The sequence below is a fragment of the Salmo trutta genome, chromosome 38 (genome assembly GCF_901001165.1).
Source record: "Salmo trutta chromosome 38, fSalTru1.1, whole genome shotgun sequence".
NCBI lineage: Eukaryota > Metazoa > Chordata > Actinopteri > Salmoniformes > Salmonidae > Salmo > Salmo trutta.
The window spans coordinates 23,736,969-23,809,057 of record NC_042994.1 but is presented as its reverse complement, the minus strand read 5'-3'; the positions used below and the strand labels follow the sequence as shown (position 1 = coordinate 23,809,057).

At 43.2% G+C, this 72,089-nt stretch overlaps 1 protein-coding gene and 2 long non-coding RNA genes across 5 annotated transcripts; 2 read left to right on the top strand and 1 right to left on the bottom strand.

Moving 5' to 3' along the window:
- Nucleotides 1-7,851: 7,851 nt before the first annotated feature.
- LOC115178348 (uncharacterized) lies at nt 7,852-12,733 on the bottom strand. Of its 3 annotated transcripts, none has more exons than XR_003872604.1 (3): nt 12,464-12,733; nt 8,468-9,104; nt 7,852-8,360 (listed from the first exon to the last, which is right to left on the bottom strand). It is a non-coding gene; the product is annotated as an uncharacterized LOC115178348 (long non-coding RNA). The 3 variants fall into 3 exon arrangements; XR_003872606.1 differs by having other exon boundaries at nt 8,620-9,104; XR_003872605.1 differs by having other exon boundaries at nt 7,852-8,837; nt 9,002-9,104; nt 12,464-12,732.
- On the top strand, nt 8,713-9,333 carry LOC115178349 (uncharacterized). The gene is made up of 2 exons (XR_003872607.1): nt 8,713-8,852; nt 9,081-9,333. It is a non-coding gene; the product is annotated as an uncharacterized LOC115178349 (long non-coding RNA).
- A 29,081-nt stretch (nt 12,734-41,814) lies between the features above and the next one.
- Nucleotides 41,815-68,209, top strand: LOC115178372 (nacht, lrr and pyd domains-containing protein 1b-like). The gene is made up of 16 exons (XM_029739532.1): nt 41,815-41,904; nt 45,370-45,449; nt 50,026-50,098; nt 50,968-51,026; nt 51,130-51,344; nt 52,013-52,269; nt 52,551-52,685; nt 52,822-52,969; nt 56,116-56,142; nt 57,789-57,877; nt 58,515-58,594; nt 59,566-59,638; nt 59,898-59,958; nt 60,835-60,852; nt 66,891-66,917; nt 67,327-68,209. Exons 2-16 carry the CDS (start codon nt 45,400-45,402, stop codon nt 67,605-67,607), a joined length of 1,593 nt encoding a protein of 530 aa, XP_029595392.1. The 5' UTR covers nt 41,815-41,904; nt 45,370-45,399; the 3' UTR covers nt 67,608-68,209.
- Nucleotides 68,210-72,089: the final 3,880 nt, after the last annotated feature.

Sequence of the window (72,089 nt, the reverse complement as noted above, 5' to 3'; positions counted from 1 at the left end):
GAACATTTAAAGAAAATATGAATTGGTCTTGTTGTTTTACCACTGTGATCTCTCTGTAACTTAGTGAGATCATGCTGATTCATCCACCTCAGGATAACCAGTGTCATCTCCACAGCTTCCTCAGGGTCATGTCTCTTCACCATCTGATCCACTGTGTCCTGTCTGTCAGTGTTCTCCAGCTGGCTCTCTGGGATGGGAGGAAAGCCAGACAGCTGGAACGTAGTCAGGTAAGACTGAAATGTCTTCAGCTGTTCTTCAGTGAGCTCCTCCAGACTGGTCAGCAGCAGAGCTGGAACATCCAACATGGAGGATCTCTAAAATAACAAAGATGATAAGATATAAGAGAATAGAAATACTGACTACTGATATAAAACAAAGAACATTAATATATTCATATTGGTAGGAAATACTAGAATATTTCTACTGGTCTCTCAATATCACATCATCATGAAGTAACATTAGGAACTGTAGCGCACACAGACACACACACACACACACACACACACACACACACACACACACACACACACACACACACACACACACACACACACACACACACACACACACACACACACACACACACACACACACAGTATACTGCCAATTGCACACTCCCTCAAGACTTAAAACATCTGTGGCATTGTGTTGTGTGTCAAAACTGCACATTTTAGTGGCCTTTTATTGTCCACAAGGTGCACCTGTGTAATGATCAAGCTGTTTAATTAACTTCTTGATATGCCACACAACAACATAACTCAGGCAGTAGGTAGCTCTCTCATCCATTTATATGAAGATGATACAGTCCTGTACTCAGTTGGCCCCTCCGTGGATTTTGTGTTAAATGCTCTACAACAAAGCTTTCTTAGTGTCCAACAAGCTTTCTCTAACCTTGTTCTGAACACCTCCAAAACAAAGGTCATGTGGTTTGGTAAGAAGAATGCCCATCCCACTGGTTGATGCTTATTTATAAAACCTCTTAAGCCTCAATCCCCCCTGTCTGAGATATCTACTGCAGCCCTCATCCTCCACATACAACACCCGTTCTGCCAGTCACATTCTATTAAAGGTCCCGAAAGCACACACATCCCTGGGTCGCCAGTCTTTTCAGTTCGCTGCAGCTAGCGACTGGAACGATCTGCAACAAACACTCAAACTGGACAGTTTTATCTCAATCTCTTCATTCAGAGACTCAATCATGGAGACTCTTACTGACAGTTGTGGCTGCTTTGCGTGATGTATTGTTGTCTCTACCTTCTTTCCCTTTGTGCTGTTGTCTGTGCCCAATAATGTTTGTACCATGTTTTGTGCTCCTACAGTACCATGTTGTTGTCATGTTGTGTTGTTACCATGCTGTGTTGTCATGTGTTGCTGCCTTGCTACGTTGTTGTCTTAGGTCTTTCTTTATTTAGTGTTGTGTTGTCTCTATTGTCGTGATGTGTGTTTTGTCCTATATTTATATTTAAATTATTTATATATTTTTAATCCCAGCCCCCGTCCCCACGGGAGGCCTTTTGCCTTTTGGTAGGCCGTTATTGTAAATAAGAATTTGTTCTTAACTGACTTGCCTAATTAAATAAAATAAAAATATTTAAACCTGTCAGGTGGATGGATTATCATGGCAAAGGAGAAATGCTCACTAGCCGGGATTTAAAGAAATTTGTGCACAAAAGTTGAGAGAAATAATATTTTTGTGCATATGGAAAATTGCTGGGATCTTTTATTTCAGCTCATGACACTGTGACGTCCCTCCCACTCTGTCTGCCAAATTCTTTCTCTTTGCTCTTGTGACGCACACAAAATGTATGGTCACGTTTGTGTTTATGTATTGTTTCTTTGTATTGGGGAAGAATCCTTTTACTGAAATGTAGTCCTCCAAGGTCTCGCCATTGCGATGCATTTATACTACTGTTGGCCAGTAGGGGGCAGTGAGACTTGTTCGCGTCGTACTGGGACTATATGCGATTATGCACCTGTGTGTTCTCATAATTGAGAGAACCTTTGAAAGAGAAGCCATGTTCTCCTGTTTCATCGTTTATCCTGTGTTACAGGTCAGTAAAGTGTAAAAATACACTGAATACCACAATATAGTTTTGTAACTTGCCTGTTGAAGTGAATGTAATGGTTTTGAACAACGGAGTAATTGTATAACTTCGTACTAGACAGAACGCATGTCGAGTGTAAAATGAAATGATGGCGGTGATCCTTTGGCTTTGATCTAGAAAAAACCGAATTGTTAACTCCAGAACATTTTTATTTTTGAAAAAGACACCTGACAATATCCTAAGGGTTTTTATAATTTCATGTGGTAATTGTTGTACTGTAATTGTTAGTTTGACTAGCTCCGGTTAGTTTTTGACTAGCTCCGGTTAGCGTTTGACTAGCTCCGGTTAGCTTTTGACTAACTCCGGTTAGCTTTTGACTAGTTCCGGTTAGTTTGACTAGTTCCGGTTAGCTTTTGACTAGCTCCGGTTAGCTGTTTACCAACTCCAGTCAGTTGGTTCTTGGCTTCGGTACGCTGGACACATGACATTTTTAACAATACTTTTTTTCTAATAAAAACTAGTATATTACATCCGTGGTGGAGCCCAAAAAACAGGCCTTATTTTAGGGCATTTTTCACCCTGCCAGCTCCTATTAGTTCTATTGAACACTGTGGCACCAACTCGCCTTCTAAATGTTCTAATCCCAGTGTATTGTACTATGTCACAATGGCAGCTTCGCTACTGTTGGCAATGGAGACCTGCTCACTTGTTTATAGTTAACATGTAAACAACAAAAAATACTAATGGGACTCTGTTTACTACAGGGAAATATAGGTGTGTCTGTCTATTTTGCCAAATATCTCGCAATGTGTATATTTAGATATTTTTTTAAAAATTGGACACCATTTTAATCATGAGAATCTCCTCTTTCGAATTATGTAAGGTAGCTTGTTCAGTCATTTTCCAATAATTAGTATTAATGTCATTTGCAATATTCTTGTTTTTCTATTAGCCCTTCTTACACTGGGGTGAATGTATTTTGAGCATGGGTATAAAGTAACTTCTAATGAGTTATACCAGTCTAAAGGCTTTCATGTTTTAGTCTCCTATGGGGCTTTAGTGGGCAACAGTCAACTACATAATTATAACCTAAACAGGTGAATTAATTAAAGTTAAGAGTAAATGTGTTTGGGGTATAAATGTAAAGAATTTGAGGATGTGAATTGGGTTGGAATTTAATATTTTTGATGGGTAAATGAATGTTTGATATGTGTATGAAGTAATATGTCAGGTATTTGAGACAGATTATTAAATAGACTTTAAAGAGAAGTACAATGAAAAAATACTATTTGCTCTTGAGAGAATGTTCAATAAAGATAAATGAGAGGACCTTTGAAAGAGAAGCCACCTTCTCCTGTTTCATCATTTATCTTGTGTTACAGGAACTATTATCTGCTGCACCAGTCCCAAAACTGGGACGTGTAAAACTCTTGTTTTCCTTAATAGGATGTCGGCGGGCGGAGCCGGGAGAGTCGTCAGCGAAATGGGATACACCTGGGCTCTAGTGTGTCCTGGGATAAATACACCTTACCTCCATTCATTGACACTCTCTCCATGCCTAGACATTTTGGAGTATAGTATTTTGTTGCATTATGATGGGTTAATGCTAATTGGGATGCGCTTTGGTTGGTATTCACTACATAGTCTAATAAGTGTTCTGTATAGTGCCTTAGACAGAGTTGTGGTTGTCTGGTGATGTCATCAAATTGTGTGTTGCATGGAGAAGTAGGCCACTAGGCCTAATACTAGTGTTAGGCTAACTGGTATTGTGTTTGATAAACTCTGTAGGTGCTTTGTTTATCTTTTGTTACAGATTTGAGTTGTGCTGTTTGGTGACCAGGGTTGGTTGCCTTCATTTGTTTGGTAAACTTGCCACTGTGGTGGATAGTTGGTTGTGTGCTGTGTTGCAGAGTAATATTGGTTAGTTTCCAGGCCCCTGCCCATACTGGACACTCTCTTGTTTTACTCGCTGTTGGGACATCTGTCTGAGGAGGTGAGCACATTCAGCTGTGTACCTCAGTGGGAGATTTGGGTAGGGTAGTGCTATTTGCTACCTGGAGCTATAGCCTTTCTTTTCCCCTGTTAGGTTTAGCAATGTGTTCCACTTTGGAATATGTTGAGCATGGTTATTTTGTTTGTTATTTTTGTGTGGTGTCCGTGGACGGAGCAGTTGTCTCGGGGGCACATCCGTGGCTTAGGGGGAATCTGCCAGCATGCTGGGGGGTTTCCATGCCAGCGGGCTACAGTGCGTAATTACCCACCGCGAATCCACATGAAGACTAGGGTTGAGCTATGGTAGAATTTGGGGAAGCTCCTTATATCTCATCTCTCTCCTGTGGTGCCCAGTGTGATTGGTGCTTCTCTTGTGGTCTGGTGTGCTCAGCAGAGGGGAAGATGCTTTTTAGCAGTTACTTGTGACTATGGTGTCTAATGTAGATGAGTTAATTCACGTTCCATCAGAGGAATGTTAGAATGATGTACTAAAGAACAGCTGTTGAAGATCGCTGAACACTACCAGGTTGAAATTAGTGACAAACATAAAAAATTATGTTAGGTTGATATTGAAGGTCTATCTGATGGAGAGTGGTTTACTTGAAGTTACCACTGGGGCAGCCTCTGCCGAGGACTCACCACCACCCCAGCCATCTCCCCGTTTCGTTACAATGGCCGCTCCATCTGTTAGCCCTAGTAGTTTTCCTTTAGAACAGCAGAAATAACTGCTTCTGTTACAGCTAGAGCAGGAACAAGCTAAACTGGAGCATGAATGTTAAGTATGAAAATGAATTTAAACAGGATTTGGAGCATGCTAAAATCAAGCTGCAACAAGAGCGGTTAGAGTTGGTTAGGGAAGGAAAGCTGTCGGGGGAGAGTTTTTGCTTTGGGAAGGTGACCCTGATTTACCTAGGGGTTGCTCCTCTCTTGGTCGTGCCCTGGACACATTTGATATTGTTGTAAACCAACGGCTGTTGCCAAAATGTTATGAGACGGACCCTGAGATGTTTGAGTGTGTTGCTGACGCTAGGAGTTGGCCTGATTCACTTTAATGTTGCAGTGTGTGCTGACTGGTAAAGCACAGGAGGCATATTCAGCAATGATGTGGTTCAAATGGCTGTTACACATTTATGAATTGGTTCCTGAGGCTTACCGCCAACGATTTAGAACTTTAAAAAAAGGCTAAACAGACTCGGGATGAGTTTTCGCGAGAGTTTACTTCAGTTTAAACGCTGGTGTTCCCCCTCTGCGTTTACAACTTTCCAGGGGCTGTGTGATCTGATTATGCTAGAGCAATTTAAGGACACAATCCCTGATCGAATAGCCATGTACATTAACAAACGAAAAGTGAAGACTGTCTCGGAAGCTGTGGTTTTGGTGGACGAGTTGGTTTTGACTCACAGAAATGGCTTTGCAGATCCCCAGAGTGAGTGGGGGAGTTCGGCGAGATTTGGGCCTCGCCCACCGAGATGCTCTGGTTCACATGCAGAGCTTCATTCATCTAGGGTAGAGCCTGGCTCCTGTGGTAAACCTGACTTCAGTCAAGACTCACTACTGTCATGGTTCAGGCCATTGGAAAAACAAATGTCCTGTTCTTAGGGCCACGGGTAAATTCAGTACTCGCGCTATGTTAAACCTAAGCCTACGGTGTTAGCAGCGCCTGTCCCACATCCATTCACTCCATCTCATGCCCAGGTACATGTGAAAGTCTTAATTGACCCAGATTGTTAACATTTCGTTAGAGGGTTGTGTCTCTGTTAAGAAGTAATGACCCAGTGCCAGTGAAGATCCTGAGTGTGACAGGTGCCTCTGAGTCGTTTGTGTTAGTCAATGTTACCCTTCTCTACTAAGACAGAATCAGGGAATTACTTGGCTGGTGAGCGTGTATAGCCTGTCGTGTCTCTACCTCTAATGGTTTCCACTAAGCCGTCGTTTGAAGCGATCCCCGATGAGAGAACAGTTTCCCAGAGATGTTCTCTGCGTGCGTGGTGCCATGTTCCATGAGCCGTGGTGATCTGGTCACTGCACCGGCTAACAATGTTCCAAATAAATCTGTCAATACTTTCCCTGTTATCTGTGTCCCGCTCTGATCTAATCAAGAACCAGAGGGCTGACACCACCTTAGAAGAGTCACGTGACTGGCCACTGGTTATTTTGTGTTTTCCTGTCATTTCTGTCATCTGTTCTCGTTTTCTTCCCTCTTAAAGATTGCTTCCTGTGCGCAAAGGTTGCTGAGGTCTGGGGAGGATGAGGTTGGCTGGAAGATGGTGTTAATTCGGGCAGTAGTTTGTTTGGTTGGGGTGGTGTTCCGGGGTACTTGGTGGTCCCTGGTTTTATAGGGGGAGTGGGTTTGACAACCCTGCCACTACACACACCATTGTTAATTGTATATAGTTTACGTTATATATTTATGTTATTCCTTGATCTCTGCATTGTCACGGGCTACAAGCCGGTTGGTGACAAAATGGGACCAACACTTTACATATTGCGTTAATTTTTGTGTAGTATAGTCAGGAGAATTGCAATACATATGGTTTGGGCACCTAAGTATCGTGATGATATGGTATTGTGAGGTCCCTGGTAATTCCCAGCCCTACTAATGCATTGTAGCCTACTATAAATACAATTTAAATTAAACTTTTCTTTGTCACATGCACAGGATACATCGGGTGTAAAGGATACAGAGAAACGCTTACTTGCAAGCTCTTTCCTATACACAAATATTTCCCTTATCTGACCATTAATGAATTTGGCATGTCAAGGGTCAATCTGTGGTTCAGAAAATAACAAACCACTTTAACAACTAATTCATAGAGGACTGACTATCCATGATATCAACATGATAGTTGTTTTGAGGCTTAGATTAGTGTTTATTTAAACAATTCCATTGTTTACAAAGAATTGAGTAAAACAAGTTTATTTTGGCCTCTAATGGGGAATGGCAGTTGAACTAAGCTCATGAGGCATTTATTTTCCACATTATCATTCACTTAAATCACAGATTGCTCCTTTAAGATAAACACTTCATTACATTTATATTCGGAAGCCACTGATTTGATCATCTCAAGTCTGGTTGATCTTCATGGACAGATGGACCAACAGCAGCAGCAGTAGGAGCTGCAGGCTCATGACGCTGGGCCTGGTACCACAGGCCCATGGGGTTGGACCTGGACAGGAGCTGCTGGTACTGGTGCCACAGGCCCGTGGGGTTGGACCTGGACAGGAGCTGCTGGTACTGGTGCCACAGGCCCGTGGGGTTGGACCTGGACAGGAGCTGCTCGTACTGGTGCCACAGGCCCGTGGGGTTGGACCTGGACAGGAGCTGCTGGTACTGGTGCCACAGGCCCGTGGGGTTGGACCTGGACAGGAGCTGCAGGTACTGGTACCACAGGCCCATGGGGTTGGACCTGGACAGGAGCTGCTGGTACTGGTGCCACAGGCCCGTGGGGTTGGACCTGGACAGGAGCTGCTGGTACTGGTGCCACAGGCCCGTGGGGTTGGACCTGGACAGGAACACAGTGTCATGATTTAGTAGCAGTACCTGAAACATGGAAGCCCAAATGTCGCCCTCGGACCTTGAGAGTATCATCTTGATGTAATGGTTAAGATGTTGGGTTGGTGAGTGAGATGCCCCCAGGTCTGGATTCACCATTTAGAATTACATTACACCCCAAAATATTGTTCTGTGGAAAAAGGTGAGTTCAAGAGCACGAATTTGATAGAATTCCAACCAAAAGAGGAGTTTGACAACTCTGATCTACTAACCTCACCAATGTAAACATTTCTGGGCAGCAACAACACATTTAGGGTGGACTTATTGTTATCATCTGGGAGTTGGTAAAATAGTAGCACCAGAGCACGGATAGGAGAGACAGGAGCTTCCTGTTCCTTGGTGATGCCATATTTGCAGAATCCAGTGATGTTTAAAATGACTTGAGTGTCTGTTGCCTCATGGGGATGGAGAAACACCATACTGTCATCATCAGTCACATGGGCTACAGACAGGAAGTCACATCCACCCTCTAGGAAAGAAAGAGAACATTAGTCTTCTGTTCAGATGACAATGACAACCCATTAGCGGAGTAGTGATGGTGATTAAGAATACATAGTCTATAACCTCCCTGGAAATGTATTTCTTACCAGAATGAATCTCAGTGTGGGAGGCGTAGTTGACAGACTTAACACTTAAGGCATGTAAACTTGAACAGGGGTCCTGCAGGCCTCTTGCCACTCTTGGCTAGAAGCCTCCTGTCCCAGTGGACTGTCCTATAGAGCACCTCTCTGTCCATCCTAAACACCAGGCCTGTTATACTGCACTGGAACCTGTAGCACAAACAATTATTAAAATTACATTTGAATAACATTTCCCAAATTTGATTTAAAAATGTTGATATTGTCCTTAAACTATTAATGAGGGGGAAAAAAGTTACCGGTATGCTCCCTTGCCCTCATGACTATAGATTTCAGGTTCAAAGTGATTGGGAACAATGCATAGACAATAACATGTGTTATAGTTTGAACAGTAGTTGACTATAAACATATAAACTGGTCTTTCTTGCTTTCTTTACAGCAAAGGTCTTACCATGGGAGGGTCAGTAGTACACAGGCCTTGGTTGACTATTCTAATCTCTGTAAAGTTTAAATTCTCCATGGCATCAGGTAAGCTGTCAGAAAGAAGTCCTCGCTCTCCTCTTCCTTTGTCCCCTCACTAGAAAAAGGCCAACTGTGAGAGCGTGGCAAGGGAATGGATGATCCTTTCTGTTTTGGCAAGGTTGGATCATTGGGTTCCAGGAGGAGAATCTGCACAGAGAAAGTGTAAGTATCTATTTGTTGACCCTCATGTCATTTTGTGGACTGTGTTCTTCAGGCCCTCCTAGGCAGTGGAGGAGCATATCGCATTAAAATGAATAAAGCTGGTGATACTTCAGTAGACAATATCACAACCCTTTGGACTGATTACATACACACTTCTCTGTTGTATTTTACTTCATCATCTTCCTCTTTTTCTTATTCTTCCCTTTTGCATATTTCTGCCATTTTCAGGATTTCATCTGGACAGCGGGTGGCCTGAACATAGAGACAGAATTGGTACAAAAGGCTCAGCAGTAAATGTCCGCTCCCCAAGTTGATTTATAGTGGAATGTCTGACTAGTCTTCTCTCTTTCACTCCCCTGCAGGGTTCTTTCTCACAGACACCCTGTTTTGACTGCCATAACTCACACATCTCTCAGCCGTTTCTTTATAAGAGGCAGAAAGTAGAAAATAACTGTGGAACAATATTAAACCTTAAAATGCATATATATTGTTAATCTGTAGTCTAGGACCCTATAAATGTAAGGGGGAGGGGTCTTATAACCCTTCCCCTTCTATTAATACAACATAAGCATAATCAATTATTATAATACATCAAACATTTGGTACAGCCCCTATCATGACCCCAAGGTGAACCCAACAGTAGCTAACGTTAGTTAACCCATACTACAGTTAGTTAGCAAACCACCCAGCTTCACGCCTGATTAGCTAGCTAGCATTTGCAGGTACCCAGAGTCACGTTGATGTTAGACTCTAGCTATTTTTTTTATGTTCCTGTCAAAAACAATCCCTCCACACCCTTTACCAGAAAACATATCTAACCGTTCTTAGATAACTAGACCAATACAGTAAGCTAGCTAATAGTTAGTACAACCATCACATCTGTTTGCCCTGCTTTCCCGCCTTGTACTATCTAGCGAACAACTAAGTTAGTGTTAACGTTAGCTAGCATGAAAGTATCCAGGCAGAGTTACTAACGTTAGCCTAGAGAAAATAATAGTTTGCGACATTAACAGAAACTAATAATTCTAATAACAACCTTATCAAATTACAAAATGTTTCAGAAATGTTGACGCTTACAATTATCCGCGTGTCCTTGTGTTGAGTTACTGTCTTCTTGAGGAACAAATGGCGGGTGAACGACTTGCTCGTTCTGTCTCCCAGTTTTGAGGCATGACGGTTAAAAATTCTAATAAAATTCTGTTGTGAAGTTGTACACTAATGATTTTAAATTACAAGTAATTTTCAGTCAATCTGTCTATATCAGAACATTTAACAAGCTATTCGGGTTATTTATTTTTTAATCAATATTTTATATATATAACATTAAAAAAAGAGAATACTATATGCAATATTGTATTCGTGTATCTCATGCATTTCAATGAGTACAAGCTGATCAGGCTGACCAAAACAGACGGAATAAATATAGCCCCGTTTTTGGGAAGACAATTTTGGGCGAAATAAAGTCCATGACCGACAGACCTGATATCGCCGAAGATTCGCCGTCCGTTTAAGTCATGTGCTGAGTGGCTATGTTTGGACCAAATCAAGGCTGGTCAAGACTTGAACCAAACATAAACGTCTATGATTGGTTCAAATGTGGTCCGGTCCGGACCAAAAATCAATGTCCGTGGATGTGGAAATCAAGGCCGGTCTGGAACTGCACCCAGAAATGGCGTTGATCCGTGCTTACTGAGGTGTACACTGTTGCCTGAAATTTAATTTGATGAATGTGGTAAGCCTACCGTTTGTAAAACACCAAAAAACGACATCCTGACAGGACCAAAATAAGACGTCAGCTGGTGCTTACTGGAGTGTAGCCTACCATGTCGGCCCGCAATAAAATTGTATGAATGCCCATCCAATTAGGTAGGCCCACGGTTGGTAAAACAGGCCATTGCATTGACTTTATTAATCCTGAATCCTGTGACTAATCAATTTGGCTATTTTAACTCTGAATATCACCTCCCCAACTTTATCAGAAGACTACTTGCAATGTGTTTACACAGCGGGAAATGCAGAAGTATTTTATTTTTTCGCTATGATCAGCTTGTCAAAAAAATGGACTGATACTTGAAACCACTGACCATGACAATGGGGTGAAACTCCTGTACAACAGTTGTGATTGTCCATTTAATATTGTCCATTTTATTTTGACCTGTCGTGTTTTTAGGATATGTTGCTTTGTTAACATGACAGCTCATTTTGTATTTGATTGAGCGCCATTTAGGTCAGGCTATTTGATCGGATAAACCCGCATGATGTAAAAAGTGCCCATCTCATTACATTGTCATACATTTTATCTCCATCCTGTAGGCTACAGAAAAGGTTATGTGTGCCAAACAGGCGCTGTATAGATTACAGTTTAATTGTGCTGACCATTTGGAACAATGTAAACATCACTAAATAAAGTGTAAGCATACCAGAGAGTCTGCTGTAACGTTTTTTGTTTTGTTAAGCCTTTATTAAAGCAAAGATTAAAAACAGTCGCATTCATTAGTGAATGCAATTTTCGAAATTGAACGGTTTATTATTTTTTTAACCTAATTATTCAATGTTTGCTTTATTTTATTATAAAACTTAAAATGATTAATTGCATTTCAAATCATAAATGACTCGTATGCTGTGTGATGACATGAACGAATTGATTCATACAGTAGCCTATATAAGTATTGAAATATATGCCTAAGTAAGTTACGGTATTAAGACTAAACAGCATGCGCTCTTAGGCCTACAGCTCGATCGATGGTGGTTATACAAGGCTGCTATACTAAGCCTTCTATTGATAATGACATTACTTATTATTATAATGATGATAACAATAATTATAATAATAAGAAAGAGATCAAGAAAAAGTAGCGTTATTATTATCTCTCCTCTATCTCCCTATCTTATCATCCTTCCTCTCCTCTCTACCTTCTCTTCTGTATACACTGCTAAAGCCGTTTTTTCTATCACTATAAATGTCAAGCTTCTGCCTCGAACCCTGGGAAACTATTCTCCGACTTTCTCCTCCCTCCTTAATCCTCCTCCTCCTCCCGCTCTCTCCTCCCTCTCTGCGGGTGACTTTGTCAATCACTTTGTAAAAAAAGGTTGATATCCGCTCCTCTTTCACTCAGCCCACTGAGTCCACTGGTCCAACTCCAACAGAACTACCCTACACCTTGACCTCTTTCTTCCCTCTCTCCCCAGATGAAATCCTGCGACTAGTGATGTCCGGCCGCCCGAGAACCTGGCCACTTAACCATATCCCCTCCTCCCTTCTCCAGACGATGTCTGGAGACCTTCTCCCATTCCTCACTTCCCTCATCAACTCCATTTTGATACGATGTAGCCAGTACACACTTGCTGAAAATATAATTAATCTAAGATAACTCAAGAAATCTGTCATTCACTTAGAAGTTTTTGCAGAGGAGATCATAATTGCACAATTTTGCATCTGACTAGGATGTTTGGTGGCATGAATATACGGGACAAGGGAGGTCCCGTATGGGACAAACCTATTTAGCCCAATATAAAGGACATCCCGGCTAATACGGGACAGTTGGCAACCTTATTACAGATATAATATATTTATCCATGAAATAACAGCATCCTTCAACTCAATTTCTTACCATGGACGGGTCCGTTTTCAGACACTCCAGACGAGCGTGCCAGCCGAAGAAGAGCGCTACAGTTTACTTTCGTTTCCAACCACCCAGCCCATCCTTCTTCTTCGTTGTGGTTTAACGGCGGTTGGCATCCAATAAATGTTGCATCACAGGTGAGATGAGAGAACTCGATCTGGTGACCACTCTGCTACGGTGCTCCCAGGCGGAGGGAGGGTGTAGGACAAAAGAAAACACTAGCTAAGGTTTAATTAAACAGTCTTCTCCAAAGACTGAATATCGTTTCTAGAGAAATAACTACTGTTGTAAATGTTTGTTCTCAATCAGTCAGGTTTAGACTCAAATAAATCAGTCCAATATGATGATGGTGGTGGTGATGATGGTGGTGGTGATGGTGTTGATTACTGCACTTTGGGACCTGTGACCACAATAATCTCATAACAGTTTTTCTTAATTCAATTAAATGAAGGATTTCATGAAGGGATGGATCAGATAAATGTGTTTATGTAGGAATAGGTGGAAATGTTAAAATGTTAAAAATACCTTTATATACTTATGCAGTGTATCCTACTATAAATCAAATCAAATGTTAATTCATCACGTGCAGAGGATACAGCGGGTGTAAATGGCTTAAATTCTTGTTAATATAACTGCACTGTCCAATTTACAGTAGCTATTACTGCGAAAAAATCCCATGCTATTGTTTGAGGAGAGCTCCTAACAACAAATCACTTTTTTCACCGTGATAGGTTTGATAAATTCACCGCTGAAGGTGAAATGTGTACTTACATTCTGAAATCTTGCTCTGATTTATCATCCAAAGGGTCCCAGAGATAACATGAAGTGTTGTTTGTTAGCTAAAATAATTTTTCATATCCTAAAAAGGTCCACATAGCATGCACAATTGATTTTGTATTTCCACTCGTTCAATTTGTAAAGAAAGGAATCTGTGAAAATCTAACCCTAAACATTGTTTCAACGAGTCAAATCACATTCGTATTTATTCCTGCAGAGATGCTAGAACATAACCAGACGTCACTATATTGTCAGGGGTGTAGTATATCCTCCAGGACACCAAAATTCGGTCAGAGAGCGACGCCTTCATTGCACGCCGATGACGCGGGCTGTCTTCATTTGATCGACTGTAACTTTGTCAAATAAGTACAAATCGGGGTCAAACAGAGCTAGCTAGATAACCAATGTGCTGGGCTTTACGGGAGTATCCGGAAACCCCGTAGCTGTCGCAAAATGTAGCTGCTAACCTTGTGCGACAGCATGCGTTTCCTTTTGGACAAAAATTATAAGAATAGGGAGAGTTATGAAGTTATGAAAACTGGTTGTTTTGCACATTTTGAACTTATAATATGGCTACTAATACTGAAAAAGCTAAATCAAAGTGCAAGTATACAGATTTGATGATATTCTTGCAGAAAAATGTTATATGAATGTAAATGTCTCCTTCACGATTTGCCCAAATGTACCTGGGTAACTTCACACTAAATGTAATGTAGTTGGCTCATACTTCAGGTTATCCATCTGAAACTTTGCACATACATACACTGCTGCCATCCTGTGGACACCATCGGAAACAACCAGAGTGATGGCTAGACGTGGGACCTTTCTGTTGCATTTCAAAGATGGAAAAGAAAAACGGTTGTTTTTTTTCTTTGTATTTTCTTCTACCAGATCTATTGTGTTATATTCTCCTACATTCAAATCACATTTCCACAAACTTCAAAGTGTTTCCTTTCAAATGGTACCAAGAATATGCATATCCTTGCTTCAGGCAGTTAGATTTGGGTATGTCATTTAAGCGAAAATTGAAAAAAAAGGGGCGGATCCTTCCTTTTAAGGCTATCAAAATGTTAGCTATTATAGCCATTAACATGTTAGATCCAATAATATCAAGGGCCAGAAATCCAGGGCTTAAACACAAAGTTGTCATTGTATGCTGATGATTCATGTTTTCTTTTAAATCCACAATTTGGATCCCTCCACAGCAGGGGCGAAAATCTGATATCAACTTTGGAGGGGACAATTACATGACATTTTCTCAAGAGCAATTCCTGAGGGGAACACCAAAAGTAGTGCTGTAACACATAGCCTACGTTGTAATATGGTAAATGTATATTGAGGAACCAAAGAAATAAGGTGTTTGCCGTACTCCTAACTACCGGTACCCAAAAAAACTACAACTAATCACAACAGCAATACCATTGCCTTTAACAAATCTTATTTCAGTCACCAGTTTAAGTTGAGAGTGGGGGTATCCATGGCATTTTCCAATTATGTTCCTATTTTACAAGTGAAAAAAATGGAGAGCCTTTCATAATGTTGCCAAACAAAGACTCAACAAACTTACCTGAGACTCCCTGTCTCTGCCAGTCTGTCCCTGCATATCTGTCCCCAACTATGCTGTTGGTGTGCCATCTGTTGCCTGCTCTGCCTAATGACATCATTGTGAAACATTTCCATTAGCATTTCACTTCTTTCTTATGAACATTTTATCAACTAGTCTTTGAGATATTAGGCTACTAGGGTTCTTACTTTGCGTTTTGGTGTACTGAAAAATACTCTGATGTCCGTCTTTTTTCTGCCATTTTTCTACCTGGCTGGCTACACACACACACACACAGTGTGTAGGTTATTTACAGTAGGAGATGGGCTTCTATCATCGTATCTTTTATCATTCTATTTGGGCTTCAATCCAAAAGGTAGCTTAGCAAATGTGAAACAGATTGCAGTGACAAGAGTTGACAGCTGTATGAGTTCACCATTTACACAACATATGCTGCAACCTTTTGTAATTTTAATAGTTTTTTTCTTCATATTGGCTGGCTTCCAACAATAGCTGAATTTGCAAAGCTAGCGAGCACCAATTCCGTTTCAGTGGTGTTTGCTATAATCTTTGCTACCCGGGTTAAATAAAGGTGGGTGAAATAAAATAAATAAATAAAAGTTCCCTTGCGACAATTTAGCTTTTGCAACGAGACCATTAAATATATTTAAGACAATGGTAGAAGAGAGTGTAGTTCTGTTCAGTTTGGACTTCAGTTTATTGCTAACCTTATCACAGGGACTTTGAAGCACTAACTTACATCATCTGCATGCTGATCTTGGAATAAATTGACGATAGCAAAGATTCCATCTTTGACGACGCCACATAAATGGAATAGGTACTAGCTAGCTTAATAGTTAATATTTGCGCGCTAGCTCTGCAAATTCAGCTAGTGTGTGTGTGTGTGAACCCTGCCAACATAAAACAAAACATTGCTATGGCGCGATTGACTGGATTAACCTCACATCAGTTACGTGCATTGAGTGCCTTTCAGACAGTAGATACGAACCCTCTGTTACCTTGCCAACTAAGGAACTGGCAGTGGATCAAACCATTGTGAGGCAAAGGGTGGGGGGTCGCAATCTTTTGAAACTTAAAAACGTGCTATTAAGTGTCTTTAATCAGCACAATTGCTTTCATTGCGTATTATTAATGTGATTTAAATGACATAGTTATGTTTACAGTGATATATTGGGGGGGACAAATCATATTTTTCCCACGATGGGGGGGTCGTGTCCCCCCTGGGATTTCCGCCCCTGCTCCACAGCCTCATAGAGGATCTAGTGTACAATATTTAAGCAATATGACCCAAGGCTAAGGACAGTGTCTTATATTATCTCCAGTGTATCATCCATGTAAAAAAAAAAATGTCTGATTAGGATGAATAATATCCAACAATACCTTTTTATTTCTATGCACTTTGCTAGAATTTTTGCATCACAAGGGTCCAATTGTTTTAATGGACTGGATCTTTATATTTACCACTTGGGTCCTGCTTCAGTGATAATGAAATCAGACCTTCTTGTTCCTCTGAGTACATTATTAAGGTTTGGTATACTTCAACTTGTATGCCATCCAGCCCTGGAGTTTCCTGGACTTAAAGCCTTTATTTGAATCAAGAAATTCCTCTATAATTTGGCCTTCACTTGAGTCTTTCTGTACAGCTGCTAATTTTACATTATTAATAGAAAATATGTACAATTAACTTTGTTAGTGGAGATGGAGGAGACAAACGACTCAAAAGGCACCTGTGTCACTCAGGATCTTCACTGGCACTGGGTCATTACTTCTTAACAGAGACACAACCCTCTGTAACGAAATGTTAACAATCTGGGTCAATTAGGACTTTCACATGTACCTGGGCATGAGATGGAGTGAATGGATGTGGGACAGGCACTGCTAACACCGTAGGCTTAGGTTTAACATAGCGCGAGTACTGAATTTACCCGTGGCCCTAAGAACAGGACATTTGTTTTTCCAATGGCCTGAACCATGACAGTAGTGAGTCTTGACTGAAGTCAGGTTTACCACAGGAGCCAGGCTCTACCCTAGATGAATGAAGCTCTGCATGTGAACCAGAGCATCTCGGTGGGCGAGGCCCAAATCTCTCCCTGAACACCCACTCACTTCAAATACGGGGATCTGCAGAACCACTTCTGTGAGGCAAAACCTACTCGTCCACCAAAACCACAGCTTCAGAAACAGTCTTCACTTTTAATTTGTTAATGTATGTGGCTATTTGATCAGCCTCAGGAACCAATTCGTAAATGTGTAACAGCCATTTGAACCTCATCATAACTGACACTGTCGACTACATCAAGAGCTGACGTTTATCACCAATTTAAACCTGGTAGTGTTCAGCGATCTTTAACAGCTGTTCTTTAGTACATCATTCTAACAGTTCCTCTGATGGAACGCGAATGGACTCATCTACATTAGTCACAAGTAACTGCTAAAAAGCATCATCCCCTCTGCTGAGCACACCAGACCACAAGAGAAGCGCCAATCACATTGGGCACCACAGGAGAGAGATGAGATATAAGGAGCTTCCCCAAATTCTACAATAAATCAACCTGAGTCTTTGTCTTTGGATTCACGGTGGGTAGTTACGCACTGTAGCCCGCTGGCATGGAAAAAAAACAGCACTTTGGCGGAAGCCACAGATGTGCCCCCGAGACAACTGCTCCGTCCACGGACACCACACAAAATAACAAACAAAATAACCATGTTCAACGTATTCCAAAGTGGAACACGTCACTAAACCTAACAGGATGAAGTTAGACTACAGCTCCGGGTGGCAAATAGCACTACCCTACCCAAATCTCCCACTGAGGTACCAAATAGCACTACCCTACCCAAATCTCCCACTGAGGTACCAAATAGCACTAACCTACCCAAATCTCCCACTGAGGTACCAAATAGCACTAACCTACCCAAATCTCCCACTGAGGTACACAGCCCATTGTACTCACCTCCTCGGACATCAGCAAGTAGAACAAGAGTGTCCAGCCTGGGCAGGGGCCTGGAAACTAACCAATGTTACCCTCTCCAACACAGCACACAACCAACTATCCACCACAGTAGCAAGTTTACCAAACAAAAAGGCAACCAACCCTGGTCACCAAACAGCACAACTCAAAATCTCTACCAAAAGATGCAAACAAAGCACCTACAGAGTTTAACACTAACTCCACGTTCTACCAAACATAATACTCAACCCAGTTAGCCTAACTAGTATTAGGCCTAATGGCATACTTCTCCATGCAACGCACCGTTTGATGACGTCACCACATAACACAATTACTGATACATCGCTAAGACACTATACCAAAACACTTAAAACATCTTATGGGTACCTGGGACGGTAGCGTCCCACTTGGCCAACATCCAGTGAAATTGCAGAGCGCAAAATTCAAAAATACTCAATTCAAATATTTAACATTCTTGAAAATATATGTGTTATACACCAAAATAAAACTTAACTTCTTGTTAATCCAGCCGCCGTGTCAGATTTCAAAAAGGCTTTACGGCGAAAGCAAACCATGAGATTATCTGAGGACAGCGCTCGGTACACAAAACATTACATACAGTTACCAGCCAAGTAGATTAGTCACGAAAGTCAGAAATAGCAATAAAATTAATCACTTACCTTTTATGATCGTATGGTTGCACTCACAAGACTCCCCGTTACACAATAAATGTTTGTTTTGTTCGATAAAGTCCCACTTTATATCCAAAAACCTCTTCAGTAATCCAATGGCTCAAATGCGGTCACAACAGGCAGACGAAAATTCCAAACAGTACCGGTAAAGTTCGTAGAAACATGTCAAACGATGTTTATAAATCAATCCTCAGGTTGTTTTTAGCCTAAATAATCGATAATATTTCAACCGGACAATAGCTTCGTCAATATAAAAGAAAAACAGGAAAGGCACTCTCTCGGTCACGCGCTGTCACGGTTGTCTGAAGGATCGGACCAAGGCGCAGCGTGTTTGTAGTTCCACATCTTTAATAATTATTATGAAACGTTGCAATACACCAAACTACTTGAAAATACAAACACAACAAAACCCGTGACACAGAGAGAAACACACTAGTCAAAATTAACAACCCACAAAACCCAGGAAGAAAAACCCCTACTTAAATATGATCTCCAATTATAGACAATGAGGACCAGCTGCCTATAATTGGAGATCAACCCAAACATCCCCAACATAGAAATAGAAAAACTAGAACATAAAACATAGAAATAGAAAACATAGAAAAACACAAAACACCCCCTGTCACACCCTGACCACTCTACTATAGAAAATGACATCTTAGTAGGGTCAGGACGTGACACGCGCAGATAACAGCTCTGGGGACATCCCTCTATCCACTCACTAAAAGTTGTCATTCTCCCTAATTTTTCAGAATAAAAGCCTGAAACAATGTCTAAAGACTGTTCACAACTAGTGGAAGCCATAGGGAACGGAATCTGGGTCCTATCCCTTTAAATGGTGGATAGGCTTTTATTGGAAAAACAGCCATTTCACAATAATGGCACTTCCTGGATGGATTTTTGCCTGCCATTTCAGTTTTGTTATACTCACAGACATTATTTTAACAGTTTTAGAAACTTCAGAGTGTTTTCTATCCAGATCTACTAATAATATGCATATCCTAGCTTCTGGGCCTGAGTAGCAGGCAGTTTACTTTGGGCACACTTTTCATCCGGACATAAAAATACTGCCCCCTAGCCCAAAGAGGTTTTAATAAATGTTCACTCCCTGTACCTGCTTCTCATCTCCAGTGTCGATCCTTACACTCTCCCTATGTTCAAGAAAGGCCTTTTCCCCTTTATTCAGATTACAACCTCTTACTTTCTATTTAATCCTCCAGAATTGACAGAACGCCATATAGACTGTAAAATAGTTGGGAAGAGATTTTTGACATACCGATTCCATGGCACATGGTTGATGAACTGATACGCAAAATGATGCAGGATTCAAAACTTAGAATTTTTCAATTGAAATTATACAAAATTAATTATGTGGAGGATACAACCTTCCCAGCTCTGCAGATTTTGCTGCGAAGAGAATCATTAGATAATTTGTTTTGGTACTGTCCATATGTAGCTTGTTTTTGGTCACAGGTCCAGGAATGGCTGAAGAATTGCAATGTTTACCTGGAGCTAACCCTGCAGATAGCAGTACTGGGTGATCTGAAAAGTCATAGTCAATCGATCAATAATATAACAATACTTTTAGCAAAAAAAGTATATTCAATTTACAATCTGTAGAAACAATGAGAATAGAAAGGTTAAAAACTTTTGTGAAACATGACAGTACAGTTGGCAAATAGAACTGGATGTTGTTCAGAGATACAGTGGGGCAAAAAAGTATTTAGTCAGCCACCAATTGTGCAAGTTCTCCCACTTAAAAAGATGAGAGAGGCCTGTAATTTTCATCATCCTGTAATTTTCATCATAGGTACACGTCAACTAGGACAGACAAAATGAGAAAAGAAATCCAGAAAATCACATTGTAGGAATTTTAATGAATTTATTTGCAAATTATGGTGGAAAATAAGTATTTGGTCAATAACAAAAGTTTATCTCAATACTTGGTTATATACCCTTTGTTGGCAATGACACAGGTCAAATGTTTTCTGTAAGTCTTCACAAGGTTTTCACACACTGTTGCTGGTATTTTGGCCCATTCCTCCATGCAGATCTCCTCTAGAGCAGTGATGTTTTGGGGCTGTTGCTGGGCAACACGGACTTTCAACTCCCTCCAAAGATTTTCTATGTGGTTGAGATCTGGAGACTGGCTAGGCCACTCCAGGACCTTGAAAATGCTTCTTACGAAGCCCCTCCTTCGTTGCCCGGGCGGTGTGTTTGGGATCATTGTCATGCCGAAAGACCCAGCCACGTTTCATCTTCAATGCCCTTGCTGATGGAAGGAGGTTTTCACTCAAAATCTCACGATACATGGCCCCATTCATTCTTTCCTTTACACGGATCAGTCATCCTGGTCCCTTTGCAGAAAAACAGCCCCAAAGCATGATGTTTCCACCCCCATGCTTCACAGTAGGTATGGTGTTCTTTGGATGCAACTCAGCATTCTTTGTCCTCCAAACACGACGAGTAGAGTTTTTACCAAAAAGTTCTATTTTGGTTTCATCTGACCATATGACATTCTCCCAATCCTCTTCTGGATCATCCAAATGCTCTCTAGCAAACTTCAGACGGGCCTGGACATGTACTGGCTTAAGCAGAGGGACACGTCTGGCACTGCAGGATTTGAGTCCCTGGCGGCGTAGTGTGTTACTGATGGTAGGCTTTGTTACTTTGGTCCCAGCTCTCTGCAGGTCATTCACTAGGTCCCCCCGTGTGGTTCTGGGATTTTTGCTCACCGTTCTTGTGATCATTTTGACCCCATGGGGTGAGATGTTGCGTGGAGCCCCAGATCGAGGGAGATTATCAGTGGTCTTGTATGTCTTCCATTTCCTAATAATTGCTCCCACAGTTGATTTCTTCAAACCAAGCTGCTTACCTATTGCAGATTCAGTCTTCCCAGCCTGGTGCAGGTCTACAATTTTGTTTCTGATGTCCTTTGACAGCTCTTTGGTCTTGGCCATAGTGGAGTTTGGAGTGGGACTGTTTGAGGTTGTGGACAGGTGTCTTTTATACTGATAACAAGTTCAAACAGGTGCCATTAATACAGGTAACGAGTGGAGGACAGAGGAGCCTCTTAAAGAAGAAGTTACAGGTCTGTGAGAGCCAGAAATCTTGCTTGTTTGTAGGTGACCAAATACTTATTTTCCACCATAATTTGCAAATAAATTCATAAAAAATCCTACAATGTGATTTTCTGGATTTTTTTTCTCATTTTGTCTGTCATAGTTGACGTGTACCTATGATGAAAATTACAGGCCTCTCTCATCTTTTTAAGTGGGAGAACTTGCACAATTGGTGGCTGACTAAATACTTTTTTGCCCCACTGTAGATGGGAGGGGTTGAGGGTAGCTGAAGGATGGGACTAAAAACAAACAAAAGATAACTAATGTAAAATATACTGTGTCTGTAAAATGTATATAATATGTATAAGCTGGAAGTAGAAGCCTAATTGTTGTTGTCCTTTAGTTTACTCCAATTAGGGGAGCGGTGGTAGGGTTAGAGGAAGATAATAAAGGAAAATAAATAAAAATATAAATATGCACTTACATGAAATATGTGGGGGATTGGGAATGATGTAGACAATTACATTGATGGAAACCAAAATCTATCTGCAATATTAAGGCTGATCTACCCCCCCCCCAAAAAAGACGCTTTAAAAAATAGATATATTGTATAACACAAACATTGTACAAAACAATATACAGATATCAAACATATAAATAAAAGATACATTCAATAAAAAATAAATCCAGAGAGACACAAACATTTATATTATGCTACAGACAAGTTACATTTTGACAAATACTGTAGACACTTCTTTGATCATTTGGTATTTGTATATTTAAGGGATGTTATATAATATTGTAATTCAATTAGAAAAATATTTAAAAATGTTTTGTTTTACCCATTAAACATTTCCCCAATAAAATGATCAGATTCACAACGTTTTGGCAGTCACTGCATGTGTGTAAAATATTTTTTTTTGGTAATGCTTATAGGTTTACCCATCTTATCACCAATATACAGTACCAGTCAAAAGTTTTGAGACAGCTAGGTTTGTCCAAACTTTTGACTAGTACTGTATATTTTCTGTCCAGGGTCTGTCCTAAATATTTCACTATGCAAACAATCTCAAAATAAATGCTCTATAGTTTAATTTTCCAATTCACAAAAGCTACTTTCCTTTTCTACATTAATTACAAATTTAGTGCTAGAGGCTACAGACCCTGGTTCGATCCCGGGCTGTGTCACAACCGGCCATGATCGGGAGTCACATAGTGCGGCGCACAATTGGCCCAGCATCGTCTGGGTTAAGGGAGGGTTTGGCCGGAGTAGGCCATCATTGTTAATTTGATCTTAACTGACTTGCCAAGTTAAATAAAGGTTAAATAAAATACAAATAAAAACTTGTTAGATATTTATATTTCTTTGTATTTTTTATTTTTTTATTAAACATTTACACAAAAACAGAACAGCCAGAAGGATTACACAAAGAAATCAGGAAGAGAAAAAAATTAAAATAATAATTCAAATCCACATTATATCAAATGTAGCGAATACATTTTTTGGACATTTTGTTTAATGTACGTTTTAATGATTCTAAATAGTTTTCCAAATCAGATTTTTAAAAATTATAAAAGGGTATTTTTCTTCAGAAATGTTGTTTTGTGTATGAACATTTTTCCTAACTCCTAGATTTATGACATAGTGACGAAACACTCGTCATTGTTCTTTGGATCTTTTCCCCTATTTGGTCTGATGGGTCCCTCTAGTGGTGACCTTGAACACAACACTCTCTGGTCTGATGGGTCCCTCTAGTGGTGACCTTGAACCCAATACTCTCTGGTCTGATGGGTCCCTCTAGTGGTGACCTTGAACCCAACACTCTCTGGTCTGATGGGTCCCTCTAGTGGTGACCGTGAACAAAACACTCTGGTCTGATGGGTCCCTCTAGTGGTGACCGTGAACAAAACACTCTCTGGTCTGATGGGTCCCTCTAGTGGTGACCGTGAACAAAACACTCTCTGGTCTGATGCGTCCCTCTAGTGGTGACCGTGAACAAAACACTCTCTGGTCTGATGGGTCCCTCTAGTGGTGAATGCAACACTAGATCAGAAAAGTGAGCTCTGTTATGATAAATGCTAAGCCAAATCCTTGGGACATCCAACTCTGACATCACCCCATTGACATTTTTTCAAATAAAATTGAAATAGAAAAAACTTTTGGTGCACAGGAACAAGAAAAAAATAAGTTAAACAAATATTCAGAATTCAAATTAATTTGGTTGGAGTCAAATTACATTTGTTTACTGTGCAATTTATCTCCCCTGTGGTAAATTGCAGGTAGCCTGTCTGACACGAACCACGTGGTATACTGTACAACGAGGAAGAGCTGTAACTCACTGGTCTGGACAAGAAGTTGTTGTAATATTCTCTCTACTGTACAACGAGGAAGAGCTGTAACTCACTGGTCTGGACAAGAAGCTGTTGTAATATTCTCTCTACTGTACAACGAGGAAGAGCTGTAACTCACTGGTCTGGACAAGAAGCTGTTGTAATATTCTCTCTACTGTACAACGAGGAAGAGCTGTAACTCACTGGTCTGGACAAGAAGCCATTGTAATATTCTCTCAGAAATTTAGCGGATGCATTGATTGATTCTCTCTAATGTTTTTTTTTCTCGGGGGTTGAGACCTCTCATTGTTTGGATTTGAAAATACAACAGTTGTCATGGAAGGTGGCGGCGCTCGAGGATGTGTGTGGCTGTGTGTGGCTTTGTGTGGCTGTGTGTGGCTGTGTGTTTGAGTGTGAGTGAGAAGTGGTGCGTTCCACAGCTTCCACAGTGGTGCGTTCCACAAGGCAAAATGACGCAACAACCGAAGGTTGCGTGCCAAGTCATCGACTGTGTCATCGACTGGAAAATTGCTATAACATATGATGTGGTTAGCTGATACTTAAAATACCTATTCAGGCGTTGTAAGATCTGTCAGGCGTCAGCAATGTCTAAGCATAGGAATGCGACAAAGAGGAGAGACAACCAGTAAAAGCACAGCCCCCTTCATTATCAACGCATCATGCCGACAACATCAAAATATCCTTTCAAGTCTGAAGTCAGCAGGACTATGAGTTAGTATCAGCCAGACTAAATTGCAGGTGCCTGCAGGGTAAAGATAGCCATTCAACCAGTTTGGAAAAGAGACAACAGAATGTTCTGCTCCATTGTTACACTCCCATTGTAAAGTGGAAGGGTGCCAATATATTAGAACGCAACTGTACTTTAGAACTAGAGACTCCACTATCAAAATCAGAAATCATGGTCAACTATATAGACAAACAGGCTGGGATTCAATCCAATACTATATAGACACACATAGGCTGGGATTCAATACAAGGCGTGTTATAGAGCACTAGACCTGCTGACAATGCAACTTCAGCAGACATTCATATGCATTTACCATAAATGTGATCTCTGTGAATGGGGAAATTGCCTTGGGGCCAATGTCAGCTGTCTAGTGCACTGCTCTATAATACACCTTCGTGTTGTTCTGAGCATTGGGCCAGTAACCGAAAGGTTGCTGGTTCAACTCCAGGAGCAGACAAGGTGAAACATTTGTCATTGTGCCCTTGAGCAAGGCACTTAACCTCAATGGCTCCAGGGATGCTGTCAATAATGTCTGACCCTGTCTAAAGACCCCAGCTCTCTGTGGGTGTTGGGATATACAAGAAACACATGTCCAACTCACACATGTACAAGTGTGAAATAGGACCAATAACAGCAGCTACTATAGTCACCATGCTAGTGAGCCTGACCTGAAATAACCCCTGCACATCTCATGACTGTTTTTAATCATGGCAGTTATCTACAGTTTCTCTTTCCCTGTTTGGAAACATGCAGAACTAGTTCATCATCGTTCCATTGGATTATAATGGACATGTGGTAAAAGATAAGATAGGTATCTAAAGAGACATAGGCACATGTAGAATGAGTCACAAATATTACCCTATTCCCTTAACAGTGCACTACTTTCTACCAGGAACCTAGTGCACTATACAGGGAATAGGCTGCCATTTTGGAAAAACCCACATGTACCTCCACGACACAAACATCCTTCTTCAAGGCAAGAGAGTGAAGCATTCAGCATAAACTTCACCTTTTAGTTCAACAGATCACGTTGGTGTCCGGTTGCTAAGCAAATGTTTTGTAAGCTAAACTGACTGGTACACAGGTACAGAGGGGGAAAAAAGTATTTGATCACCTGCTGATTTTGTACGTTTGCCCACTGACAAAGAAATTATCAGTCTATCATTTGAATGGTAGGTTTATTTGAACAGTGAGAGACTGAATAACAACAACAAAAATCCAGAAAAACGCATGTAAAAAATGTTATAAATTGATTTGCATTTTAATGAGGGAAATAAGTATTTGACCCTCTCTCAATCAGAAAGATTTCTGGCTCCCAGGTGTCTTTTATACAGGTAACAGGCTGAGATTAGGAGCACACCCTTTAAGAGTGTGCTCCTAATCTCAGCTTGTTACCTGTATAAAAGAAACCTGTCCACAGAAGCAATCAATCAATCAGACTCCAAACTCTCCACCATGGCCAAGACCAAAGAGCTCTCCAAGGATGTCAGGGACAAGATTGTAGACCTACACAAAGCTGGAATGGGCTACAAGACCATTGCCAAGCAGCTTGGTGAGAAGGTGACAACATTTGGTGTGATTATTCGCAAATGGAAGAAACACAAAAGAACTGTCAATATCCCTCGGCCTGGGGCTCCATACAAGATCTCACCTCGTGGAGTTGCAATGAGCATGAGAACGGTGAGGAATCAGCCCAGAACTACACGGGAGGATCTTGTCAATGATCTCAAGGCAGCTGGGACCATAGTCACCAAGAAAACAATTGGTAACACACTACGCCGTGAAGGACTGGAATCCTGCAGCGCCCGCAAGGTCCCCCTACTCAAGAATACATATACATGCCCGTCGGAAGTTTGCCAATGAACATCTGAATGATTCAGAGGACAACTGGTGAAAGTGTTGTGGTCAGATGAGACCAAAATGGAGCTCTTTGGCATCAACTCAACTCGCCGTGTTTGGAGGAGGAGGAATGCTGCCTATGACCCCAAGAACACCATCTCCACCGTCAAACATGGAGGTGGAAACATTATGCTTTGGGGGTGTTTTTCTGCTAAGGGGACAGGACAACTTCACCGCATCATTTGACGTGGCCATGCACTGTCAAATCTTGGGTGAGAACCTCCTTCCCTCAGCCAGGGCATTGAAAATGGGTCGTGGATGGGTATTCCAGCATGACAATGACCCAAAACACACGGCCAAGGCAACAAAGGAGTGGCTCAAGAAGAAGCACATTAAGGTCCTGGAGTGTCCTAGCTAGTCTCCAGACCTTAATCCCATAGAAAATCTGTGGAGGGAGCTGAAGGTTCGAGTTGCCAAACGTCAGCCTCGAAACCTTAATGACTTGGAGAAGATCTGCAAAGAGGAGTGGGACAAAATCCCTCCTGAGATGTGTGCAAACTTGGTGGCCAACTACAAGAAACGTCTGACCTCTGTGATTGCCAACAAAGGTTTTGCCACCAAGTACTAAGTCATGTTTTGCAGAGGGGTCAAATACTTATTTCCCTCATTAAAATGCAAATCAATTTATAACATTTTTTACTTGCGTTTTTCTGGATTTTTTGTTGTTGTTATTCTGTCTCTCACTGTTCATATAAACCTACCATTAAAATTATAGACTGATCATTTCTTTGTAAGTGGGCAAACGTACAAAATCAGCAGGGGATCAAATACTTTTCCCCCCCACTGTAAATAGAATCCAGGTACACAGCCTACATTCACCCACTCTACTGGAAATGCACCTCCTGAGGAGAAGGACTGTGAGTCTAGAGGGAGTCATTCCATCAACACCGGCTACAGTGTTTAGTTTACTTCAGGCTACACCTGTAGGCAAATCCAGGAAGAGACAAAGCCATGTCTCTGCTCTGTTAAACTTTTATATGGTCTAGTTGTTATCTTCAATGCTGTGTCTCTGCCCAACTTGTATATGGTCTAGTGGTTATCTACAATGCTGTGCCTTATCAGTTGGTTGATCAAATGAAACCTTTCTGCTAGTTTCTTACTTCTTATCTCTACTTTCATGGTCTCTCTAATCTGACATATGAAATTGTTTTAATGTCATACTATGGATCAATTAGCTATTTGATTTTTAATTTTAGGACCCCTTTAGGTTTCCCAAAAGAATATCAAAAAATAATTTGATAAAATATTGAATTTGGCCTTTACTACTATAGCCCATAAAAATGCACTGAATAACACATTCATCAATAGCAAGAAAAACACAATCAAAAAATATATAATAAAAAAACAAGGCTTTGAAGTGTCTGTCCTATATTTACAGTAGGAGATATAATAACGCTCAGGAAATATATAGATAAATAGATATAGATGGATATTTTCTACACATATTTAACCCCTTTTTGGGATAAGCACCAAACTACCTTCATACTTGCATTCATTTTTTTAAAACATTTGTCATTGTGCCCTCAGCATGGCAATTAACCTAAATGGCTCCAGGGATGCTGTTAATAATGTCTGACCCTGGCTAAAGACCCCAGCTCTCGGTGGGTGTTGGGATATGCGAGAAACACATGTCCAACTCACACATGTACAAGTGTGAAATAGGATGAATAAAAGCAGCTACTATAGTCACCATGCTAGTGAGCCTGACCTGAAATAACCCCTGCACATCTCATGACTGTTTTTAATCATGGCAGTTATCTACAGTTTCTCTTTCCCTGTTTGGAAACATGCAGAACTAGTTCATCATCGTTCCATTGGATAACAATGGACATGTGGTAAAAGATAAGACAGGTATCAAAAGAGGAAAGACATTGGTACATGTAGGATGCGTCACAAATGATGAGGGATGAGGCAAAAGGAATGGCAAATAAGTCTGGCTGTGCAGCCAATTGGTAAACGTATTGCAAATTGAGAAATCACGTGACTAAACTGAATAAAAAGAAGAAGATACTACACTATGAAACAAAGATATATTACATAAAGAATGATAGTAAAAAGCTATGGAGCACCTTAAGTGAAATTTTGGGAAAAAAGGCAAACAGCTCCATCATTCATTGAATCAGATGGCTCATTTATCACAAAACCGACTGACATTGCCAACTACTTTAATGATTTTTTAATTGGCAAGAGTAGCCAACTTAGGCATGACATTCCAGCAACAAACGCTGGCACTACACATCTAAGTATATCTGATCAAATTATGAAAGACAAGCATTGTAAATTTGAATTCCGTAAAGGGAATGTGGAAGAGGTGAAAAATTGATTGTTGTCTATCAACAACGACAAGCCACCAAGGTCTGTCAACTTGGATGGAAAATTACTGAGGATAATAGAGGACAATATTGCCACTCCTATTTGCCATATTTTCAATCTAAGCCTACTAGAAAGAGTGTGCCCTCAGGCCTGGAGGGAAGGAAAAGTAATTTAGCTAACTAAGAATAGTAAAGCCCCCTTTACTGGCTCAGACAGCCGACCAATCAGCCTGTTGCCAACCCTTAGTAAACTTTTTGAAATAATTGTCTTTGACCAGATACAATGCTATTTTACAGTAAACAAATTGACAACAGAATTTCAGCACGCTTACAGGGAAGGACATTCAACAAGCACAGCACTTACAGAAATGACTGATGATTGGCTGAGAGAAATTGATGATAAAAATAATATGAGGGCTGTTTTGTTAGACTTCAGTGTGGCTTTTGACATTATCAATTATAGTCTTCTGCTGGAAAAATGTATGTGTTATGGCTTTACAGCCCCTGTTATATTATGGATAAAGAGTCTAACAGAACATAGAGGGTGTTCTTTAATGGAAGCCTCTCCAACATAATCCAGGTAGAATCAGGAATTCCCCAGGGCAGCTGTCTAGGTCCCTTACTTTTTTCAATCTTTACTAATGACATGCCACTGGCATGAGTAAAGCCAGTGTGTCTATGTATGCGGATAACTTAACACTATACACGTCAGCTACTACAGTGACTGAAATGACTGCAACACTTAACAAAGAGCTGCAGTTAGTTTTAGAGTGGGTGGCAAGGAATAAGTAAGCCCTAAAAATGTCTAAAACGAAAAGCATTGTATTTGGGACAAATCATTCACTAAACCCTAAACCTCAACTAAATATTGTAATAAATAATGTGGAAATTTAGTAAGTTGAGGTGACTAAACTGCTTGAAGTGACCCTGGATTGTAAACTGTCATGGTCAAAACATAAAGATACAACAGTAGCTAAGATGGGGAGAAGTCTGTCCATAATAAAGTGATGCTCTACCTTCTTAACAACACTATCAACAAGGCAGGTCCTACAGGCTCTAGGTTTGTCACACCTGGATACTGTTCAGTCGTGTGGTCAGGTGCCACAAAGAGGGACTTAGGAAAATTGCAATTGGCTCAGAACAGGGCAGCACGGCTGGCCCTGAGATATACACAGAGAGCAAACATTAATAATATGCATGTCAATCTCTTCTGGCTCAACGTGGAGGAGAGATTAACTTCATCACTACTGTATTTGTGAGAGGTGTTGATAGTACCAAGCTGTCTGTTTAAATGACTAGCACACAGCTCAGACACCCATGCATACCCCACAAGGCATACCACCAGAGGTCTCTTCACAGTCCCCAAGTCCAGAACAGACTATGGGAGCCGCACAGTACTACATAGAGCAATGACTACATGTAACTCTAGTCCACATCAATTAACTGATGCAAGCAGTCAAATTTTATTTAAAAAACAAATAAAAATACACCTTATGGAACAGTGGGGACTGTGAAGCAACACAAACATAGGCACAGACATGCATACAAACACACGATAACATATGCACTATATGTACACATACACATGGGTTTTGTGCTGTAGATATGTGGTAGTGGAGTAGGGGCCTGAGGGCACACACTTGGTGTGTTGTGAATTCTGAGGCACCTGAAAACTGACGGGAAACTAGACAACAACAGTGTAAAGGTCAGTGCTAAGATGTTTACACATTGGAATGTTTTCTTTATTTGATCTATGCTTGGAATGAGTTTGAAACCTGTGATCTATGCTAAGAAACCAGATATACCTGTCTCAATGTGTTTTCTGTTTGGTACTAAGCCAAATTTACAAAGGATTGGAAATATTTACTTGCGTTTTTTCGTACAAATGCAAAGCATATTCATTACATTGCAATGACACAACTGAATTATTTGCCATGTGTCACGTCTACTCCCACTCCCCCGCTCCGGCGCCTGACCTCGACGGTTTACTAACCACCAGTCCTGGCAACCCTCATTACGCACACCTGCGCCTCATCATGAGGCACACCTGGACTTCATCACTACCCTGATTACTTCCCCTTCATCTAGCACTCCCTAGCATCACTCTTCAGGCAGTATTGTTTCAGTTTTAATGTCCAGATGCATCTCTTGTTTTGTAACTCTCCATGTTTGTTATTATTTTACTCACTATCTGCACCTACTTCCTGACTCCCTGTGTCTATGTTGCACCATGAAACAGAATTGTAAGTTCCAATGCATTTGATGACCAGAAAATGCACAATATGAGGGTTCAATCAATTCAAAATATGTTGTCTATAGTCATTCTTTGGAGCGACGCATAATGACAACCCCAAAGTGATTTAAATTTGAACAAATTCAATTTTTTGGTGTTGAAATACTGTTCAAAATTGCATAACACATTTCATTTTTTTTTAAACTGTCCTCTGACCAACTCACATGTATAAAGGGTGTAACTCTGGTCGTGTTCCTGCCTGACTACATTGCTTCAACCAATGTTGCATGCCATGTCTGGACTGCACTGTCGGGCATCAGATTGCCGTAGCGTATGACGTGTTTAGCTGATATGATAAACACTTATTCAGGTGTTGTGAGATCTGACAGACGTCTGGAACGTGACTATTATGATTAGGTTTGTGATGTCATGGTGGGGTAAAGAATGTAACTATGCCCTAACCACCCACTTCTCTAACCCTGATCAACAGAACACATTTCTGTGAAAATGTCATCTGTGCAACATAGATTCCACCTCCCACTAACCTTCGATGACACGATCAGTGAATGTTCAGTTCATTACCGGCCTATTGTATAAACAGGTGGGGCAAAGAGTGTGCAAGGCTGTCATGAAGGCAAAGGGTGGCTACTTTGAAGAATCTCAAATATAAAATATATTTTGAAAGCAACAGAATCAACACAGCCATTCTGAAATGATAAACGAGTTACAGAGATAATCATGATAATACTGACTATTCCAAACCCCAGAGGACTCTGCTGCTCTGCACCAGTGGACAGAATGAATAGTCCTGTCCTATGTAGTGTAACACTGTGTAGTAGTAGAGGTCTGTCCTGTGTAGTGTAACACTGTGTAGTAGTAGAGGTCTGTCCTGTGTAGTGTAACACTGTGTAGTAGTAGAGGTCTGTCCTGTGTAGTGTAACACTGTGTAGTTGTAGAGGTCTGTCCTGTGTAGTGTAACACTGTGTATTAGTAGAGGTCTGTCCTGTGTAGTGTAACACTGTGTAGTTGTAGAGGTCTGCCCTGTGTAGTGTAACACTGTGTAATTATTGAGATCTGTCCTGTGTAGTGTAACACGGTGTAGTTGTAGAGGTCTGCCCTGTGTAGTGTAACACTGTGTATTAGTAGAGGTCTGTAAAGGTGTGTTATTTCCTCTGTCATACACACAGACTGACCAGACTGTCTCACTGGAACACAGCTTAACACAGAAGAGTGGAGGGAAGCAGCGCTCAGCTTGGCACGATGTTACACACACACACACACACACACACACACACACACACACACACACACACACACACACACACACACACACACAGTCGCACACACCATAGAAAGCATACACCCACACACACGGACACACAAATGCTGAAACACATATGCAACCACTGAACATGCTAGCATGCACACACATACAGGCACACGTGTAACAGATTAGCAGCACAATGAGATATTATGTCCCTCAGACTGCCAAGGTTTCTACAAGGGTCAAAGTGTTGTGTATTTTCCATGAACTTTATGAAACTATCATTCTACATACGGTACATCTCTGTATTACTGTCTGACTCAGTTCATGTCTTCCATCATGTATTCCATTCTATCCACTATTCCAGCCAACCTACCAACCATTCTATCCACTATTCCAGCCAACCTACCAACCATTCTATCCACTATTCCAGCCAACCTACCAACCATTCTATCCACTATTCCAGCCAACCTACCAACCATTCTATCCACTATTCCAGCCAACCTACCAACCATTCTATCCACTATTCCAGCCAACCTACCAACCATTCTATCCACTATTCCAGCCAACCTACCAACCATTTTATCCACTATTCCAGCCAACCTACCAACCATTCTATCCACTATTCCAGCCAACCTACCAACCATTCTATCCACTATTCCAGCCAACCTACCAACCATTCTATCCACTATTCCAGCCAACCTACCAACCATTCTATCCACTATTCCAGCCAACCTACCAACCATTCTATCCACTATTCCAGCCAACCTACCAACCATTCTATCCACTATTCCAGCCAACCTACCAACCATTCTATCCACTATTCCAGCCAACCTACCAACCATTCTATCCACTATTCCAGCCAACCTACCTTCCATTCTATCCACTATTCCAGCCCTTTCCAATGCATCACCCTACCTGGTCTAGTGCCTGTTTATGCAGTATACTGTATGTAGCCTATTGTTGGTCGGAGGAAGGATTGACCAGTAGCAATAGATGAAGACGGGGAGAGAGGAATCTAATCAAACTTTATTTATAAAGAGTATTTAAAATAGAAACAAACTTTACAGTCATACAGCAACATTAACGTGCAACAAACTTTGATGTAGTAGTTCATAGGTCTACATTATAAGGTCTATATTCTAATCTTGCTATGAATTCATAAAGCGTTAATATCCTATTAATTCATAGCTAGCACTTTGCACGTCATTCGAAGGAGTGAAGAAGGCTGATATAGTTAATCTACATTGTAGCTGGTAAACTTTTGCGATTTCAATCAGGAGATATTGTCAAGAGACATGGTAAGAGACATAGTGTTCTCAACAATGACTGTCTCATCCATAATGTTTTGTTACAGGCCAAGACCCTAACCTAGTTTGATATCATAAAGTTACAGTGCCGCCATGTGTGTGGTTGTGCAATGGGTGTGTGTGTGTGCGTGGGTGTGTGTGTGTGCGTGTGTGTGTGTGTGTGTATAGGCGGTAGCTGCCTCTGAGAAGGAAAGAAAGCCAGCAGGGGAGGAGAGTGAAGAGCCGTCCAGCGAACTCCCCAGCACCTCTTCTGGAATGTGAGTGAACATAGATTATATTATCTACCTGGTACAGCCAGGGACACCCCTCAGAGTGGAGATGAGTGGACATAGAGTATATTATCTATTCTCTACCTGATACAGCCAGGACCACCCCTCAGAGTGGATATGAGTGGACATAGAGTATGTTATCTATTCTCTACCTGATACAGCCAAACCCACTCCTCAGAGTGGATATGAGTGGACATAGACTATATTATCTATTATCTACCTGGTACAGCCAGGGACACCCCTCAGAGTGGATATGAGTGGACATAGAGTATATTATCTATTATCTACCTGGTACAGCCAGGACCACCCCTAGGAGTGGATATGAGTGGACATAGATTATATTCTCTACCTGGTACAGCCAGTGACACCCCCCAGAGTGGATATGAGTGAACATAGAGTATATTATCCATTATCTACCTGGTACAGCCAGGGACACCCCTCAGAGTGGATATGAGTGGGTACCTGTCCCAGACCTGTTGTCCCTATTCACCGGACGTGCTACCTGTCCCAGACCTGCTGTTTTCAACTCTCTAGAGACAGCAGGAGCGGTAGAGATACTCTCAAAGATCGGCTATGAAAAAGCCAACTGACACTTACTCTTGTGTTGCTGACTTGTTGCACCCTCGACAACTACTATGATTATTATTATTTGACAATGCTGGTCATTTATGAACATTTGAACATCTAGGCCATGTGCTGTTATAATCTCCACCCGGCACAGCCAGAAGAGGACTGGCCACCCCTCATAGCCTGGTTCCTCTCTAGGTTTCTTCCTAGGTTTTGGCCTTTCTAGTGAGTTTTTCCTAGCCACCGTGCTTCTACACCTGCATTGCTTGCTGTTTGGGGTTTTAGGCTGGGTTTCTGTACAGCACTTTGTGATATCAGCTGATGTAAGAAGGGCTTTATAAATACATTTGATTTGATTTGATTTGACATAGAGTATATTATCTACCTGGTACAGCCAGGGACACCCCTCAGAGTGGATATGAGTGGACATAGAGTATATTATCTATTCTCTACCTGGTACAGCCAGGGACCCTCCTCAGAGTGGATATGAGTGAACATAGAGTCTATTATCTATTCTCTACCTGGTACAGCCAGGGACACCCCTCAGAGTGGATATGAGTGGACATAGAGTATTCTCTACCTGGTACAGCCAGGGACACCCCTAGGAGTGGACATAGAGTATGTTTAATCAATAAGGCCCGGGGGGTGTGGTATACGGCTGATATACCATGTCTGTCAGCATTCAGGGCTCGAACCACCCAGTTTATTATCTCTATTATCTACCTGGTACAGCCAGGGCCACCGGCTTTTCTTAGCATGACGCAACGTGGAGTGCCTGGACACAGCCTTAAGCCGTGGTATATTGGTCTCTAAATAAACAGTCTCCCTGTCCACAACTGGTGTACTGTAGAATTCTATAGCTGGCTAGACAGCGGTGCTGTCCACTCAGTAGTGCTGAATGTCACCATCAGCTGAGCTCCTTTAAACTCCTATATTTTCCTTTGTAGTTGCTCATTTTTACCATTTGTTTGCCATGCACCATTGATAAAAATAGCCTTTATTACAAAGCATCATATTTATCCATTGATTTATCCTTGTTTGCTTTTGTCAGTCATTTGTTCAGAACGCTCATTTTTTTGTTTTTCAGGTGTGCCAGGGTAGACTTCTGGTGTTCTCTGTGTGAGGGTAGGCTACTGGTGTTCTCTGTGTGAGGGTAGACTACTGGTGTTCTCTGTGTGGAGGGTATACTACTGGTGTTCTCTGTGTGAGGGTAGTCCACTGGTGTTCTCTGTGTGAGGGTAGACTACTGGTGTTCTCTGTGTGAGAGTAGGCTACTGGTGTTCTCTGTGTGAGGGTAGGCTACTGGTGTTCTCTGTGTGAGGGTAGGCTACTGGTGTTCTCTGTGTGAGGGTAGTCTACTGGCGTTTTCTGTGTGAGGGCAGGCTACTGGTGTTCTCTGTGTGAGGGTAGTCTACTGGCATTCTCTGTGTGAGGATAGGCTACTGGTGTTCTCTGTGTGAGGGTAGTCTACTGGCATTCTCTGTGTGAGGATAGGCTACTGGTGTTCTCTGTGTGAGGGTAGACTACTGGTGTTCTCTGTGTGAGGGTAGACTACTGGTGTTCTCTGTGTGAGGATAGGCTACTGGTGTTCTCTGTGTGAGGGTAGGCTACTGGTGTTCTCTGTGTGAGGGTAGACTACTGATGTTCTCTGTGTGAGGGTAGACTACTGGTGTTCTCTGTGTGAGGATAGACTACTAGTGTTCTCTGTGTGAGGGTGGACTACTGGTGTTCTCTGTGTGAGGGTAGGCTACTAGTGTTCTCTGTGTGAGGATAGACTACTGGTGTTCTCTGTGTGAGGGTAGACTACTGGTGTTCTCTGTGTGAGGATAGACTACTAGTGTTCTCTGTGTGAGGGTAGGCTACTGGTGTTCTCTGTGTGAGGGTAGACTACTGGTGTTCTCTGTGTGAGGGTAGACTACTGGTGTTCTCTGTGTGAGGGTAGTCTACTGGCGTTCTCTGTGTGAGGGTAGTCTACTGGCATTCTCTGTGTGAGGGTAGGCTACTGGTGTTCTCTGTGCCATCTGTGGCCAGAAGTACCAGACCATTTATTTAACTTTATTGTTGCATCTCGTTGTGTTGTTGTTCTCCGGTGGCTAGTTTGGCGGCGAGCTAAAATTGTCCCTTTTCTAAATTAGGATGGAGATAGGGATTTGGACTTGTGGTTTTACTTAATTCTCCATACTGGCCAATGATTATAACAACGATTCTGATCCAACCATTTGTCAGGTATGCGTAAGTCGCTGCAAGGGAGTCAGGCGCAGGAGAGCAGGTATTTGGTAGCACACGGAGCCTTTTATTCAGGCGAACCAAAAGCACAATGAACACGAAATACAAAATGGGTATACATAACCCAGCGCAACCAGACAGACGTGCGCATACATCAAAACAGATAAACAATACCACACAAAGACATGGGGGAAACAGAGGGTTAAATACACAACACATAATGAGGGATAATGAGAACCAGGTGTGTGGGAAAACGAGACAAAACAAATGGAAAATGAAAAATGGATCGGCGATGGCTAGAAGGCCGGTGACGTCGACCGCCGAACACCGCCCGCACAAAGAGAGGCATCGGTAGAAGTTGTGACAGTACCCCCCCAACACCGTCGACACCGGCCTCGGGGACGACCCGGAGGACGAGGCGCAGGGCGATCTGGATGGAGACGGTGGAACTCTTGCAGCAGAGAAGGATCTAACACGTCCTCCACCGGAACCCAGCATCTCTCTTCCGGACCATACCCCTCCCAGTCCACGAGGTACTGAAGGCCCCTCGCCCGACGTCTCGAATCCAGTATGGAACGAATGGAGTACGCTGGGGCCCCCTCGATGTCCAGAGGGGGCGGAGGAACCTCCCGCACCTCAGCCTCCTGGAGCGGACCAGCCACCACCGGCCTGAGGAGAGACACATGGAACGAGGGGTTAATGCGGTAATCGGGGGGAAGCTGTAACCTATAACATACCTCGTATGTCCTCAGGACTTTAAATGGTCCCACAAACCACGGACCCAGCTTCCGGCAGGTCAGGCAGAGGGGCAGGTTTCGGGTCGAGAGCCAGACCCGGTCCCCCGGTGCGAACACCGGGGCCTCACTGTGGTGGCAGTCTGCGCCCACTTTCTGGCACAGCACGGCACGCTGAAGGTGGACATGAGTGGCATCCCATGTCTCCTCCGCGCGCCGGAACCAATCGTCCACCGCAGGAGCTTCGGTCTGACTCTGATGCCAAGGAGCCAGAACCGGCTGATACCCCAATACACACTGGAAGGAGGTGAGGTCAGTGGATGAGTGGCGGAGCGAGTTCTGGGCCATCTCGGCCCAGGGCACAAACGCTGCCCACTCCCCCTGGCCGGTCCTGGCAATAGGACCTCAGAAACCTACCCACATCCTGGTTTACTCTCTCCACCTGCCCATTACTCTCGGGGTGAAAACCTGAGGTAAGGCTGACCGAGACCCCCAGACGTTCCATGAACGCCTTCCAGACCCTTGAGGTGAACTGGGGACCTCGATCAGACACTATATCCTCAGGCACCCCGTAGTGCCGAAAGACGTGGAAACAAGGCCTCTGCAGTCTGTAGGGCCGTAAGGAGACCGGGCAGAGGGAGGAGAAGGCAGGACTTAGAAAAACGATTCACAACGACCAGGATCGTGGTGTTACCCTTTGAAGGAGGAAAATCAGTTAGGAAATCCACCGACAGGTGTGACCATGGCCGTTGTGGAACGGGTAAAGTTTGTAACTTACCCCTTGGCAGGCGTCTTGGAGCCTTACACTGGGCGCACACCAAGCAGGAGGAAACATAAACCCTCACGTCCTTAGCCAAGGTGGGCCACAAGTACTTCCTGCTCAGACAGCGCACCGTCCGACCGATGCCTGGATGACCAGAGGAGGGTGACGTGTGGGCCCAATAGCCTCAACTTGATCAATTTCCACATTATTCATTACAAGATTGAGTTCAGGGTTTAATGAATGGTTTGTCCCAAATACAATGCTTTTAGTTTTTGAAATATTTTGTACCTGCTGATTACTTGCCACCCATTCTAAAACTGACTGCAGCTCTTTGTTAAGTGTTGCAGTGATTTCACTTAGTGTGGTAGCTGACGTGTATAATGTTGAGTCATCGCCATACATAGATACACAGGCTTTACTCAGCGCCAGTGATTGCTCATTATTAAAGATTGAAAAAAATAAGGGGCCTAAACAACTGCCCTGGAAAATGCCCAACTCCATTAAAGAACACCCTCTGTTAGACAGGTAACTCTCGATCAAATCAAATTTATTTATATAGCCCTTCTTACATCAGCTGATATCTCAAAGTGCTGTACAGAAACCCAGCCTAAAACCCCAAACAGCAAGCAATGCAGGTGTAGAAGCACGGTGGCTAGGAAAAACTCCCTAGAAAGGCCAAAACCTAGGAAGAAACCTAGAGAGGAACCAGGCTATGAGGGGTGGCCAGTCCTCTTCTGGCTGTGCCGGGTGGAGATTATAACAGCACATGGCCTAGATGTTCAAATGTTTATAAATGACCAACATTGTCAAATAATAATAATCATAGTAGTTGTTGAGGGTGCAACAAGTCAGTAACACAAGAGTAAGTGTCAATTGGCTTTTTCATAGCCGATCTTTGAGAGTATCTCTACCGCTCCTGCTGTCTCTAGAGAGTTGAAAACAGCAGGTCTGGGACAGGTAGCACGTCCGGTGAATAGGTCAGGGTTCCAGCAGGTCTGGGACAACAGGTCTGGGACAGGTAGCACGTCCGGTGAACAGGTCAGGGTTCCATAGCTGCAGGCAGAACAGTTTCAACTGGAGCAGCAGCACGGCCAGGTGAACTGGGGACAGCAAGGAGTCATCAAGCCAGGTAGTCCTGAGGCATGGTCCTAGGGCTCAGGTCCTCCGAGAGAGAGAAAGAAAGAAAGAGAAAGAGAGAATTAGAGAGAGCATATTTAAATTCCCACAGGACACCGGAAAAGACAAGAGAAATACTCCAGATGTGACAGACTGACCCTAGCCCCCGACACATAAACTACTGCAGCATAAATACTGGAGGCTGAGACAGGAGGGGTCAGGAGACACTGTGGCCCCATCCGATGAAACCCCCAGACAGGGCCAAACAGGTAGGATATAACCCCACCCACTTTGCCAAAGCACAGCCTCCACACCACTGGAGGGATATCTCCAACCACCAACATACCATCCCGGGACAAGGCCGAGTATAGCCCACAAAGATCTCCGCCACGGCACAGCCCAAGGGGGAGCACCAACCCAGACAGGAAGACCACGTCAGTGACTCAACCCACTCAAGTGACGCACCCCTCCCAGGGACGGCATGGAAGAACACCAGTAAGCCAGTGACTCAGCCCCCGTAATAAGGGGGCTGAGTAATATATCGATCCACGATATAAAGCCATAGTAACGCATACATTTTTCAGTATTACATTATGATTGATAATATCAAAAGCTGCACAGATGTCTAACAAAACAATTCCCACAAGCTTCTTATTATCAATTTCTTTCAGCCAATCATCAGTCATCTGTGTAAGTGCTGTACATGTTGAGTGTCCCTCCCTATAAGCATATTAAAAGTCTGTTTAATTTGTTTACTGTGAAATACAATTGTATCTGGTCAAACACCATTTTTCCCCAAAAGTTTACTAAGGGTTGGTTGCAGGCTGATTGGTCAGCTGTTTGAGCCATCAATGGGTGCTTTGCTATTCTGGGGCAGCTTAATGACTTTTGCTTCCCTCCAGGCCTGAGGGAAGCACACTTTCCTTTAACTTAGATTAAAGATATGGCAAATAAGTAGTAGAGCTAGTTAGAGATAAAGAGGAGATAGAGAATCAGAGAGTAGATACAATAGTTAGTAGAGATAGTTAGAGATAAAGAGGAGATAGTGAATCAGAGAGTAGATACAATAGTTAGTAGAGATAGTTAGAGATAAAGAGGAGATAGTGAATCAGAGAGTAGATACAATAGCTAGTAGAGATAGGTAGAGATAAAGAGGAGATAGGGAATCAGAGAGTAGATACAATAGCTAGTAGAGATAGGTAGAGATAAAGAGGAGATAGGGAATCAGAGAGTAGTGTCGTAGTAATTCTAATCAAAGGGAATAGAGAGACTGTAGATTCTTTCAAACAACACTCTGTTATAATATTTGCTAAAATGGAGCGGTTACAGTAACTATGTACCTCAACAGTTGAGGCCAAGTGAACAGAGTTGTCTCTCTCCTTTTATAGAAAAAGTACAACCTATTTTGTCTACTTGGCAGTTAAGCAGATGTGTGGAAACAATGGGAGGGTACATAGTGCAAAGAAACGGTAATCACTAGTTTCTGTCACACCAGCCTTCGCTTTCACTCCCCCTCCTGTCCAGCTCAGGCCTTCAACGTCGCTGGCCTTCCAGCTGCTGCCGAACCTACTGCTGGCAAACGCCCTTCACTCATCAACCTCGGACTTGTCTTGTCATCATTACACACACCTGGATCCTATCCCCACTCTATCACTGTATACATACTCCCTCTGCCATTTCTCTTTGTCGGACATTGAGAATGTTACTTGTTTTCCTGAAAAGAATCTCTCCTACTATTTCCTGAGTACTTTTTATTTTGCACTTTGGGTTCGCCCTGTGCATTTTTGTTTATGAAAATATATTTTGAGCAAACATCGTTTGGGTTTCGTCCTGCTCTGATCTATGGTGCTTAAATAAATTCACTAGTTCTAAACCAGCAACTGCCTCCTGCCTACTCCTCTCTACACCAGTGACAGTTTCATAACTATCTGCTGACAGGGTAAAGTCTGAATGGTAGGATCATATGACTGCTAATCATGCTATTCTCTGTTCTCCTCAGCATGTTTTCACACAATTGGGATCCTATAGAGTAACAGAATGTGTCACATACTGTGGTTTCACCCAGTCTAATGACTAGAACAGACAAGGACAGTCTGTATTAGTAGAGTAACACAGAAGAGACAGTTCTCTAAGGTTTAAACAGAATAGACAGAGCCTAGTTTATCATGTTCCACCACTGTAGAGAGTAGATACAATAGGTAGTAGAGCTAGTGAGAGATAAACGAGTATGAGCAGTTCTTGTTTTTTACTTCATAAATGGCACCCTATTCCCTTATAAATGGCACCCTATTCCCTTATAATTGGCACCCTATTCCCTTATAATTGGCACCCTATTCCCTTATAAATGGCACCCTATTCCCTTATAATTGGCACCCTATTCCCTTATAAATGGCACCCTATTCACTTTGTAGTACACTATTTTTGACCAGAGGACATAAGGAAACATTAGTGAACTATGTAGGAGGTGCCATTTGAGACGTACACACCTGTGTTTCCTGTTTCATCAAATAAATTGCTGACACTGTCACTCTGTTCTCATTGACAGTAAAGGTTGAAGTTCACCAGTCCAACATAGACTCTGAGAACAGCAAGGTTAACTTCTGTTACCAGAAAGGTAAGGATCTTTATTTTCTAAATCTCTTCATTCATATGCACCTCACTAAAGTTAAGTAATGAGCTGAAGTACAATGTCAAGAATGCTGTGAATTTAAAACAAATAGTTATTATTTAATTCTTTACAAAAAGTTTTTGTTTTTAATTAAATGTACATACTTTTTATTAGAATGTTGAAAGTTATTCAGAACTAATACACTCCTCAGAAATATATGTTAGATACAACTGGTAGTATTTGTATTTATTCTGGATCCCCATTAGTTCCTGTCAAGGCAGCAGATACTCTTCCTGGGGTCCAATCATGATTACACAATTACATACAATAAAACAGTACATAAAACAACACATTATTACACACTACTCTACCACAACATATCTACAATACAACACATTATTAGACACTACTCTACCACAACATATCTACAATACAACACATTATTACACACTACTCTACCACAACATATCTACAATACAACACATTATTAGACACTACTCTACCACAACATATCTACAATGCAACACATTATTACACACTACTCTACCACTACATATCTACAATACAACACATTTTCCTTTATTATAACCCTACCACCCCTCCCCTAATTGGAGTAAACTAAAGGACAACAACAATTAGGCTTCTACTTCCAGCTTATACATATTATATACATTTTATGGACACAGTATATTTTACAATAGTTATCTTTTGTTTGTTTTTAGTCCCGTCCTTCAGCTCCACTCAACCCCTCCCATCTATCTCTGAAGACCATAATATCCCATCCTTCAGCTCCACTCAACCCCTCCCATCTATCTCTGAAGACCATAATGTCCCGTCCTTCAGCTCCACTCAACCCCTCCCATCTATCTCTGAAGACCATAATGTCCCGTCCTTCAGCTCCACTCAACCCCTCCCATCTATCTCTGAAGACCATCCAGTCCCATCCTTCAGCTCCCCTCAACCCCTCCCATCTATCTCTGAAGACCATAATGTCCCATCCTTCAGCTCCCCTCAACCCCTCCCATCTATCTCTGAAGACCATAATGTCCCGTCCTTCAGCTCCACTCAACCCCTCCCATCTATCTCTGAAGACCATAATATCCCATCCTTCAGCTCCACTCAACCCCTCCCATCTATCTCTGAAGACCATAATGTCCCATCCTTCAGCTCCACTCAACCCCTCCCATCTAACTCTGAAGACCATAATGTCCCATCCTTCAGCTCCCCTCAACCCCTCCCATCTATCTCTGAAGACCATAATGTCCCATCCTTCAGCTACCCTCAACCCCTCCCATCTATCTCTGATCACCATCCAGTTTTGATTTCTATTTGCCGTATATTTTTTCAACTGTGCTGTGATGTTTCACAAAAGTTCTGAACCTTTCTATTCTCATAGATTCTACATATTGTAAATTAAAGATAAACATTTTTGCTAAGAGTATTATTATATCATTGATCGATTGACTATGACATTTTAAATCACTCAGCAGTGTGATTTGCAGAGTTAGGTAATTCTGTAGAGGAATTACTTTTGCTTCCGTCCAGGCCTGAGGGCACACATTTTCCTGTAGATTATGTCAAATAGGTAATGGTGCTAGTTAGAGATAAATGTGTGTGTGTGTGTGTGTGTGTGTGTGTATAGCAACAAACTTTACAGTAAAAGAACAACATGGAGGAGGATAAAGAACGTAAAATGACCGACAACATCCATATTACTGTATCTGGTAGTTACTGTATATCTTTCACTCTGCCATCTGGTAGTTACTGTATACCTTTCACTCTGCCCTCTAGTAGTTACTGTATATCATTCACTCTGCCCTCTGGTAGTTACTGTATATCTTTCACTCTGCCCTCTGGTAGTTACTGTATACCTTTCACTCTGCCCTCTAGTAGTTACTGTATATCTTTCACTCTGCCCTCTGGTAGTTACTGTATATCTTTCACTCTGCCCTCTAGTAGTTACTGTATATCTTTCACTCTGCCATCTGGTAGTTACTGTATATGTCACGTCCTGACCATAGAAGCTTTTATTTTCTATGGTAGAGTAGGTCAGGGCGTGATGGGGTTGTGTTTAGTTTAGATTTTCTATGTTGTTATGTTCTTGTTTCTGTATTTCTATGTTTGTTTGGGGGGGGATGATCTCCAATTAGAGGCAGCTGGTCATCGTTGTCTCTAATTGGAGATCATACTTAAGTAGTTGTTTTTCCCACCTGGGTTTGTGGGAGATTGTATTTTGAGTAAGTGTATGCTGCACCTCTTCGTCACGGTTTGTTGTTTTGTTTAGGAGTTTATTTGTATGTTTTGCATAGTTTCACATAGAAACACACACTGCGCCTTGGTCCCATTCTTCAGACAGCCGTGACAGTATATCTTTCTCTCTGCCCTCTGGTAGTTACTGTATATCTTTCACTCTGCACATCTGGTGTCTGAAAATTGACCCATCCATGGTAAGAAAATAGTTTGAAGGAAAACTTAGTATGTTGCTATTTTATCTGTAAACGTCCCTGAAAAATATTGACTCGATCAAAGTAACGGGAATAACGGGAAAATGTAATTTACATGATGAAATGCAACAACATGTGATGTAATAGGCCTACCTGAAAATGTCTATGTTCTAATCTAGCTATGAATTCATAATGCAGTAATATCCTATGAATTTATAACACAGTAATATCCTATGAATTTATAACACAGTAATATCCTATGAATTTAGAACACAGTAATATCCTATGAATTTACAACACAGTAATATCCTATGAATTCATAACACAGTAATATCCTATGAATTCATAACATAGTAATATCCTATGAATTCATAACATAGTAATATCCTATGAATTCATAACATAGTAATATCCTGTATATTCATAACACAGTAATATCCTATGAATTTATAACACAGTAATATCCTATGAATTCATAAAAGTAATATCCTGTATATTCATAACACAGTAATATCCTATGAATTTATAACACAGTAATATCCTATGAATTCATAACACAGTAATTTCCTATGATGTCATAACAAAGTAATATCCTATTAACTTATAACACAGTAATATCCTATGAATTCATAACACACTAATTTCCTATGAATTTATAACACAGTAATATCATATGAATTTATAACACAGTAATATCCTATGAATTCATAACACAGTAATATCCTATGAATTCATAACACAGTAATATCCTATCAAATTCATAGCTAGCACTTTGCACGTCATTTGCAGGAGTGAAGAAGGCTGATATAGTCTACATTGTAAATGGTGAAGTTTAGCGATTTCAATCAAGAGATGTTGTCAAGAGACATAGTGTTCTCAACAATGACTGTCTCATCCATGAAGTTGTATTACAGACCCTAATCTGGTTTGATATCAAGCAGTTAGTGTCATGTGTGTTTTGTGTGCAAAGTAGGCTTTCCAATGTGGTCCTCAATAGAAAAGACTGCTGACAAGACTGTGTGTGTAGGAGCCGGTAGCTGCTTCTGAGAGGGAACAGATGCCAGCAGGGGCAAAGAGGACCAAACTCCCCAGCACCTCTTCTGGAATGTAAGTGGACATTGATGATATTAGTCTGATATTAAATCTATGTAGGGGAAAGGATAACTAGTCAGTTGTACAACTGAATGCCTTCAACTGAAATGTGTCTTCCGCATTTAACCCAACCCCTCTGAATCAGAGAGGTGCGGGGGGCTGCCTTAATTGACCTCTACATCTTCAGCACCCAGGGAACAGTGGGTTAACTGCCTTGTTCAGGGGCAGAACGAAAGATTTTGTACCTTGTCAGCTCTGGGATTCGAACTTGCAATATTTCAGTTACTAACCCAACACTCTAACCCATGGGTGTCAAACTCTGGCCCGCGAGACAATACCAAATTACTACTAGAGCTGGCCCGCCGGTATTATACAGCGCATTCACCGCTAATACTACGAATCCCATAATGCTCTGCTGTTGTTTTCGCGCGCCAATCAGGACAGGACCCAGAAACGCCCTCTCCTCTGTGACAGTAGTCATAGCAACATAGACGCTACAACTGTCAGCCGCTATCCCTTCCCAAAAATGGCGAAAAGAAAGGCAGAAAACAGGAGCTTTCTGGACAAGTGGGAGGCAGAATATCTGTTTACATTGTAAAAGACAAACCTGTTTGTCTTGTTTGTGGAGTCAACGTGGCTGTAAGTAAGGAGTACAACATTAGACGACACTATGAAACGAAACACCATGACAAATACAAGGACCTGGACATGACTCAAAGGAGCCAGAAAGTAGAGGAGATGAAAAGAAGTTTGGTTTCGCAACAGAATATGTTCAAAAAAGCCACATCACAAAGTGAGGCTGCTGTAAAAGCTAGTTATATAGTGGCAGCAGAGATCGCAAAATCAGCCCGGCCCTTTAATGAGGGAGAGTTCGTGAAAAAGTGCATGATGAAAGTTTGTGACCTCGTATGCCCAGAGAAAAAGCAAGCATTTTCAAACGTGAGCCTGAGCAGGAACACAGTAGCTGATCGCACATGTGATCTTGCCACCAATCTGTATGACCAGCTGATGGAAAAGGGAAAAGATTTCGTTGCGTTCTCCCTCGCTGTGGATGAGAGCTGCGACGCATCTGATACTGCTCAGCTGTCAGTCTTCATCCGTGGAGTGGACTCAAATCTGTGTGTTACGGAGGAGCTATTGGGATTCAAATCAATGCATGGCACAACCACAGGAAAGGAAATCTTTGAGGAGGTTTCCAAATGTGTAGCTGAAATAAAGCTGCCGTGGGATAAACTCGTTGGATTAACGACAGATGGTGCGCCAGCGATGTGCGGTAAAAAGAGTGGACTGGTGGGCATGGTTCGGGAGAAGATGCGGGAAGAGAACTGTGCAGGTGAGCTAACTGTTTACCACTGCATCATACATCAGGAATCACTGTGTGCCAAAGCCCTAAAGATGGAACATGTTATGACCACAGTAACACAGGTAGTTAACTTTATAAGAGCCAAAGGTCTGAATCACCGGCAGCTTAAATTTTTTCTAGAGGAGTGTGGTTCGGAATACGCAGACGTGCCGTATCACACAGAGGTGAGATGGCTAAGCAGAGGAAAAGTACTGAACAGATGTTTCGAGCTGCGTGAGGAAATATGTCAATTCCTGGAAACCAAAGGGAAGGATACAGCAGAGCTCCGGGAGCAAAAGTTTCTGTGTGAGCTGGTCTTTCTCTGTGACATCTCGAGCCATCTCGATGCGCTGAACCTGCAGCTTCAGGGGCGGGGGCGCATCATCACAGACATGTACGCTGCAGTGAGGGCCTTTAAAACTAAACTGTGCCTGTGGGAGAATCAGATGCTGCAAGGAAACCCTTGCCATTTTCCCTGCTGCCAAACCATACAAGCGCAGATCTCTACTGCAGTGTTCTCGCCGCTGAGTTTAGCCGGCGATTTGCCGACTTCGATGTCCAGAAATGTAGGTTTGAACTGCTTAGTAATCCCTTCGCAGTTGATGTGGAAAATGCACCAACCAACATCCAAATGGAGCTGATTGAACTCCAGTGCAACGACACGCTGAAGTCAAAGTATGCTGCTGTGGGCGCCGCACAGTTTCCACGGTTCATCCCTGACACAATGCCTCAGCTCCGCACCCAAGCTGCTCAGATGCTCTCCATGTTCGGCAGCACTTATCTATGCGAGCAACTTTTCTCCTCGATGAAGATGACCAAAACAACTCACAGGAGACGTCTGACTGATGAACACCTTCGCTCGATACTGAGGATTTCTTCAGCTCAGAGCCTGAGCCCAGACATTGATGAACTAGCATCCAAGAAGAGATGCCAGGTATCTGGCTTGGGCACATCAGATTAGATCAGTGTGCAATAATTAACGTTTTCTTTGTGCACTTTTTCTTGCTACAAGGCATGTGCTTGAATGGTTGATTGATTTATTATCATTTTATTTGTAAAATTATTAGCCAGTGGAAAAAGTTTATTTTGGTATTTAAATCAGAAGGCTGCAAATAGAAAAGAGGCATACGATTTTTATTTAAATTGTATTTATTTAATAAATGAATGCCATTGATGTGTTTTTTCATTTGAAATTCGATTTTGCATGTCTCCACTATTAAATTATATAGTGTATGGTAATAAGCGATGCTTGTTCCATATTCAATGTTAAAGCAAAACTTGTTTGGGTCCATATTAAAAGGTTCATTTGTTCAATGTTGGCCCGCGACTTTGTTCAGGTTTTACATTTTGGCCCACTGGGTATTTGAGTTTGACACCCCTGGTAGAGTCTAACCACTAGGCTGCCCAGTAGTCACTGGTGAGATAAAATATATGAGTCTACTGGTCTGGTGCTGGAGAGATAATCAACTGTAAAAGCAGTGGAGTGACCCTTTAACATCTCTATCAGAATGTGACCACAGCATGTGGTGGTGTTGTAGGGGAACAGAACAGTGAAGTGACCACAGCATGTGGTGGTGGTGTAGGGGAACAGAACAGTGTAGTGACCACAGCATGTGGTGGTGGTGTAGGGGAACAGAACAGTGTAGTGACCACAGCATGTGGTGGTGGTGTAGGGGAACAGAACAGTGTAGTGACCACAGCATGTGGTGGTGGTGTAGGGGAACAGAACAGTGTAGTGACCACAGCATGTGGTGGTGGTGTAGGGGAACAGAACAGTGTAGTGACCACAGCATGTGGTGGTGGTGTAGGGGAACAGAACAGTGTAGTGACCACAGCATGTGGTGGTGGTGTAGGGGAACAGAACAGTGAAGTGACCACAGCATGTGGTGGTGGTGGTGTAGGGGAACAGAACAGTGTAGTGACCACAGCATGTGGTGGTGGTGTAGGGGAACAGAACTGTGTAGTGACCACAGCATGTGGTGGTGGTGTAGGGGAACAGAACAGTGTAGTGACCACAGCATGTGGTGGTGGTGTAGGGTAACAGAACAGTGTAGTGACCACAGCATGTGGTGGTGGTGTAGGGGAACAGAACAGTGTAGTGACCACAGCATGTGGTGGTGGTGTAGGGGAACAGAACAGTGTAGTGACCACAGCATGTGGTGGTGGTGGTGTAGGGGAACAGAACAGTGTAGTGACCACAGCATGTGGTGGTGGTGTAGGGGAACAGAACAGTGAAGTGACCACAGCATGTGGTGGTGGTGTAGGGTAACAGAACAGTGTAGTGACCACAGCATGTGGTGGTGGTGTAGGGGAACAGAACAGTGTAGTGACCACAGCATGTGGTGGTGGTGTAGGGGAACAGAACAGTGTAGTGACCACAGCATGTGGTGGTGGTGGTGTAGGGGAACAGAACAGTGTAGTGACCACAGCATGTGGTGGTGGTGTAGGGGAACAGAACAGTGAAGTGACCACAGCATGTGGTGGTGGTGTAGGGTAACAGAACAGTGTAGTGACCACAGCATGTGGTGGTGGTGTAGGGGAACAGAACAGTGTTGTGACCACAGCATGTGGTGGTGGTGGTGTAGGGGAACAGAACAGTGTAGTGATCACAGCATGTGGTGGTGGTGTAGGGGAACAGAACAGTGTAGTGACCACAGCATGTGGTGGTGGTGTAGGGGAACAGAACAGTGTAGTGATCACAGCATGTGGTGGTGGTGTAGGGGAACAGAACAGTGTAGTGACCACAGCATGTGGTGGTGGTGTAGGGGAACAGAACAGTGTAGTGACCACAGCATGTGGTGGTGGTGTAGGGGAACAGAACAGTTAAGTGACCACAGCATGTGGTGGTGGTGGTGTAGGGGAACAGAACAGTGTAGTGACCACAGCATGTGGTGGTGGTGTAGGGGAACAGAACAGTGTAGTGACCACAGCATGTGGTGGTGGTGTAGGGGAACAGAACAGTGTAGTGACCACAGCATGTGGTGGTGGTGTAGGGTAACAGAACAGTGTAGTGACCACAGCATGTGGTGTAGGGGAACAGAACAGTGTAGTGACCACAGCATGTGGTGGTGGTGTAGGGGAACAGAACAGTGTAGTGACCACAGCATGTGGTGGTGGTGTAGGGGAACAGAACAGTGTAGTGACCACAGCATGTGGTGGGGGTGTAGGGGAACAGAACAGTGTAGTGACCACAGCATGTGGTGGTGGTGTAGGGGAACAGAACAGTGTGTGACTGTTTCCTGTGTCCAGGTTGACCCGGTCTGGAGAGAAGCATCACCATCTGGAGAGGCAGAGGGAGGTGACTAGGGCACTGGTCATCAAGGTAAGACTAGTGGCATTTCAGAAGGGTCCAATGTTATTGTGAACTAACCACATATGGTGTGTGTGTGTGTATGAATATATATGAATATATATTCATGGTCTTTGTTTCATATCAGTAGTCAGTATGTATATTCCTTCCGTATATCTTATCTTTGTTATTTTAGTGTGTGTGTGTGACAAATTGAGATGTATTCTTGGAATACGGAGGAGGAAGGGAGGGAAAAGGAGAGGCAGAGGTGGTTGAAGAGAGGGAGAGGAAGAGGGTGAGATTGAATCGGTAGAAGATGGTGGAAAAAAGAGAAATGGTTTGTCGAAGAAGAATGGTAGAAAGTGTAAGCAGAGTGAGCTGTACACCAGATCGAGGTCTGGAGGCGAATTATTAGAGGTGGTAGGTGTGTTGAAGTCCTCAGAGCCCAAGTATTGCACCAATGGTCAGGATAAAGATGAGTCTGTGACAGCAGGAGTGACATTTTTGGAGAAAGTGGACCCCTGCAGACAGGGTGGCGTGAGTGGAGACACAGAAGAGTGAAGTTAGGATATTTCAGTTATCTCGTACGAGCTTATGTGCCGAATACATTACGTTGTTACAGGTGTCAAGCTCATGGGCATGTGGCAGCAGAGTGTAGGAGGGAGGTTCCTAGGTGTGAGATGTGTGCAGAAGGGTATGAGACAAAGGAATGTGTTGTGTTGGGGAAAGAAGTGGTATGTTGTAGGGGTGTCCATGGTGCCGGGGATCAGAAATGTCTGGTGTGAGAGAGGCAGGTTGAGGTTTCCAAGGTTAGAGTGGAGCAGAGGGTGTCGTATGGTGATAAAAAAACTATTCTTCACACTACCGGTTGAATTACACTATCTATTGTTTCTACATTTTAGAGTTCTCCAGATGAATTTACACCTGAAATCCATGATCAGGACAAGAGGGGAGAGTACCGGTAACTTGATATATTTAAGTTATCATTGGTAGTTTGTTTAAAAGAAGGACAGTACCTTAAATCCAGGAAATCTCTCATATAAATTCTTCATTGTTTGCTCTAGATTCCAGTGCCCCAGTGCAGGTCTGTTCCAGTGCAGTATAACAGGCCTGGTGTTTAGGATGGAGGGAGAGGGAGAGGTGCTCTATAGGACAGTCCCCTGGGACAGGAGGCTTCTAGCCCAGAATGGCAAGAGACCTGCAGGACCCCTGTTCAAGTTTACATGCCTTAAGGGGTCTGTCTGTCAACTACACCTCCCACACTGTGAGATTCATTCTGGTAAGTAACACATTTCCAGGGAGGTTATCAGTGATGGAAAAAGTACCTAATTTTCAAACTGAAGTAAAAGTAAAGATACCTTAATAGAAAATGACTCAAGTAAAAGTGAACGTCACCCAGTAAAATACCACTTAAGTAAAAGTCCTAAAGTATTTGGCTTTAAATATACTTTAGTATCAAAACTAAATGTAATTGCTAAAATACTGCATACTTAAGTATCAAAAGTAAAAATCATTTCAAATTCCTTATATAAAGCAAACCAGACAGCAGCATTTTACAGTTTTATTTATTTACAGCTAGCCAGGGGTCACTTCAACACTCAGATATCATTACAAATGAAGCATGAGTGTTTAGTGAGTCTGCCAGATAAGAGGCAGTAGGGATGTTCTCTTAAATTAATATGTGTGTGAATTAGACCATTTTCCTGTCCTGCTAAGCATTCAAAATGTAATGAGTACTTTTGGGTGTCGGGGGAAAATAATTTTCTTTAGGAATGCAGTGAAGCAAAAGTAAAAGTTTTCAAAAATATAAATAGTAAAGTACAGATACCCCCAAAAACTACTTCAGTAGTACTTAATAGCCTATGTATTCTTAATGACCATCACTACTCCACTACTGGGTTGTCATTGTCATCTGAACAGAAGACTAATGTTCTCTTTCTCTCCTAGAGGGTGGATGTGACTTCCTGTCTGTAGCCCATGTGACTGATGATGACAGTATGGAGTTTCTCCATCACCATGAGACAAGAGAAACTCATGTCATATTAAACATCACTCAATTCAGCAAATATGGCATCACCAAGGATAAGGAAGCTCCGGTCTCTCCTATCCGTGCTCTGGTGCTACTATTTTACCAACTCCCAGATGATAACAATAAGTCCACCCTAAATGTGTTGTTGCTGCCCAGAAATGTTGACATTGATGAGGTAAGTAGATCAGAGTTCTCAAACTAGTCTTTGGTTGGAATTCAATGAAACTCGCACTGTTGAACTCACCTTTTTCCACATAAATCTTTTTGGGGGGGGGGTAATGTAACTGTAAACAGGAAATTGAAAACTGTGGGGGGTCTCGCTCGCAAACCCAACATCTTAACCATTTGACCAAGAGGACATCCTCAAGGTCAGAAGGTGACATTTGGGATTCCATATTTCAGGCAGGGCTACCTCATTATGACAGTGTGTTCCAAACCATTTTCAATCCTCTCAAGGTGTGTAAGACAAGGAGGACAAGGAATGGAGACAGAGAAATGTACATTGAAAAAAATCCTAATTGTAGACTGACCCCGGACCAAGAATATACCCTCTCCACCGATCTAACAGATGAACATCACATAGATCCAAAGGTAGGCTAATAAATATGAACTAGAGAGAGAGAGGAAATGTGTTGACACATGTAAACTATATTTGTGATGCTACCTTGATAAGATATAGAAATCACATACAATTCTGTTTGACTTGATACTTCTGCTTTTTTTTTAGAAAGCAGAGTTTGTGGATTATGATTCCTATACAAACTACATGCCAACATTTCAGTTGTGTTTAAAAACTGTTGTTGAAGAAGTGAATCTTCTTCTGAAAGAAGGTCCTAAAAATGAAATTATATGGGACCGCCTTGTTTCACTACCAGGTAACTGAAATTCAGAGAGAGTAGGAGTTACAATAGAACTAGTAGTAATATTAGCATTTTACATTAAATTAGTAACAGTCATCATAATAGTATGGTAGTAGTAGTAGTAGTAGTAGCAGCAGTAAAGAAGTAGCAGTAGGAGTAGTAGTAGTAGTAGTAGTGGTAACAGCAGCAATAGTAACAGCAGGAGCAGTAGTAGCAGCAGCAGTAGTAGTAACAGTAGTAGTAGTAGCAGCAGCAGTGGTAGCAGCAGCAGTAGTAGCAGCAGCAGCAGTAGTAGTAGTAGTAGTAGTAGTAGTAGCAGCAGCAGTAATAGTAACAGTAGAAGTAGTAGCAGCAGCAGTGGTAGCAGCAGCAGCAGTAGTAGCAGCAGTAGTGGTAGTAGTAACAGTAGTAGTAGCAGCGGTAGCAGCAGCAGCAGTAGTGGTAGTAGTAACAGTAGTAGTAGCAGTAGCAGTAGCAGCAGTAGTAGTAGTAACAGTAGTAGTAGTAACAGTAGTAGTAGCAGCAGCAGCAGTAGTAACGGTAGTAGTAGCAGTAGTAGCAGTAGCAGCAGGAGTAGTAGTAGGAGTAGCAGTAGTAGCAGTAGTAGCAGTAGTAGTAGTAGTAGTAGGAGTAGCAGTAGTAACATCAGGAAAAGTAGTAGGAATAGTAGTAACAGTAGTAGTAGCAGGAGCAGTAGTAGCAGTAGCAGCAGGAGTAGTAGTAGGAGTAGCAGTAGTAGCAGTAGTAACAGCAGGAGTAGTAGTAGGAGTAGCAGTAGTAGCAGTAGTAATAGCAGGAGTAGTAGTAGGAGTAGCAGTAGTAGCAGTAGGAGTAGTACTAGCAGTAGAAGTAGTAGCAGTAGTAGCAGTAGCAGTAGCAGCAGGAGCAGTAGTAGTAGTAGTAGGAGTAGTAGTAGTAGCAGCAGGAGTAGTAGTAGGAGTAGGAGTAGTAGTAGTAGCAGTAGCAGTAGTAGCAGTAGCAGCAGGAGTAGTAGTCGGAGTAACAGTAGTATTAGCAGCAGCAGCAGTAGTAGCAGCAGGAGTAGTAGTAGGAGTAGCAGTAGTATCAGCAGGAGTAGCAGTAGTAGCAGGAGTAGTAGTAGGAGTAGCAGTAGTAACAGCAGGAGTAGTAGTAGGAGTAGCAGTAGTAGCAGCAGGAGTAGTAGTAGTAGTAAGAGTACTTGTAGCAGCAGTAGTAGCAGTAGGAGCAGTAGTAGTAGTAGTAGTAGTAGTAGGAGTAGCAGTAGTAACAGCAGGAAAAGTAGTAGGAGTAGTAGTAACAGGAGCAGTAGTAGCAGTAGCAGCAGGAGCAGTAGTAGCAGCAGCAGTAGTAGTAACAGTAGTAGTAGCAGCAGCAGCAGTGGTAGCAGCAGTAGTAGTAGCAGCAGTAGTAGCAGCAGTAGTAGTAGTAGTAGTAGTAACAGTAGTAGTAGTAGCAGCAGCAGTGGTAGCAGCAGCAGCAGTAGTAGCAGCAGTAGTGATAGTAGTAACAGTAGTAGTAGCAGCGGTAGCAGCAGTAGTGGTAGTAGTAACAGTAGTAGTAGCAGCAGCAGCAGTAGTAACGGTAGTAGTAGCAGTAGCAGCAGGAGTAGTAGTAGGAGTAGCAGTAGTAGCAGTAGTAGCAGTAGTAGTAGTAGTAGTAGTAGGAGTAGCAGTAGTAACATCAGGAAAAGTAGTAGGAATAGTAGTAACAGTAGTAGTAGCAGGAGCAGTAGTAGCAGTAGCAGCAGGAGTAGTAGTAGGAGTAGCATTAGTAGCAGTAGTAACAGCAGGAGTAGTAGTAGGAGTAGCAGTAGTAGCAGTAGTAATAGCAGGAGTAGTAGTAGGAGTAGGAGTAGTAGTAGTAGCAGTAGCAGTAGTAGCAGTAGCAGCAGGAGTAGTAGTCGGAGTAACAGTAGTATTAGCAGCAGCAGCAGTAGTAGCAGCAGGAGTAGTAGTAGGAGTAGCAGTAGTATCAGCAGGAGTAGCAGTGGTAGCAGTAGCAGCAGGAGTAGTAGTAGGAGTAGCAGTAGTAACAGCAGGAGTAGTAGTAGGAGTAGCAGTAGTAGCAGCAGGAGTAGTAGTAGTAGTAAGAGTACTAGTAGCAGCAGTAGTAGCAGTAGGAGCAGTAGTAGTAGTAGTAGTAGTAGTAGTAGTAGTAGTAGTAGTAGGAGTAGCAGTAGTAACAGCAGGAAAAGTAGTAGGAGTAGTAGTAACAGTAGTAGTAACAGGAGCAGTAGTAGCAGTAGCAGCAGGAGCAGTAGTAGTAACAGTAGTAGTAGCAGCAGCAGCAGTGGTAGCAGCAGTAGTAGTAGCAGCAGTAGTAGCAGCAGTAGTAGTAGTAGTAGTAGTAGTAGTAGTAGTAGTAGTAGTAGTAGTAGTAACAGTAGTAGTAGTAGCAGCAGCAGTGGTAGCAGCAGCAGCAGTAGTAGCAGCAGTAGTGGTAGTAGTAACAGTAGTAGTAGCAGCGGTAGCAGCAGTAGTGGTAGTAGTAACAGTAGTAGTAGCAGCAGCAGCAGTAGTAACGGTAGCAGTAGTAGCAGTAGCAGCAGGAGTAGTAGTAGGAGTAGCAGTAGTAGCAGTAGTAGCAGTAGTAGCAGTAGTAGTAGTAGTAGTAGGAGTAGCAGTAGTAACAGCAGGAAAAGTAGTAGGAATAGTAGTAACAGTAGTAGTAGCAGGAGCAGTAGTAGCAGTAGCAGCAGGAGTAGTAGTAGGAGTAGCAGTAGTAGCAGTAGTAATAGCAGGGGTAGTAGTAGGAGTAGCAGTAGTAGCAGTAGGAGTAGTACTAGCAGTAGAAGTAGTAGCAGTAGTAGCAGTAGCAGTAGCAGCAGGAGCAGTAGTAGTAGGAGTAGTAGCAGCAGGAGTAGTAGTAGGAGTAGGAGTAGTAGTAGTAGCAGTAGCAGTAGTAGCAGTAGCAGCAGGAGTAGTAGTCGGAGTAACAGTAGTATTAGCAGCAGCAGCAGTAGTAGCAGTAGCAGTAGCAGCAGGAGTAGTAGTAGTAGTAAGAGTAGTAGTAGTAGCAGTAGAGGTAGCAGTAGTAGCAGCATTGGATCTTGCCTGCAGTGTAACCTAGCTCACTTTAAATACTACTGTATATACCCACTTTTTAATGAAATGGATGGTCTGTCAAGTGAAAAAATGTCTCGAGGGCCATGCGTAATCAAGGTATCTTTTTATCCACAGTTACACCTCCAGGTGGCGCTAGAGCAGGTAAATATAATTTCCTGTCTTCTCACAAGAGATTTATTTGTGGTAGAGGACAGAGTTCCCTAATAGCAGATTTTTGCAGTAAACACAATAATGTAGCTTTTTAGAATCTTATTGATAAGAGCAAGAAAACAGTCACTAATTAGTTACTTAATGGTGAGCGAGTGTTGCACCGTTTCCTTTTCAATTGTGATTTAATTGTTCGGTTGCACCTCGACTCCTGTGGTTAAGTGCCGTCCACTTCTTTTCAAATTCAATTACAATCTCAGCAAGATGGCATCATCACAAACATTTTGCTACGTTACAGCCCCCCAAACAAATGAAATACACACGAGTCTCAAAGCATATGAGGTGTCAGGTGCGTCCTGTTTCCATTGATCATCCTTGAGATGTTTCTGCTACTTGATTGGAGGCCACCTGTGGTAAATTCAATTGATTGGACATAATTTGGAAAGGCACACAACTGTCTATGTAAGGTCCCACAGTTGACAGTGTATGTTAGAGCAAAAACCAAGCCATGAGGTCAAAGGAATTGTCCTTAGAGCTCCGAGACAGGATTGTGTGGAGGCACAGATCTGGTGAAAGGATACCAAAAAATGTCTGCAGCATTGAAGGTCCCCAAGAACACAGTGGCCTCAATCAGTAAAGGGCACATGACAGCCTGCTTGGAGTTTGCCAAAAGGCACATAAAGGACTCAGACCATGATTCAATGGTCTGATGAAATTAAGATTTAACTCTTTGGCCATGAATGCCAAGCATCATGTCTGGAGGCAACCTGACACATTCCCTATGGTGAAGCATGGTGGTGGCAGCATCATGCTGTGGGGATATTTTTCAGCGGCATGGACTGGGAGACTAGTCAAAATCGAGGGAAATATGAACGGAGCAAAGTACATAGAGATCCTTGATGAAAACCTGCTCCAGAGCGCTCAGGACCTCAGATTGGGGCGAAGGTTCACCTTCCAACCGGACAACGACCCTAAACACACAGCCAAGACAATGCAGGAGTGGCTTCCCTGAATGTCCTTGAACCCGGACTTAAACCCGATCTAACATCTCCAGAGAGACCTGAAAATAGCTGTGCAGCGATGCTCCCCATCCAACCTGACAGAGCTTGAGAGGATCTGCAGAGAAGAATGTGAGAAACTCCCCAAATACAGGTGTGCCAAGCTTGTAGCGTAATACCCAAGAAGACTCAATGTTGTAATCACTGCCAAAGGTGCTTCAACAAAGTACTGAGTAAAGGGTCTGAATACTTAAGTAAAGTGATATTTCATTTTTAAATTAATTTGCAAAAATGTAAAAAAAACAACAACTGTTTTTTGCTTTTTCATTATGGGGTATTGTGTGTAGATTAATGAGGGGGGGCAATTAAATTAATTTTAGAATAAGGCTGTAACGTAACAAAATGTGGAAAAAGTCAAGGGGTCTGAATATTTTCCGAATGCACTGTGATAATAACATGACTGCCTAATAACATAACTGCCTAATAATAACATGATTTGAACTGTAGAAATTCATTACATTTTAATGTAATTAGAATGAACATAATTAGTCATTATACGGAGCAAAGTACAGAGAGATCCTTGATGAAAACCTGCTGTTGTTCAAAAAGTAGACATGTTCTTCCACTCCAAAATAATTCCAGAATCCAAACTGCATGAACCTGCTGCTCCCCTTATGGACGTTTCCATCCACCCCCCTCAACAGACTTCTACTCTGCCCCCCACCTCAATGGTAATTCAATCACTGTTACAGTTGTAAATATGTATTTATTATCACCTCTATTTGTATTATATGTTTTATTGTTTTGTTTCACTTTGTCCTCACTGGACATTAACTCTGTCTGACTGCTGCTCCCTCTATGGACATTTACTCTGTCTGACTGCTGCTCCCTCTATGGACAGTTACTGGCTGACTGCTGCTCCCTCTATGGACAGTTACTGGCTGACTGCTGCTCCCTCTATGGACAGTTACTGGCTGACTGCTGCTCCCTCTATGGACAGTTACTGGCTGACTGCTGCTCCCTCTATGGACATTTACTCTGTCTGACTGCTGCTCCCTCTATGGACAGTTACTGGCTGACTGCTGCTCCCTCTATGGACAGTTACTGGCTGACTGCTGCTCCCTCTATGGACAGTTACTGGCTGACTGCTGCTCCCTCTATGGACATTCCCCCCTAAATGGTCTTTACTCTTCCCCAATGAACATTATTTATATAAATATATGAAACATTATTTCTATGTTTTATAAATCATGATGATGTAATTAGAAAACTGTTGGCACTATTATATTTCTTGGAACTTCGAGTTTCGGTTTTATTTAGTACATTATTTATTTGTTCCATTGTGTGTGTGTGTGTCTGTGTGTGTAGAAGCCGGTAGCTGCTTCTGAGAGGGAACAGAAGCCAGCAGGGGCAAGGAGGGCCAAACTCACCGGCACCTCTTCTAGAATGTGAGTGGAGATTGAGTATGTTTGTAAGGTATTAAAACTATGTAGTCACTGGTGAGATTGAATATATGAGTCTGGTGCTGGAGAGATAATAAACTTTAAAAGTGGTGAATTGACCCTCTTACATCTCTTCTACATCTCTGTTACATCATCCTCATGAACTGAGTGAAATGAATGTAGAACAGTGAAGTGACCACAGCATGTGGTGGTGGTGTAGGGGAACAGAACAGTGTAGTGACCACAGCATGTGGTGGTGGTGTAGGGGAACAGAGCAGTGTAGTGACCACAGCATGTGGTGGTGGTGTAGGGGAACAGAGCAGTGTAGTGACCACAGCATGTGGTGGTGGTGTAGGGGAACAGAACAGTGAAGTGACCACAGCATGTGGTGGTGTAGGGGAACAGAACAGTGTAGTGACCACAGCATGTGGTGGTGGTGTAGGGGAACAGAACAGTGTAGTGACCACAGCATGTGGTGGTGGTGTAGGGGAACAGAACAGTGTAGTGACCACAGCATGTGGTGGTGGTGTAGGGGAACAGAACAGTGTAGTGACCACAGCATGTGGTGGTGGTGGTGTAGGGGAACAGAACAGTGTAGTGACCACAGCATGTGGTGGTGGTGTAGGGGAACAGAACAGTGTAGTGACCACAGCATGTGGTGGTGGTGTAGGGGAACAGAACAGTATAGTGACCACAGCATGTGGTGGTGGTGTAGGAGAACAGAACAGTGAAGTGACCACAACATGTGGTGGTGGTGTAGGGGAACAGAACAGTGTAGTGACCACAGCATGTGGTGGTGGTGTAGGGGAACAGAACAGTGAAGTGACCACAGCATGTGGTGGTGGTGTAGGAGAACAGAACAGTGTAGTGACCACAACATGTGGTGGTGGTGTAGGAGAACAGAACAGTGTAGTGACCACAGCATGTGGTGGGGGTGTAGGGGAACAGAACAGTGTGTGACTGTTTCTTGTGTCCAGGTTGACCCGGTCTGGAGAGAAGCGTCACCATCTGGAAAGGCAGGGGAAGGGGCCTAGGTCACTGGACATCAGGGTAAGACTAGTGGCATTTCAGAAGGGTCAAATGTCATTGTGAACTAAACACGTGTGTGTGTGTGTGTGTGTGTGTGTGTGTGTGTGTGTGTGTGTGTGTGTGTGTGTGTGTGTGTGTGTGTGTGTGTGTGTGTGTGTGTGTGTGCGGTATTGAGACCAGTAGAAAGATTGTTAATATGAATACATATTCATGGTCTTTGTTTTATATCAGTAGTCAGTATTTCTATTCCTTCCTTATCTTTTCTTCTTTGATATTTTAGAGATCCTCCATGTTGATGAATGAGCATGATCTCGCTAAGAAGTTACAAAGAGATCACAGAGGTAAAACAACAAGCAATGAATCTGTTCTTTAAAAGTTCACTTCCTTGTTTATACATTGAGTGTGTGAATAACCATCTTTCCTTCACTCTACGAGAACCACAACTTGCTGACAAATGTGAAAATACAATGTCACCATGGACAACTGTAGAAAAATATAGACTGTTAAAAAAATCATAATTGTGCATCTAAATAATTTCTGGACAAAACTATTATCCCAATGTAAATTTTTTTGACCAGAGATCTGTTAATTAATCCTCAGCCTGCTGACTTTGTATACTTCTCTTTGTTTTAAATAGCCTTTACCTGGTCGTATTCTGGTTAGTTGAGATACACTGAGTGTACAAAACATTATGCACACTTGCTCTTTCCAATACATAGACTGTGAATCCAGGTGAAAGCTATGATCCCTTATTGATGTCACTTGTTAAATCCACTTCAATCAGCGTAGATAAAGGGGAGGAGACGGGTTGAAGAAGGATTTTTAAGCCTTGAGACAATTCAAACATGGATTTTGTATGTGTGCCTTTCAGAGGGTGAATGGGCAAGACAAAATATTTAAGTGCCTTTGAACAAGGTATGGTAGTAGGTGCCAGGCATACCGGTTTGTGTCAAGAACTGCAACGCTGCTGGGTTTTTCAAGCTCAACAGTTTCATGTGTGTTTCAAGAACGATCCACCACCCAAAGGACATCTAGTCAACTTGACACAATAGGGAAGCATTGGAGTCAACATGAGCCAGCATCCCTGTGAAACTTTCGACACCTTGTAGAGTCCATGCCCTATGAATTGAGGCTGTTCTGATGGCAACAGGGGGAGGGGTGCAATTCAATATTAGTAAGGTGTTATCTCTCTCTCTCTCTCTCTCTCTCTCTTACAGGAAAGAAAAGGAAAAAAAGTGAGTCACCACTGACCTCATCTTCTCTCAGTACTTTGTTGAAGCACAATTGGCAGCGATTACAGCCTCGAGTCTTCTTGGGTATGACTCTATGAGCGTGGCACAACTGTATTTGGGGAGTTTCTCCCATTCTTCTCTGCCAAGCTCTGCCAGGTTGGATGGGGAGCGTCACTGCACAGCTATTTTCAGGTTTCTTCAGAGATGTTTGATTGTGTTCAAGTCTGGGCTCTTGCAGGGCTACTCAAGGACATTCAGAGACTTGTCCGGAAGCCATTCCTGTGTTGTCAAATCAAATCAAATTTTATTGGTCACATACACATGGTTAACAGATGTTATTACGAGTGTAGCGAAATGCTTGTGCTTCTAGTTCCAAATGCAGCAATATCTAACAAGTAATCTATCAATTCCACAACAACTACCTAATAAACACAAAGTAAAGGAATGGAATAAAAATACATAGAAATATATGGATGAGCAATGACAGAGTGGCATAGGCAAGGTGCAATAGATGGTATAAAATACAGTATATACATATGGGATGTGTAATGCAAGATATGTAAACATTATTAAAGTGAATAGTGATCAATTTATTAAAGTTGCCAATGATTTCAAGTCTGTATGTAGGCAGCAGCATCTCTGTGTTAGTGATAGCTGTTGAATAACAGTCTGATGGCCTTGAGATAGAAGCTATATTTCAGTCTCTTGGTCCCCGCTTTGATGCACCAGTACTTCTGTACCTTCTGGATGGTAGCGCGGTGAACAGGCATTGATGATCTTTTTTGCCTTCCTGTGGCATCAGGTGCTATAGGTGTCCTGGAGGGCAGGTAGTTTGACACCGGTGATGTGTTGTGCAGAACACACCACCCTCTGGAGAGTCTTGCGGTTGTGGGCGGTGCAGTTGCCAATACCAGGCGGTGATACAGTCCGACAGTATGCTATCAATTGTGCATCTATAAAAGTTTGAGGGTTTGGTTGAAAAGCCACATTTCTTCAGTCTCCTGAGGTTAAAGAGGTGCTGTTGCGCCTTCTTCACCACACTGTCTGTGTGGGTGGACCATTTCAGTTTGTCCCATGATGTGTACGTCGAGGAGCTTACAACTTTCCACCTCCACTGCAGTCCCATCGATGTAGATAGGGGGGTGCTCCCTCTGCTGTTTCCTGAAGTCCACAATAATCTCTGTTGTTTTGTTGACGTTGAGTGAGAGGTTATTTTCCTGACAGCACACTCCGAGTGCCCTCACCTCCTCCCTATAGGCTGTCTCGTCATTGTTGGTAATCAAGCCCACAACTGTTGTGTCGTCTGCAAACTTGATGATTGAGTTGGAGGCGTACATGGCCATGCAGTCATGGGTGAACTGGGAGTACAGGAGAGGGCTGAGCACGCACCCTTGTGGGGCCTCAGTGTTGAGGATCAGCGAAGTGGAGATGTTGTTTGCTACATCTGGGTTGAGACCCAGGGCCTCAAGCTTAATGATGAGCTTGGAGGGTACTATGGTGTTGAATGCTGAGCTGTAGTCAATGAACAGCATTCTTACATAGGTGTTGTCCAGATGGGATAGGGCAGTGTGCAGTGTGATGGCGATTGCATCGTCTGTGGACCTTTTGTGGCGGTATGCAAATTGAAGTGTGTCTAGGGTGACAGTTAAGGTGGAGGTGATATGATCCTTGACTCGTCTCTCAAAGCACTTCATGACGACAGAAGTAAGTGCTATGGGGCGATAGTCATTTAGTTCAGTTACCTTTGCCTTCTTGGGTACAGGAGCAGGCCATCTTGAAGCATGTGGGGACAGCAGACTAGGATAGGGAGCGACTGAATATGTCCGTAAACACACCAGCCAGCTGGTTTCCGCATGCTCTGAGGACGCGGCTAGGGATGTCGTCTGTGCCAGCAGCCTTGCGAGGGTTAACATGTTTAAATATCTTACTCACGTCAGCCACGGAGAAGGAGAGCCCACAGTCCTTGGTAGCGGGCTGTGTCGGTGGCACTGTATTATCCTCAAAGTGGGCAAAGAAGGTATTTAGTTTGTCTGGAAGCAAGATGTCGGTGTCCGTTACGTGGCCGGTTTTCTTTTTGTAGTCTGTGATTGGCTGTAGTCCCTGCCACATGTGTCTCGTGTCTGAGCCGTTGAATTGCGACTCCATTTTGTCTCTATATTGACATTTCGCTTGTTTGATTGCCTTGCGGAGGGAATAACTACACTGTTTGTATTCGGCCATATTCCCAGTCATCTTTCCATGGTTAAATGCAGTGGTTCACACTTTCAGTTTTGCGTGACTGCAGCTATCTATTAGAAGGCATACTTTATCCTATCCCAGGTATTCCTTAAAGAGGTGGGGTTTCAGGTGTCTCCGGAAGGTGGTGATTGACTCCGCTGTCCTGGCGTCGTGAGGGAGCTTGTTCCACCATTGGGGTGCCAGAGCAGCAAACAGTTTTGACTGGGCTGAGCGGGAACTGTGCTTCCGCAGAGGTAGGGGGGCCAGCAGGCCAGAGGTGGATGAACGCAGTGCCCTTGTTTGGGTGTAGGGCCTGATCAGAGCCTGAAGGTACGGAGGTGCCGTTCCCCTCACAGCTCCGTAGGCAAGCACCATGGTCTTGTAGCAGATGCGAGCTTCAACTGGAAGCCAGTGGAGTGTGCGGAGGAGCGGGGTGACGTGAGAGAACTTGGGAAGGTTGAACACCAGACTCCGACAGCATATCCCGAGAGAGCCATGTTTCTGTGAAACAGTGTCATTCCCTGACCATAGAGAGCCCTTGGTTCTCTATGGTGTAGTAGGTCAGGGCGTGACTAGGGGGTGTTCTAGTTTATATTTTCTATGTTGGTGTTTTGTATGGTTCCCAATTAGAGGTAGCTGGTAATCGTTGCCTCTAATTGGGGATCATATTTAGGTAGCCGTTTTTCCACCTGTATTTGTGGGATATTGTTTGTTTGAGTTGGTGCATGTTGCACCACGTAGTCATGTTGTGTTGCTTGTTTGTTGTTTTGGTTAAAGAAGTTACTCTTTAAATAAAGATGTGGAACTCTACACACGCTGCGCCTTGGTCCGTCACTCCACACGAACGTGACAAAATATCCCACCCATGCAGGACCAAGCAGCGTGTAAATGAGGAAATCATGGGAGGACACGAGACCCTTCCTTGGCGGGAGTCACCAAGGAGCATAGGGGGACAGCGACGACGCCGGGGACCGTGGCCACAGAAACCCCAATAATTTTTTTTGGGGGGGGGCACATGGAGCGGTCGGCGGAGCAGCGGGGAGTGCCAGAGCCCGAATGGGAAACTCTGGAGGAGTTCAATGAGGGATACCGGAGAGAGGTTTTGTTGAGGAGTATTCTGCAGCGCAGGCGCGCTGAAGAGCACCTTCTCAGCCCGGTACCATCTATGCCGGCTCCACGCTCGAGGCCACCAGTCCGCCTCCCCAGCCCGGTACGTCCTGTGCCTGCTCACTGCACTCGCCCTGAAGAGCCAGAGACCGTCAGGGAGGCGATGGAGAAGTTGGGAGAGAGAGAGATGAGAGAGATGTTGGTTTGGTGTGTTCGGCACAGCATTGGCCCTGAAGAGCGTGTTACGTCATGTGCCTGCTCCTCGCACTCGCCCTGAAGAGCGTGTTACCAGTCTAGTACAACCTGTGCCGGCTCCACGCATCAGGCCTCCAGTGTGCCTCCCCAGTCCGGTATGTCCTGTGCCTCCTCCTCGCACTTGCCCTGAAGTGCATGTCCCCAGTCCGGTACGTCCTGTGCCAGCTCCCCGCACTCGTCTTGAAGTGCGTGTCACCAGTCAGGTGCCACTTGTACCCGGCTCCATGCACTAGGCCTCCAGTGCGGTTCACAGTCCAGAGCTTCCGGCGACGGTTCCCAGTCCAGAGCTTCCGGAGATGGTTCCCAGTCCAGAGCTTCCGGCAACGGTTCACAGTCCAGAGCTTACGGCGACGATTCACAGTCCAGAGCTTCCGGCAACAGTTCACAGTCCAGAGCTTCCGGCGACGGTTCACAGTCCAGAGCTTCCGGCGACGGTTCACAGTCCATAGCTTCCGGCGACGGTTCACAGTCCATAGCTTCCGGCGACGGTTCACAGTCCAGAGCTTCCGGCGACGGTTCACAGTCCAGAGCTTCCGGCGATGGTCAATGGTCCGGAGCCTTCTGTGACGGTCAACGGTCCGGAGCTACCAGGGACGGTCAACGGCCCAGAGCTTCCCGGGACGGTCAACGGCCCGGAGCTTCCAGTGACGGTCAACTGTCCGGAAAGTCCAGGCACGGTGTCCAGTCCCGCTCCATGGCGGGAGCCTTCCTCTGCGCCAATACCCAGTCCAGGCACGGCGTCCAGTCCCGCTCCATGGCGGGAGCCTTCTTCTGCGCCAGTGCCCAGTCCAGGCACAGCGGCCAACCCAGCTCCATGGCCGGAGTCCTCCTTTGCGTCGGTGCCCAGTCCAGGCACGGTGTCCAGTCCCGCTCCAAGGCCGGAGCCTTCCTCTGCGCCGTTGCCCAGTCCAGGCACGGCGTCCAACCCCGCTCCATGGTTGGAGCCCTCCTTTGCGCCGGTGCACAGTCCAGGCACGGCGTCCAACCCAGCTCCATGGCCGGAGTCCTCCTTTGCGCCGATGCCCAGTCCAGGCACGGCATTCAGCCCGGCACGATGGCCGGATCCGGGGTCTGGGCGGGGGCTACGACCTGCACCGGAGCCGCCACCGACACTAATCACCCCCCCTCCCCTCCCCATTTGGTTTCAGGTTTTGCGGCCGGAGTCCGCACCTTTGGGGGGGGGGGGGGGGGGGTACTGTCACGCCCTGTAGTAGGTCAGGGCGTGACTAGGTGGTGTTCTAGTTTATATTTTCTATGTTGGTGTTTTGTATGGTTCCCAAGAGTATGTTACAATCCCTGATGTCTCTCTGGAAAGCAACCCCTGCCCTAATTTTGTCTACCTTGTTATCAAGAGACTGGACATTAGCGAGTAATATACTCGGAAGCGGTGGGTGGTGTGTGCGCCTCCAAAGTCTGCCCAGAAGGTCTTCCTCTTCTGCAGCGACGTTGTTTTGGGTCAGCTTCTGGAATCAGTTCAATTGCCTTTGGTTGTTCGGACAAAGGGTCCGCTTCGGGAAAGTCGTATTTCTGGTTGTAGTGTTGGTTGTGCTGGTAAGTTGACGTCTCTCTGATATCCAATAGTTCTTACCGGCTGTATGTAATACCACTTAAGATTTTCTGTGCTAACAATATAAGAAATAATACATAAAAAAACGAAATAATGCAAAGTTTCCTAAGGACCCTCTCTGTCTTGGCTGTGTGCTTGTCTTGGCTGTGTGCACCATCCCTACGGTGAAGCATGGTGGAGGCAGCACCATGCTCTGCGGATGATTTTCAGCGGCAGTGGCTGGAAGACTAATCAGGATCGAGGGAAAGATGAACAGAGCAAAGTACAGAGAGATCCTTGATGAAAACCTGCTCCAGAGTGCTCAGGACTTCAGAATGGGGCAAAGGTTCACCTTCCAACAACAACGACCCCAAGCACACAGCCAAGACAATGCAGGAGTGGCTTCAGGACAAGTCTCTGAATGTCCTGGAGTGGCCCAGTCAGAGCCCGGACTTGAACCCAATCGAACATCTCTAAAAATAACTGTTCAGCGACGCTCCCCATCCAACCTGACAGAGCTTGAGAGGATCTGCAGAGAAGAATGTGAGAAACTCCGCAAATACAGGTGTGCCAAGCTTGTAACGTCATATCCAAGAAGACTGGAGGTTGTAATTGCTGATAAAGGTGCTTCAACGAAGTACTGAGTAAAGGGTCTGAATACTTGTGTAAATGTGATATTTCAGCAAAAAAAATGTTTTATACATTTGCAAAAATGTCTAAAAACCTTGATGAGGGATTTTTTATTTAAATACATTTTTGAATAAGGCTGTAACGTAACAAAATGTAGAAAAAGGGAAGGGGTCTGAATAGTTTCTGAATGCACTGTATATACCACTTTCTAATGATATTCATGGTCTGTCAAATTAAATATTTTCTTGCTCAGCATGTGTAATCAAGGTATTTTTTTTATCCACAGTAACACAACCAGCTGGCGATACAGCAGGTAAACATAATTTCCTGTCTTCCCCCAACAGATTTAATTGTGGTAGAGTAGAGAGTTAGCTAATATCAGATCTTTTCATCAAACACAATACTGTAGCTGTTTAGAATCCTAAAGATAAGAGAAAGAAAACATTAGTTAGTTAATGGTGAATGAGTGTTGCACCTTTTCAATTATGAGTTAATTGTTTGGTTGCACCTCGACTCCTGTGGTTAAGAGCTGCCCACTTCTTTCCTAATTCAATTACAGTTATTATATGTAGACTCAGCAAGATGACATCAAGAAACACAACAGGGAACTTGTTGTTTACCTACATCAACATACAAGGATAATTCTGATCCTTCAGGACTGTTTATTTTAGTTATTACTATGTCATGTTAAAGTTCTCATTGTTTTATTTTTCTGTATCCAGGGACAACAACAAATGTTTCTTATCTGCTGCTGGGCGCTCTGGCAGAGCTGGTTTCAGAAGAGCTGGAGTTATTTCAGTGGCACCTTATTCATAGTGTGGAGGGCTTTCCTTCAATCCCAAGGGGCCAGCTGGAGTACGCTACCAGACTGGTCACAGTGGATAGGATGGTGCAGCAATACCATGAGGACGGTGCTGTGGAGATCACACTGGAGATCCTGAGGAAGATGGACCAGAACAACCTGGCTGATGAGTTAGAGAAGAAGTTCCCAAACAATGTCTGAATTGTATACAGTTTGTCTACAACTGTATACAGTACTGTTTGTTTACAACTGTATATGCATTTGCACATAATGTCTTCTCTTGAGTTGGGCTCTGGGATGGAACAACTGTTGAACATCTGTAGTTGTGGTTGTTTGTGGGGGAAGGGTGGATAGTGTGTATGACTGTATGTGTGTGTGTGTGTGTGTGTGTGTGTGTGTGTGTGTGTGTGTGTCCTACATCTGTTGCTATGGGGTAATGGCGTTAGGGACAATATAGGATGAATCACAATAATGATTTGCCAAAATAATAATTGCTTGCCAAAAATGTGATTTTTGTAATACCAGTCCTGGTTATAGGTAACAATCCTTTGTATGAACTGCCTACATTCTTGCTCATAACTATTTGTTAATTATGGAAATAATGCATTTGCAAATCAAGTCTTCTCTTCAGTTGGGCTCTGGGATGGAACAACTGTTGAACATCATTGTGGGGGAAGGGTGGTGTGTGTATGTATCCCACATCTGTTGCTATGGGGTAATGGTGTCAGGGACAATATACGAGGAATCACAAAAATTGTTTCCAAAATAATAAATGCTCTCCAAAAATAAAATGTGTAATGCCAGTCCTGGTTATATGAACTGCCTACATTATTATACATGTTATTAGTAAACTGTGGAAATAAATTAAGATATGATATATATATATATATATATATACTATGGAGGTGAGAGTTGGAAAATGCTTTTAGCGGTAAATCTGCTGCTGTTCTGTAGGTGGCACTGTCTGCTCTTTATAAAGGATGGGTCCCAATCTCTCAAAGGCCCTAAGATCCAGGGGGACAGGGGGGGTCTGACAGTCACTGGGACCACAATCCAACTACTGATGGGGGGAGGTTTTAGCAGGTGGTAAAGTGGAGAACAATTGTAGGTTTACTCAGTAGCAGTGCAAATACCATGGTACAGCTGCAGTTGAAGTCGGAGGTTTACAAACACTTAGGTTGGAGTCATTAAAACTTGTTTTGGGGAGTGGTTGAAAATTTCTTGTTAACAAACTATTATTTTGGCAAGTCGGTTAGGACATCTACTTTGTGCATGACACAAGTAATTTTTCCAACAATTGTTTACAGACAGATTATTTCACTTATAATTCACTGTATCACAATTCCAGTGGGTCAGAAGTTTACATACACTAAGTTGACTGTGCCTTTAAACAGCTTGGACAATTCCAGAAAATTATGTCATGGCTTTAGAAACTTCTGATAGGCTAATTGACATCATTTGAGTAAATTGGACGTGTACCTGTGGATGTATTTCAAGGCCTACCTTCACACTCAGTGCCTCTTTGCTTGACATCATGGGAAAATCAAAAGAAATCCGCCAAGACCTCAGAAAAAAAATTGTAGACCTCCACAAGTCTGGTTCATCCTTGGGAGCAATTTAGAAATGCCTGAAGGTACCACGTTCACCTGTACAAACAATAGTACGCAAGTATAAACACCATGGGACCACGCAGCCGTCATACCGCTCATGAAGGAGACGCATTCTGTCTCCTAGAGATGAACGTACTTTGGTGCGAAAAGTGCAAATCAATCCCAGAACAACAGTGTCGTGTCTTTGGGTCACCATTAAACTGAAGACATGTTTATCAAAACAACTCCCTGTAATTATTATCACGCAATTAAACTGATTAATCGTTTAACTATAATTAACTAGGAGATCGGGGCACCAAGGAAAATATTCAGATTACAAAGTTATAATTTTCCTAATATAACTTTCCTATATTATAACATTATATATTATATTATATTATATTATAGTATAGGCCGATTATCTTTTGGTTTAAATGGTGTATTTTACCTCGCGTCCAGTCTCATTCCAAACGTCGTAAATTGTTGTATCTGCACGAATCCAGCCTTTACTAAAGTCATCCATACATTAATTGTCTTAAAATCATTTATTTACTAAACTAAGTAATTCACAGAAAGCATACAAACAGTAATTATCGTCACAAAGAATTGGTAGAGGAATGTGCCCTAGTGGGCTAAACAGGCATGGCGGCCTGTTAAACAAAGGGTCATAAAATGGCAGCTGAGGAGGCACACAGAGTACATTAATCTTAACAATTGATATGCTAAAAGTATACTCTGTGCATCAATGTTTTTCTTGCTGAGACAGCCGCAGTGCTTGCGGAAGTGTCCGAAGGGCAAGAGAAGTTCATCTCAACTATCGTATTACACGACTGCAAGGAGGAGGGAAGTTGCTTATTCACAGAGACAGCTGGCTCGAAATCATGAAAAGAATGGTCAATCAGGTTGGCTGATGGAATGTGTCGAGATATCGTACTATCTCCGTGGATCGGATTCTGTACCAAGAGGTTTCTAAACGTCTTTTTCCCAAGGGGTGCTTTCGACAGATACCCCTCGTGAAGGACTGCGTTGCAGCTAGAGTTAGGGGGAGACAGTGTGGTCAGTGGAGAAGGCACTGTGGCCTGTGACCATACCTGGTTGGTTTTCCAATCCATCAATGGGAGTAACCGATCCATCAAGTCTGCTCCAAGTAGCAGGGGTACAGCTTCGAGGCTGGTAACATACACGGGGTGAACGAGCGATACGTCCTGGAAGTGTAGTTTCAGCATAACTCTCAATGTGAGAGGTGAGGTAGTCTGAGTGACCCCTCGAAGTGTAGTGTCGCATCGTTCCACTTTTAACCAACGTTTAGTTGGCTTCAAAGCCCTTTTGAGATCAACAAACAATGTTTGAGAGATGAGTGATATTGTCGCACCCGCATCAATTAGCGCATGACAAGCTAAGCAGTCCTCCAGGACTGTTTCCAGGTATGGCCGTTTAGATTCGTGGTTAGTGGACATATTCCCCACAAAGTGGAGTGGTCGTTCGCAACGACGTGATGTGCCATGTCTGTTCAAGATGGAAGCAGATTGACTTTTCCGATTTTGAGTGGGCTTGGCTTTAACGAAGCGTTTGACCTTTTTCTTCGCGACATTTGCATCAGAGTCTATAGACAAAGCCTGGGGGCTTGTTTCTTGATCAAGCCGGCCCTGGATAGGGTCTTGAATGAGAGCGGGAGAAATTTGAACTTTAACGTCCATGCTATGGGTGTTAATTCCTGCGGACCTGGTGTCCGGTAATTCCCCGTCTAGTCCTTGTGACTTATCTTTTACCCTTTTCTCAAATTGTTCTCGCTTAAGTTCTTCCCGTAGTGGGACTTCTGGAGAACATTGGTCTACGTTTTGATCGTCCTTCAACCCTTTGTTACCCTTGTGCTCTGACACTTTTTGTGGGTTGGGTGCAGGAACGTAGCGAACAGGTCGATTGTAGCGGTAGTCATGTTGATGGCTACGTACTTTACAGTTATTTCGACTGCGGAGGTTATTGGAATCATGGTTTCGTGGTAGAAACTGTCATTGTGCGTCATCTCTCGACGCTCCAATACCTGATAATGTACCCTCTAACTGGAGTGAGTGCTCCTGGTCAAACTTCAAAACCGAGTGGTCAGGGCTCTTAGCGTTGTGAACTTTTGATGCCTCAAAAGCTGTGCTTGCAAGCTCTCTGAGTTGTAAGATAGGCAAGCCAACGTGGGCGGCAGGGCCCAAGTAGGTAATGAAGGTGGGATACATGTTCGACAGAAACATTTGTTTGAATGGTAACAGCTCTTCCATTCCTGTTTCTGTGAGTAGGCCAAAGTAAGCTGAACGAAGCCTATGATAGTAAGCTTGTGGGTGTTCGTTCCGAGCTTGTTTGACGGTGTTAGCCAGTGAGCTATCATGTTTGCGAGTCGCAGAACCACTGAATTCTAATTTCAAAGCTGTGGCAAGTTTAGCGTAGTCATTTAGCACGTGTTGCTGTTGTAGACAAATGAACCTCGTCACGTGTCTATTCGACTTTCGCTTCAACAGGTAAACCCTGTCAGAACCCGTAGCGTTCGGGTAGCCATCCAACGCGTCCTCTATGTCAGCTAGGAACGTCTCAGTATCGTTTGGCTGACCTGGAACGGGGTCAAAGGTGGGGAAATTCTTGACGAGTATGTCTAGGTATTCCGTGCCAAGCGGGCGGAGAGGGTTGGCTTCATCCTGTGGAGAGATTGGGGCCGAAAGGCCAAGAGAGGAAGCCAAGCCTTGTTGTTGTTGGCCAAGAGGCGCCATATTACTCAGTGCCGAAGGGCCAAGAGGAGAAGACTGAGGGACACATGAGGGAGGCAAGGTCTGAAACCTATTGTCTTCACTCCTGTGAGTACAGGGCTCCGGTTGCTTGGCTGGGTAGTCGCGCTGTAGAGTGTGACCTTTCTGGATTTCCTCCAGATGGTACCTAAGGGTGGAATTCTGCTGCATTGCAGAGTCCACTTGAGCACTTAGAGTACTGATTTTGGACACGTGAATGTCACACCTGCTCCTTTCGGTCTCAAACTTATCTGTCATGGTTTGCAGATAGAGGTCTTGAGTACGGAGCGAGAGATTCAGTGATGAGATTTCCTCTGCTTGCTTAGAAA

What these genes read in the sequence shown, in the direction of transcription:
- LOC115178372 (XM_029739532.1), top strand. Translation starts at nt 45,400, where the DNA reads ATGCCAGCAGGGGCAAAGAGGACCAAACTCCCCAGCACCTCTTCTGGA. An exon ending in CTAGGGCACTGGTCATCAAG is followed by an intron (nt 50,099 to 50,967) that starts GTAAGACTAGTG and finishes TCTACATTTTAG; the next exon opens with AGTTCTCCAGATGAATTTAC. An exon ending in GACAAGAGGGGAGAGTACCG is followed by an intron (nt 51,027 to 51,129) that starts GTAACTTGATAT and finishes TGTTTGCTCTAG; the next exon opens with ATTCCAGTGCCCCAGTGCAG.